The sequence below is a fragment of the Cavia porcellus genome, unplaced genomic scaffold, assembly GCF_034190915.1.
Source record: "Cavia porcellus strain 051 isolate PalLab524CR breed Dunkin Hartley unplaced genomic scaffold, mCavPor4.1 scaffold_8, whole genome shotgun sequence".
Taxonomy (NCBI): domain Eukaryota; kingdom Metazoa; phylum Chordata; class Mammalia; order Rodentia; family Caviidae; genus Cavia; species Cavia porcellus.
In genome coordinates, this window is record NW_026947491.1 from 63,909,966 (window position 1) to 63,982,054 (window position 72,089).

At 35.7% G+C, this 72,089-nt stretch overlaps 1 protein-coding gene and 1 pseudogene across 2 annotated transcripts; both read right to left on the reverse strand.

The window, feature by feature from the left end:
* Positions 1-1,788: 1,788 nt before the first annotated feature.
* Tspan8 (tetraspanin 8) lies at positions 1,789-30,432 on the reverse strand. 2 transcript variants are annotated; one of them, XM_003476053.4, is made up of 8 exons: positions 30,147-30,432; positions 22,539-22,601; positions 17,454-17,591; positions 15,909-15,983; positions 15,704-15,811; positions 10,685-10,816; positions 7,011-7,094; positions 1,789-3,108 (listed from the first exon to the last, which is right to left on the reverse strand). In XM_003476053.4, exons 1-8 carry the CDS (start codon positions 30,204-30,206, stop codon positions 3,055-3,057), a joined length of 714 nt encoding a protein of 237 aa, XP_003476101.1. In that variant the 5' UTR covers positions 30,207-30,432; the 3' UTR covers positions 1,789-3,054. The 2 variants fall into 2 exon arrangements, with proteins under 2 accessions (XP_003476101.1, XP_063111211.1); XM_063255141.1 differs by lacking the exon at positions 15,909-15,983 and having other exon boundaries at positions 30,147-30,328.
* A 12,754-nt stretch (positions 30,433-43,186) lies between these two features.
* Positions 43,187-46,799, reverse strand: LOC111758604 (26S proteasome non-ATPase regulatory subunit 8-like; annotated as a pseudogene).
* Positions 46,800-72,089: the final 25,290 nt, after the last annotated feature.

Genomic DNA, 72,089 nt, shown 5'->3' on the forward strand with positions numbered 1-72,089 from the left:
CTACACTTCCGGGCTTCCGTGTTTGTTGGTTTCTAGGTGGGTTCGGCCCACAGGAAGGTCTCACAAAATTGGAGTCACAGGAGGAAAAATGCCAGAGCAATCTTTTTTTCATCTGAAAAGAACTGTTGAGTTAATCACCATGATTCCTATTCTTGCTAGACAAGCCCTTCCTTTGTGGTGCCTGCCATGCAACTGACCATCTGACCAACTGACCATACCAGGTGGACTTTGATCCCAGGCTCTCATAATCACTGTTTTTCCCATCCTAAGGGTAGCAGCAACTTCCTACCATTGCTAATCATAAGTAATCTCACTTTTCCATTTTGTTCCTTACTTTTTCTGTCACCTGTGTTAAGTTGTTACAAGGGAGTGAATTCGGTTCCCTGTAAATCCATGTTTCCCTAACCACCACTGTGAAAATATTTGGAGTAAGGAAGTTATTAATTTTAAATAAGATCATAGGATTGGAATGTTGAGCCAACAGGATAAATGTACTTAGAAGAGGACACAACTGAGAGAACTCCTCCTCTTCCTCTTGCTCTCTATTCAGTGTGAAGACACAGCAAAAAGTTGTCTACAAGATAGGGCAGTCTTGGAATTCTCATGCTCTAGAACACTGAAAATATTTCTGTTAAGACACTCAGCTGTTTCTTGTTATGGCATTTCAAGTAGACTAACTTGACTGTTTTATTATATTCTCATTTTTGGAAATGGCAGAAGGGTTTCTGCTTTCCTGCCAACCCTGACTGGTACAAGTTCTTTACATTATTATTACCATATAATATTTATTGAACTTCTGATGTATGCCTGACATTATATAAATGGTACTTTTACATTTATTTTCTTACTGTTTCTCTCAACAACATTGTAAAGTGGCATAAATGATATGACATAAGGAGCATAGGTTTTGAGTCACTGTCAATCACAACTCCTTCACTTACTACCTACCAGAATTAAGAAAAGTTGACCTAAGTTCGGGGGCCTTGCCTGAAAATTGGTCTAATAATGGTAATAATCCAGAAGAATGTTTTGTGTTAAATGAGTTACTTGATACAAAAAACTGATTTTTAGGAATATAACAGGCTTTTAGCAAATCTATCATTTTTAGTTACAATTTACAAAGTGTCAATTCTATGCCGTGCACTGTGCTCCAGGGACATAAACAATCAATGTTTTGAGGAGTTTTTGTGTACTAGCTGAGGTAAACATATGAACAAAATATGGCAGGTTTATAGGTAGATGTATTATGAGAAAGCCAACATGATTGACGGTCAGGATGTGGGAGGCACTGGTCAAGTCTTAATCTCAGTTTACTAATTAGTAACTGAGTCTGGGCAGGTTAACTAATTTCTCTAAACTCCAATTTTTTCCATCTGCAAATGAGGATAATAGCAGTTCCTACTTTATAATAATTAGATGAGAAGAAATGAGATAAGAATAGCACAGTTTCTAATATAATTTCTGGAAGGTAGCATGTGTTCACAGAGAGATAGTTTTAAAATTTTTCATCATTGATAGTGAAGCACAAAATACAGGTGCCTAGTTCAGGAAGGCTCCAGCAAGGTTCTGACTCTGTGGCTGTGACACTGATTTACCCAACATCAGTAGCCTTCCTTATTTTCCTTCCTCCTTCATGCTTTTCTATTGTGAGTATAAATTATTAAAATCACTTTAGAAAAATTTTTGAAACACTCTATTAAAGTTAAACACATATAGACAAAATAATTCCACTCTTGCATGTATATCCAGAAATACATACATAAATAAATATATATATACCCAAAGACATAAAAATATTCGTGGAAGTTTATTGATAATAATGCAAGCACATGCCTATCAAGAGAAAAATGGATACTTTGTAATATATTCATATACAATGGAATATTACACAGCAATGAGAACGAACTACAGCAACATGCAATGTAGGTGAATTTCAGTGACAAAATGCAGAGTCAAAAAACCAGAGTGCATACTTGTTCCATTTAGAAAAGTTTAAGACCAAGCAAAAATGAAGACTGTATAGTCATAGAAATCTTTTAGGGAAATATTTACTGAGAAGGTGAATATATTGGTACATATACCAACCAGCTCTCAAATATAAAAAAGCAGTATCAACAAGTTGCCCTGATTTTACAAGTATCCATGGTGCAAATATTCCCACCGTGTTTAGCCACACCCTTCCAAAGCAATATCATTGAATATAGACACAGAAGGATATGTACATGTGTGCAGTCTGCTCAGGCAGGTTGGACTGGGCCAGTTCCAATACACCCTTGCAAGATGGCATGAAGCCTCCTTCAGTCTGGTATGCCAGACATGCTTTGCATTTTGTTCTAGGTTGTGCTTACACACGTGTACACACAACCACAGAGCTATACAGATAAGTTTTTTTTACTGTCTGAATATTGTGTTCTAATAACAAGTAAAATAGTAAGATATTCCCCAGAACTAGCATAAAAGAGCAGTTATCCCTACTGTGTCTTACAGAGAGGTCCAGAGAGGTACTAGAGCCTCAATGACAGAGAAATGGGCACCCAGATCTTGTCCCCACAGTGGGCAGGCAATAAAAAAGAGAGTATCAGCAATCAGTGACACAAAATAGAAAAAAGATGGTGACTCTTTTAGCTGGGCCACTCTCAATTAGTTCAACTTGAAAATTAATTCAGTCTTATCACCAATGGTTACTTCACTTCATCAGAGCCTTGTTTCTGAACATCTCAGATGTCCCGCCTTAGCAGAGCTCTGTCACTTTGAAGGGAGGATTATTCCACTGGGTGGCTCCAGATGAGCATTTTAAGCAAAGAATCAAGCACAAAAAAAAAACTAATGTAAACAATGCTATTTTTACTTTGAGTAAAAATATACAATATAATTTTCTTTATGTACTTCAAATCTTAAATATGTTCAGTGTGTGTAGAAGATATTTGTAGTCTAGCAAAATAAGACATTTTAGTAAGAAACCTGCTTCTGATACACGTATCACTCAATTTAATCACAAAGCCAAAGAAAAATGTTAAAGGGGTTGACAGGTTAAGGCTTCTGGCATCCACAGGTTCATTTGTTCCCGATCTGGCAATACAGGACCATAGAAAACACCAAGCCAAGTATCTAGAGAGTAAAGTAATAAGATTAGCATGGAAATTAAGGTAAAACACCAGAGACATTATAAATAAACAAAATGAAAGTATATGTGAAAATATTCTGTTGGTTCTTTGTACTGAATCTTTCATGGTAATTGGAACAAAAGAGCCCTAAGAAACCTGAAGTTGCTTTTATTGTGTCCTGTGTGCACGTGTATCAGGGATTTTTCAGTTGGCCAGTCAGCATTTATCAACAGCCCTTTCTCATTGTGCTGTAGAAGCGGTCACCATCCTATTCTCCTGTCCTTTCTCCAGGACACACATCTTTTTGTAAGGCATCTGCCCTGAAGCTCTGGGGACCACTTCAGGACTCTGGGGGCTAAATATACCTACTGATTCCATAAAAACTCAACAGTCACTTGGTTTCTATCATCTATATAAAAATCAAGGAGTCTAGAATTTCTCTTACCACAGTTTTAGGTATTGCCTATAGAATGAAAATAAAGTAAGATTTTTTCTTTAGAAAATCTCTAACCTAGGGGAAATAGCTTAGCTCAGGAATTTTCTTTGAAGTGAAAAACCACTACTGAAAATCTGGCACACTTTCCATCTCATTAGCTCTGCTTCCACTAACGAAGCCCAAAGCTTACTCTAATTGGCTCTGCAGTTGGTGATTTGCAGGTGGTGGCTTTGATATAGAAATATCAGAAAGGACCTGTGTTCACTACAGATTGCAAATTTCTTCCTACCTTCCCCTTTGAAGAGAAGCAGGAAATAGGGCAAGGTGTCATTTGTGCTGAGTCATCTCAAACACTACTATCATGTTAACTTACTGCTTACTAATTCTTTCCTGTAAATGTGATTAAACTGCCACCAATTATTTCTTTCTTCATAAAAAGAAAAATAAAATAGACATCTACTCTCTGAATTAATGATTTTATTCAGAAGTTCTAAAACTCAGGATTAAAATGTGGCATTTTTGCCTTGAGCCCAGTCTTTAAGTCTAAGTAAAAAATATGAAGAAGAAATTTTAAAAATGGGCAAAATAACAGAATAAAGCAACTATCAGAGTTTACTGCTGTATCCTTGAAACAGCCCATCATACATCAACAAGGTAGATAGTAACATCACACTGTCTTGCATTTATTGTCTGAAGTGAACATCAATGAATGTTCAGGAAAATAGCAAATAAAAGATAGTCATCTGATTATAATCTATGCTAAGATTCAGGATAAATTTCCTAAGTCTGTTCTGATATGTATACTACTAATATGTACAGTATCTCATATTTTGAAGCAGTTTTTAAACTGTGATAAAATTATCATTTTTCTTTTTAACTTCTCTATTCTCAGGACGGTGAATTCTTATCGTGATACATTTGTTCTGTAAACTGATGACTGACAATGTCAATGATGTTTTATTTTTTAAATTAAGAAGAGAAATAAAAATACTTATAAATTGCTGGAGTCAATAAGGAGATCTATGATAATCTGGATGGGTCTAAATAATGAAAATTCCGGTGTCTACAGATAATTTTTTTATAGAATACAACATTTTGCATAGATTCTTAGTATTATACTCCTTCTCTTCATCAATGTCCTGAAAAAACTATATATATATATATATATTCATATACATATATATATTGCATGGAGATCACTGCTTCTGTTTCATTAAAATACTTTCCATGCATTGTTGTGTTTCTTTCTTTTTTGTTTTTTTCAGTTTAAACCTGAGAAACTTGCTTTGGTCATACAACCATGAATGTACCTGATCTCATCTGAGTTTGTGAATCCAAGAAAGGAGATGGGCTTGAATTTTATGCAACAAGGACTCTAGGAGAAACTGTAGTACATTTTGGAGTACATTTTGATAAACTGGATGACATGAGACAATTTTCAAAGTTTGTTTTTGAATAAAGGAAGAAGGAATATATGATGATTTTCTTTTGCTTCAAACATACAATGAGAGCAGAGTTTTATTGAGGAATTAAATCAAAGTATCTAATAGTTTTTTAACCAATTGCTAACCACATCTATGTAGTCTAGAAATCACACTTAATTTAACTGGTCTAAAAGAAAGATATTCAGATTTTTGGCAAAGCCTGTGACTGTGATGAGAGTCAGCAACATTCCCTATGAAGCCTATCCTTTTTCTTTTTATTTTCTTTAGCTGTTTTTCAGAAGCTTCTTAAAAGCCTCTGTGAGTTGTAGCCATAGTCAATTTTCTGAATTTGAGCATAATATGAAATTGAGCAATAACTTTCAGTGCCTCATCTAAAGTCTATTTACTTGATCTTTTGTGGTTTTTGTCTGGTTTTGTTTTTATTGATTTATTGGGTCTGGATATGCTAATCACATGTTCCACCAAACGACACCTTTGGCCCTAATCACTCATTTTAAATCTATGCTATGTATATATGTGCATGTGTGCTATATTTTTACAGAAACATCACTGTGTATGTATATATTTTAAATATATGTAAGATACAGATCTATAAGACATATATAAATATATATATATATTTAATAATATATATGTATATATATAATCTTTACTCTTGTTATGGCCATTAGCTCTTATCTCTAAATTGTGTAAGCCCAGAACACAACGTAAAGAATGAACATTTCACAAAATGTAAAATCAATGGAAACAGACCTAATGCACCATACTTTTGACTTTGATCTTGTATCAGACATAAAGAGAGCCACATCCTACCAATAGAGAATCTTTGCATTTAAACCCATCTATTTGGGCTACAAAAACATTATCCTCAACAGCCCAATTTACTGCTAGAAGCCCTGAGCAGTTCTCTAATACTTGGGTGGAAAACTCCCCCAGTAACCTCAATGACCACTTAGAACATTAACTTGCTTTAATCTCAGCTAAAACTCTTATCTGGCAGTGATGTGGCACAAGACGTAGAAAGCTGCCAGGAAGCTCAAGGGAATATTTCACAGCATTCCTTGATGGGGAAACAAAAGTCACTCAGTTGAGTTCAGCAGCCCACAAAAGCATTAACTATGGAGATGCCTTACATTGAATTTTTGTTAATGTTCTGAAATAGGATTGTGAGTAAATTTAACTCTTGATATCTGAATTACCTAAAATCTGGGATAATTCCCAAAATGCTTCTCTGAAATAGTTTTGCTTCACATTCTGGAGAAAGATTTTTAGGCTTTGTAAAAAGTATTTTATGGCTCCTAAAAAACCATGCCAAGGAAACCCATCAAGATAAAAATCCTATGCAGGATATTTTTCCAACGTCAATAATTATATTAATGAGAGTAATACAGAAAACTTAATCAAAACTTTCTTGAAAACTTCTTCAAGTGAATTTATACTACACTAGTTTAGGATTTATTAAATTTCCCTAGAATAGAATAACATGAAAATAGCTTTGCCTACTCTCCAAGTTCATTTTCTATATTCTATTTCAGAATCACAAGATAAGAACTACAAAGATTAGTTCTTTGCTTTTGTTTGGTCCTTTTTTTTCTCACTTCAGGGAACTTTAGCCCTTGTGCTTGTTTTCAACAGGTAAAGGTTACCTCAACTGGGCTGGGGATTTAGCTCAGCGGCATAGGCACCTGCCTTGCAAGCAGGCAGTCATGAGTTCAATCCCCGGTACCGATAAAAACAACAAAAAAAAGTTACCTCAACTAAGAAGTGCACAAAAATTGTTACTATTTTTTTCTCACTAAGTCATTCAAAAATCATATTCTTATACCTGTTCAGCTCTTGGGACTTTCATCCTCCTCATGCCAAATTCAAGACTAATTTAGGGACATGCTGAGCACTGAGCACTTTATATCACTATTTTCCTAAAGCAAAATTTTTAAAATTTGGTTTATCATAGATATTTATTAAAGGAACCAATGAACAAACAGTAGAATGAGAGAAAAGACAATCATATAATATTGTACTCACCTCAATAACTGCCAGCCCAAACGCGATTCCAATAACTATGAAAATGTGTTTTTCAACCGACTCTTTTATCAAAGAAATGCATGTCTGTTTTTAAAAAAATCACGCCAACAGTTACTTTTAAAGCTGGGCCTGGTGGCACAAGCCTGTAATCCCAGCACTCTGATAAGCAAAGGCCAAAGGATTATAAATTTCAGCTCAGTCTGGGGAATTTTGCAATTTAGCCAGATCAAGTCTTAAAATTTAAAGTGTGTTGGGAATGTACTTTCATACAAAGCCCCTGGCTTGATCACCAGTATAACAAAAAAGAAGTCTTTAATTATAAATAATATTCTTTCACAAATTTTTCCAGATTATAAAGCAACTGGGAAGCAGTTTTTCTTAAACAACCTAGTTGCTAAAACTAGGATTGAGGATTATAAATGATGTTTTCTCCAACACCAAAATTATATTTTTTATCATTTAAAAATTATAAACAATAATTTTATCCTAAATTCAGGTTATTCATTATGCAACTTATATCATCTTGACTGAAATTTTTAGGTTTGTAGTCTACCACAAAGAGGTACTTAACTAAAATTTTTGTTAATTATATAGCAAAGTACTATTTTGAAAAAAGTGAATTTTCAAAATCTTTTTTCTTTCATTCTCTCTTTTTTTTTCCCATTGTTGTCTTTTGAGACAGGTTCTCTTATGCAGTTCAGCTTGACCTTGAGCTCACTTTGTAGCCCAGGCTGGTCTCAAAATCACAATGATCCTCCTGCCTCAGCCTTCTGAGTGGTGGGATTATAGGCAAGCACCCCCTTTCATGGCTGCAAAATCTGTAAATAACATTTACGGGGCTATTTTTACCTTGAAAGGAAAATATTATTATGCTTATCATTATTACAGCATTTCTGATAAAGATAAGAATTTAGAAATGTGATTTGCTATGTTTTTGAAATGTATTCAAACCAACATGAAATTCCAAATTTAAAGCAATTTGGAACAAATCTAATAACTTCAGCAATTTTAAATTATCATTTTTAAATTAAAAAATACTACACAATGAAATTTTAATATTGATTGCATTGCTCTGAAACAAATCATTCCTATGATAGTCATGTATATGCAAAAGAATAATGAAACATTGCTGCTTGCTACATTTAAGTATTTTATACGGTTATCTTTTCTGTCTTCGTTCTTGAACTTAAGGGGTTTCCCCATTTACATCTGATTTAAAGTAATAAGCATTTGAGGAAATTGTCATGTCATTTAGAGTTAATTATAAGATTAGTGACTATACATACAAAGTCACATGTATTATATTTGAAAGAGTTTTTCTTTTCATTTCCCCAAGATAATGCAGTTATCTTCACAAAAGGGAGGGGATAGAAAAGAAAAAAGAAACAGAGGGAAGAAAGAAAAAACAAAAATGCTGAAAGAAAAAAAGAAGAAGAAAAATAAATTCTAATTTTTTTATTTTTTCAGATTTCTTACAAATGACACATGATAGATGGAGATTTTTGGTGAATGTATAATCATCCTTTTGGGAAACTTGATTGGCTATTAGCATATATTTAGTTGTATTATATGTGAATTTTCAGGAAATGTGTATGGGAGGGCTTTCAGAATCTATCTTTAGTAAAATATCTTTGCATTGAATCTTTAGCAGGAGATAAACATTAACTTGCAATTGAACTTAATTTTTTTTATTATCCAAGAGGAAACTACATTCATTTGTACCATATTTATTTCTTTATAGACACTATATCAAAAAAACTAAGTAGGCAACAGGAGAGCAGAGAAGTATAAAAAGTGAGAATAAAAATTTAGTGATTACTTTGACAGTTTACTACATGCTCAGATTGTATTCTAGCAAATAACATCTCCCCCTGAGTGATATCAGATACTAATGATAGCAATTCTGTTGCAGAATAAAGCTTCTTTAATTTTGATAAGATCCATAATAAGATCACTGATCAGGAGGAGGGCAGTGTAGCCTGAGATACTTTACTATAGTCCTCTGATTCACAAACTTAATTCATTGCATGAATCCGGGGAAGATGTCGTGGTAGTATTTATTACCTGATGAGCAGTTTGCAAACAGAAGTAAACTTTTACCAAATGCTTCTGTTTGTGAACCAAATTTTTTGTGAACAGAAGTGTTCATAAGCCAAGGTACTATTTGTATTTTCTTTTATATATTACCTTTTGTTAATAATTACTGAACTAAAACAATGCTAGTTTGAAAATAACCTATAAGTATTCTGTAAATTAATTCATTGTGAATTATGACAGTTTTTATGTATCTCTCTCCCAACTAAGTAGATCACAATCTCCAGAAGATCCAAAAGTTTGTCTATTTTTAGGAAGAATATATCTGATAGAGAACAGGCACTGAAGAAAAATAGCAAATGAATGAAACACTTATATCTACTGTCATTTGTGTACCCATTCTTTTCCAACCAAAGGGACAGCTTATGATAAGTTCTGCAATGAAAGGTAAATCTTTTGACCTCCATGAAGTTGTATCCTGAATTTCAAAGCTTAGTTAGATGGAGACCAATAAAACCTGTGTCTGCACGTGCCCAAGCAACACCAATAGTCCATTTGGATTAAAGTTGCCTGATAGTCTACCTCTCTTCTTTATTTAAACATAAGCTCATGACTATAGACATAGTACCCTATTTGGAATGGATTTCCAGGGACTAATAAAAGGCCTACACTATCAGAATGGTCTACAAACAGTTGATGACTTGATCAATAAAAAGAAATATATCAACAGTGTATCACTGTACATACTTCATATAAACATGATATCTGAAACACATAAAATATAAACTCATGTTTTCAAATTGACTTTAAAATTTCATGCACTTCAACTGCAATAATTACTAGGTAAATTAATAGATACAGTCAAGACTGACAACCCCAACCACTAAATGCTAAATCTTTTCTTAATACTTATACAGCTTCTTGGAAAAAAAAATCTTCTTTGTGTGGTACTGGGGATTGAACCCAAAGGCATTCTACCATGGAACTATATCAACAGCATTTTTTGTTTTTTATTATAAAACAGGAGACATGTTCTCATTAAGTTGCCTAGAAAGACTCAAACTTGCAATCCTCTTGCCTCAGCCTTCCTACACACTGAAATTACAAATATGCATGCCCACTGTGCCCTATTGAAAAAAAGAAATCACTTATTACAAAAAAAGTTTGACTTTTAAAATTAAAGTTAAAATACTGATTTCTTGGATTTAAAACACAAAATTATTTAGAGAAAATTATTTATATAAAATTATATTAGTTTGTATCTTGCCTTTTACCATACAGTGTTACTTTGATCTTTTTTTTTTTTTAATTTAAGAGGAAAAAAGAGAAAAACACAAAACAAAACAAAACAAAGCGGTGTAAGGGTACACGTAATACAGAACTACAAAAAAAAAAATAACAGTAAGAAATCACCTGTTATTAGATCTAAATGATGGGAAACTCATTGAACTAATAAAATATTTCAAATTTTTATATTTGCTTTATAGTTTAATACAGTTTTTTTAAAATTTGGGTAATTTCTGAGATTTTCATATCGTGATTCTCAAAGTATTTGATGATTTCAATTTTTTCTGTAGACTTACATTAGACAAAGAAAATAACTGAGCCACTTACTGTGCCAGGTTCGATTTAGTACTTACCTCCTTATAAACATATTTTGATTTATATGATATACAATTCCTTGATGAATTAACACAGGCACAAGACTCGTAGATTGAGTCAAAATTACTTCCCCAATCTGCAGCTCCATTAACCAAACCACAGCATTCAAACTGTTTGGTGAAAATGAGTGGAAAAATAGTCACCAAAAGTTTAAAACATTATAAATATAATTATTATATTTGTGAATATCTTTGTGAAGACAATTCTTATGCTGAAATATAATACGAGTCACCTTTCCCTCTTCTCTAAATGTAGCAAAAAAGTGAATTTTTTTTTTTCGTTTTGATCCTAATAGTAACAGGAAACATTGGACTACAATGTTAAAGTCTGAATTAAAATTCATAGAGGTATCTGATAAACACTACAGTTAATTTAGGATTGGGACTAATGATTAATAATAAGCATGAGAAACTGAAAGAGTAAATAAGGTCCAAATGTAAAATCGATATTGTGAAATGAGAAAAAAAATTGTTCAAAAGGAAAAAGGAATGGGAATGGGGAAAGGAGAAAAGAAGGGAGGGAAAAGGACACAAAACACAAGATGGTTACACAACTAGTTTCTCTTAGTTCAGTGAAAAGGAAAGTTTGTGCTAATATCGCTTGAAGAAATTTTGAAGCCCGTTTCTTATAGTCTGATTAACTACTTTGAAGACAACGATGCTCAATGTATTGTAATTGTCCCACTATTTGTCATAAATCATTTTGTTTTACTTTTTTTTTTTTTTTTTTTTTTTTTTTTTTTTTTTTGTCTTTTTCGTTTTTATCGGTACCAGGGACTGAACTCACGACTGCCTGCTTGCAAGGAGTTTTACTTTTTTTTTTTTTGCCATAAAAAGTACTGCAAAGCAGAAGAATCTAGTTTCAAAGACAGTCCAACAATGAATTTAACCTAGCAAATTGCTTTTAAAACCTTGCCTTTTAGTTTTAATGACAGAAGAGAGAGCAGAGTCATATGCACTTATCTTAAATTTTGGCAAAAGGAGCTTCCAAAGAGAGCGTGAGAGAGTTAAGGTCTAATTAAAGAACTGTTATTCAAAAGACGTGAAAAGTTTTTAACCACAAAATCTCCATCACACGATATCTGATCACTTTTGGAAAACAGGAGGCAAAGGATGGAAAGCACCTCAAAGACCAAAGGGGCACTTCAGGAGGCTCCCCAGGCTGAATCTTTGTGAATATTCAATATAATGAAAGAGCACAAGTAAGGCTCTGACTAATGACAGAAAGAGCAAGGCTGAAAAATAAACTAAAACCTGGCGAAGTATGAAAGGCAACTAGAGTCATGTTTGAGGAAAGAAAACTGTAAGTGATAAGCCCAGTGAGTCAGCACATAAGGCACATAATATTGTTAGATGAAAAAGAGGAAAGTCATTATCCCTCATCTAGCTCCTAACTGCTGCATTAGGGAGAAGATCGTTAATTCAGGAAAGGGAGGAAGCAAGTGCTAAAGAAAACGGCCACCCTTCAGTGGTCTCTTCCAGGCTTTAAAGCATTGAAGTGCAAGAGAACTGAGAGAACTTTTACTTTCCGGCTGGGTAAGGATGTTAGATGCTAACCACATTACTTAAACGTCTCTGTGCTATAATTTGTCATCTGTCAAGTACAGATAAGAATAGTTGCTAATAATATCATCTAATTTGGAGATTTGTTGTAAAGGCAATGAGAAAATTTATGTGATGTTTGGAATGCTCAGCCCAGTGCTTGGTTTATACAAAGTGCTCAAAAATATGAATTAGCTGCTGTAATTTGATTTCATTTTTAAACTATTATGGTCATTATTAGTATTTTTGCTATGTTTTCATGTGAACATGAGCTTTTCAACATTCTTATCGATTGTTTGTATAAAGACATAGAAGTATCTGTTCAACACTACAGTTGATTTAAAGTTGGGTGTATTGATTAATATGTCACAGAACAGAATCTAGTTTCAAAGATGGCCCAATAATGAATTTAAACTAAAGTCCAACTAAGGCAAGTATAAAGGTTTGAACATTGGCCCACAGATGGAATTGCAAAGGATTGGAAATTTCAGGTAGCTCCAAAATAAATATTAACAAGGAGGACAGTCCTGAAACAACCTCCTTTCCTGTCCCATGGTAGACATGACTAAATGTTTACACTTCCTCATTACATAATGTTGAATCATTTTATAGAAACTCTGTATAAAATAGGAATAAATCCCCTGTATTCACCTACAGATCACTACCTATTTAAAATACAATATAGCTCTGTATCCTTAGGGAGGCAGAAGGGAAATACAGTAGGAGCTAGCAAGACTGTAAAGTTTTTCTGCGGTTTACATCATCAGTGGAAAAAGGTAGGGAAGAAATTTGACAGAACTTAATGAACCCTGAATAGTAGTTGGGTGAAAAAATCATTATGCAGTAAGTTATGGAGCACCTCTTGACAAATAGTTATCACTAATCCATAACAGGCATATTCCATCAAGTGTTAAAGGAAATTTGTGTGGAAATTTCCTGAAATCCAAAGAGAAAGCCACTCAGGGTCTGCAACTGTCTATGTGTACAGTATCCCAGAGTTTATGGTTTAGAGACAGGCTCTTTCCCCCAAAGAAGTATAATTTAAAAAAAAAAACAAAATGAATAAATGAACAGAAAACAAAAACAAACTCAAAAAGTATAGTAAGAAAGAGATACTGCCTGTAAACACAAGAGTTTCAGAATACAATTTCAGCACAAAATGAGAACATGTTAAGAGAACGTTCTACAACAAACAGAACATTCAGAAACCTTAAGTTCCAGGAATAATGTGCAGCGAAAATGACTCAAGACATAACCCAGAAGCTCAGTGGTTACCTCTCATCCATTATTTCTTGGAGGGTCATAAAGCTTAGCTCCACCCCGGGAAAGAAATGTGGTTGTGTAAATTCTTACTGCAATAACTATTGGTTTTTACTCTAGAGTGGGAATGATTCAGGAGAAGACATAACTTCCCTTTACGGAAGTTAGGGGAAAAGCAAAAAATGTAGGAAATTAAACAAGGACTGACATATCAGGTTTTAGTTCTTGGAAATAATGCTTTCAATAGACTATTTTATAAGTTGTGGTAAATCCAAATAGGAACTGCTAAATGCTCTTGGGAAACAATGTCATCTGATAAATAACTCCCCAAAAGTTAAGGATGTTCCAACTTGAAAGGCAAAACTTTAAAGTTAAGCAACAGCAATTTTCAAAAGTTTGCCATGTGTAGGAGCATTGAGAGTATGTGTTTCTCCTTTTAAACCCTAGAAGAACTGGACTAAATGACATGAATTCTAGAGACAGATTTTATTTGAAAGTAAGAAAGAACCCAGTCATGATCAGACTTAAATATAAGTGGGACAGGTAAAAATAACTTATAACTTTTTGATATCTACTGGTGAATGCATAAATCAATCAATGAAAAGTCAGAATAAATGACCTATGAAACCCAGCCCTCCACTAAGATTCTGAAAATTCCCATGACATAACTGAAGTGACTGCCACTAGTAGTTACCATGCTAGGAATTCTGGGTTAGAAATATGTAGCTAAGAAGACTTTCACAGAGTAGTTATAGTTTAGTCAAGCCTTCAAGTGCATGAATTCAGAAAGAAAGAGAAAAACAGTAAATGTGTTCCCAGTGTGAAGAATCGTGCAAGGGCAGAAAGACAGTTGCTCAAGGGACCTTGAATTGACAAACCTGGCTGGACATGATTCATAATTGAATTGTGTTTAACAAAGTTAAAAGACTGGGTAAGGGTCAGATAGACTACCATCAGTGCCTGCCCAAGTTTTTATTCCAAAGACAAAAATAGAGAGACATACAGACAGACACAGAGAGATAGGGACAGACAGATAATGAGTGAGAGACAGGAGACAGGACAGAGAGAGAGAGAGAGAGAGAGAGAGAGAGAGAGAAGGGAGAGGAGAGGAGGAAGGGAGAGTAAAGGAGGAGAGAGGAGAGAAGAGGAGAGGAGAGCAGAGGAGAGGAGAGGAGAGGAGAGGAGAGGAGAGGAGAGGAGAGGAGAGGAGAGGAGAAAAAAAAGGAGGGCTAGTGTACACATTAAAAAAGTAATAGACTGATCAGACAGATATGGAATTAAATTTCAATTCCATCACCACTTGTTAGTTGCAAAACCTAAGTCCCAGTCTCTTTATCTGTAAAAGAAAATCCATGAAAAGATGATACCACCATCTGCTATGGTTTGGGTATGGTTTAAGTGTGTTCCTTAAAGTTTCATGTGCTGGAAACCCCTGCATACTAGGGAGGAACTTTTAAGAAGCAGGGTCTACTTAAGTCAAGATAAATCGATTACAGCTGATCTACAGAATTGGGTAAGTCCTGCAGGAGTGAGCTTGTTTCTAAGAGATGAGTTATTGCACAAGAGTGACACCGGCTCCTGACATCTTGTTCCCTGTTTAATCATGTGATCTCGCCTAGCCCTGCTCTCATCATTAGATGTCATCCTCCATAAGACCTCATCAGAGCTCAGTAAGTGATGTTGTTGTGCCCGCAAATCTTTAAAACTGTGAACTAAATAAATCTCCTTTGTTTATAAAATACTTAGCCTCAAGCGACTTGTTATAGTCACACAAAATAGACTATACCACTGCCTTTTTGCATATTAAGTGAGCTACTGTCTGTAATGTGATCAAAAGTAAATAGTAGTAAATATTAGTTATATTCACTCTATGGAGGCAGAGAGACACAGACAGACAGACTCCCCAAACACATACTCTTTTATATGGTAAATATTAAAACAATTATTGATTGAACTAATTAAAGCTCAACCTATCATAAACATATCTTTTTAATTTTTGTCCTAAACTGCTACAAGACTTCATAAGAAGATGGAAAAAATTATAAATATTCTTGAATTTGTCTTATTGCACAGTACCAGAATACTCCAATTCTGCAAAATGGAAACACTTTAAATCAGTAAGGCCTAAGCTACTTAAAAAAATCAAACAGTGAAGAGCTATGTCTCACTCCCCAAATGACCTACAGATCTAATTACCTTTTTTTGAAATGTAGTCATGGCTTCCCGGAATTTTTTTCCACTATCTCCTGTTTCCATCAAAACCTTTACATTTTCATAGAGAGTTTCATTCAGAATGCGTTTAGTCTGAAAATTGAAAATCATTGTTAAATTAATCATATCAGGAAGTAGTATTTCAATGTTTTAGACTTTTCAAAGTGATCAAACATCAGCATGCACGCACCTCAGACTTGGAAGTAGCTCCTAGGATGCCTGCAGCCACCTGCAGGAGCAGGATGAGAAGCAAGCCTATGAAGAACTGGAAAAGAAGAGGGGAGAAAACAATACACTCTCATCCTCAGTGCACTCAGTAACATCTGAGGCATCGGACATGGCACTGCCCTTAGCAGCAGGGCTTGTTTCAAGTCGGAGCCAGAGCCAGCCTTCCTATATTCCACCCTGTGCATCAAGCTATCAGTTTTGACCCATTACAAGTCAGAAACATTTCCTCCAAAAATTTGCCAAGGAAAGCATTTTAAATGGGATTTTATTGAAGGAATGTTGGTGTCTGTGTGATATAAGGGAAGATTTAAAACTTAAATGAATTTTTTTAATATTATTTTTCTTCTTTTTTATCAGATGCAAACACACAACTGGCTTCCAAACATCTGGCTTCAAAACAGTATTCCCACCATTACTGAATCCAGGGTCATCTTGTTTTTTATGTAAATTTCTGAAATCTCCTTCACATCTACATAAATTATAATTTTGGAGAGTGTAATCCACTAATTAATTTTTTGTTTTTGTTTTGCTTGTTTGTTTACTTGTTGGCTGTTTAAATAGAATTTACAAGTAAATTTCCTGAACTGCAAATGAAACCTTGTTACTTATAAAGCAACCACTAAGCATACTGTTAAGGTCTTGTTAAACTGCCTCTGCCTCTCTCACAAAGGTAAAAAATATTTTCGGGAACTGACACCATCCTTATTTTATGATAGAAATAATTGTATAATGATTCTGATTAACTCATGTCAGGTTTATACCTGATAAACACTCGATTTTTTTCTACATATATCCATTCATTATTTTCTACAATATGTTAAAAATGAATGCCTGTAGGTAGTCCACCTTAATCTAGCCTCCTGAAAACTTCATTAAGTCATACAATGTTCTTACAATGTTCTTAGCATGGCATATAGTAAGCTGCATGATTTGATCACAATTCACATTCAAACTATCTTCCATCACTTACTGAAAACAGTTTCCAGCACTCTTAAGCCACACCCAAGGCCCACCTGTTCCCAAACAAGCCAGCAATGGGCTGACCGCCAGTTTATCTTTCTGAACATATCACACTGTCACCTATACAGATAATCTTTCACCTACTCTGGCTTAAAAGTTCCCTCTTCTATCTTTGTCCTTCTCTTTGGGGTCACTCAGTCCCACCCAAGCTATCTGTTTACTTATTTTTAACCCTCCCTGATGGGTTCTAGTTTTTTTTTTTTTTTAAGAGCTTGTGTACATGTAGCACAGTATCTGGCCCTTAGAAGTGTGCTGTCACGTCTCATGAAAGAATGAATGAAAGATTAACATTTAGCTTCTTGGAGACTGTCCTCTAGTCTAAGTCAAACTAAGATAAATCTAAACCCTAGTACCTTCCACAATCAAATCCTCTAAGCAGAAATGAGCATTCATCAATCTTGTCAAATCCTGTTGACGGATAACAGGGACAAGAGATAATCCTCAGATATCTAAAGGTTAAATATTGGAATTTGTCTTGAGAACCCACCAAGAGAAGCATGCAACGGCTTTCTTTCACGGCACCACAGCATCCCAGGAACCCCAGGATCATGATAATGGCACCCACAGCAATCAGGATATTTGTAGCAATAAAGGGGTTGACATCAGAATTTCCAGCACTGAAAACCTGGGAATAAAAATGAAGATGAATGACACATTTCTTTCTTTGATATTGACTTTATCACTTAACAAATACCAATTAGGTACCTACTATGTGTTTTTGGGACTTTGAAATACTGCCAAGCAAAATTTCCTGCCCTCTGGAGCTTAGAGATTGCACATTCCTAAACAATGTTTCCAATTTTAAGTCATTCTAAAATGATATGTTAGGAATTGAATGAAAGAAATGTCATGGGTCTTTTAAAACTTTTTAAAAGCTTAAAATGACAGGTACTTTCAATGTAATTTTTTGGTTCACACACTTTGCATTTTATGTATAAAACAGCATTATAAATCACATTCAGTGACAATTTTAAAAAACCAGGCACTCATCAAAGCACTTAATGACACAATATTAATAAATCTCAGAATCATCATGTTGAGTTCAAGAAGCCATACTTGAAAGAGTAAATATCGTGTGAGTCCAGTTACAAGTAAAAGCATAGTGATAAAAATCAAAGTGTTTGCCTTTGAGCAAAGTAGGAAGGAAGGCAGAAATTGACTAAAAAGGGATGGCATGGAAGTTTCATAAATTAATAAAAAGTCTTTGTATTTTGTCTTTTAAAAACAGTGCAGTCCCTGAAATTCCGTATCAGTCTTCTCACCCTCAGAAGGAAAAGTCCTTCCAGAAGCTGGTCATTTCATCAACTGCTGGTGATGAATAACAGGATATTGCGGGAAGTATCCTCGGGCCCTTTATGACGGATGGGCTACCCTTCAGCATAACTCAGTTCTTCCCCGCAACACAGAGATACTCTTCTTCGTTGCTCTCCCAACACTTAATCATGGCCTACCCTCATTCCATTATGAATGTGCAGTAATCAGTCACAATTAAACAGCAAGAACTTGTTCTTACATTCTACTTCTTCCCTGCCTCTAGCTCACTTGTCTCCTACAGCCTCTACCTAAAGGACTGTCTCTGAAGACCACTAGTGCCTCTGCCAGCTGACTCTGTCTCCCACAATCTGTCATACAGCGTGTGGGTCACAGCCACCTTGCTGATTTGGAAGAACACAGGCAACTGAAGTAAAGAAAGTACTTAATGCTCTTAAGAAAGAAAGAACTTACTGTTCAATAGATTTTGCAGACCTAAAGCCATCAGTCTGAGCATTTATTTAAAGGATAACAGTATGAAATATAGTAACTATTGTGGATTTATTACTGTATTATTTTTGCCAATATCATTCTCATTGTTTTGTTGTTTCATTTTATTATTTTGTTTTATTACCTTTAAAATAATAATTTAGAAAATCCATTCATGATCTACAAGAAACCTTCCGCAATCATAAATAGGAGGGAACGTGCTGAGATCGCACAAACATTAAAACAAACATGTTTTTTTTATTCAGAGTCCTAGAAACTACTCAGAGTCCTAGAAACAACTAAGATAGTCAGGTAACCTGCTGGGCTCCAGCTTTCCATTTATAGAAAAATGTGTCAGCCCTGTGTTTTTTAAAGCTTTCTTTGTCTCTAAAACTTTGTGCCAACAGCTAACATTTCAAGCTACACAATTAGAAAGTTTGGTTATGTGCTAAAGATTTTTGCTGGTTTAGCAGATATTTGTACTTGTTTTATTGTTAAGAGAAACTAAGAGGCACCTCCTGTGAATTGGCAGAAGACTTGCTGGGTCTGGGAGGAGCCCATTAAGAAGAAGAAGAAGCCAATTAGCTCTTGCAGTAAACCTCACAAGCAAGTCATAGGGGCCCCAGGAAGAGAAAAGCCAGAAAACATTGCCCATGAGGCTATCAGCACACAGGCAAAGAATCAAGAATTGCCCACTAAACCTTGAAAGCAACCCACAGTTTGGAGGACAGAGTGGGTTGATAGCAACTGGTGTACAAAAGCACCTGAATGCTTGTATGGTCTGACTGACTGCAGGTCCAGGACAATGGTGTGAGCATCTACTGGGAGGATAACAGTATGCAGTGTAGCAAATATAGGGGATTTCCTCCTATCTTGTTTTTGAAATTCAATATGGTTTCACTGTTTCGTTTTGTTCCAGTTTATTGTTTTGCTTTATTCAATGTTCTGCTTTGATTGGTTTTATTCTGTTTTGTTTGGTTTGATTTTGCTATGTCTGATGGAATGGACAACTATTGTGACAATAACAAAAAATACTATGGTTGATTGTTGATTTTCTTCTATCCTTCTTCAAAGTTCTGTACTAATTTCACTGCTTTGTTTTGATTGACTTTGTTCTGTTTTGTTTTACTGAGTTTTATTATCTTTAAAATAAAATTAAAAAAAGAAAAAAAGGTTAGAGCTAAGTAGTTCCTGTTGTTAATAAGCAGGCATAACATCTGAATTAAAATAGATGTGACATAAAAGCAGCCTTTAAAAAAGCAGCTGTATCAGTCCACTGCTAAATACATTCACAAGAGCATTGCAACCAGGACAGGCAAACTCTAAGGCATCTGAGAGCGTAGAAGTCATTCTTACTGGATTATCAGATCTTCAAATAGTTTATCCAGACTTATCCAGACTAATATCTAGAATAATAGATCAAACAACTACACAGGAGACCTGTGTACTGAAGTTGGCCCCTGGGCAGCAGCGGATGACATGCTTCACTGAGACTGACCAGGGCATGGGAACCCACTGTGAGAGACTGACCAGGAAGCTGTGAGTGGACTGCCTGGCAGGCACTGTTTCCAAGTCCAGCCCAACAAAAGGCTGGAATACATGGAAGAATGAAGTGAAATTCTGAGTTCAGATGTTTGCTCCAGCACAGACACAGCAGGATTTTAAAGATGAACACTCTCTGTGTGTCCTAAGAGAAGAGGAGAGTTTCTAAAGAAAAGGGACTGGTAGGCCTAAAAGGATTCTGAAAGCATCTTTGGATTAGAAGGGATTTCCAGGGGCAAAGATGGTCTCCTATAAGCCTTACCTCCTGGTGCTGAGTTTATCTTCAAGGGGAAAAAAGTGTCCCTCTGAGACACTCCAGCAAAAAGAGATGGCATTTCGCTGATATCCTCTTTTTGCATTTATCCTCATGCTTTCCCTTCTAAAGCTGCTACCTCTGTTTTTCTGGTAATAAAATTTAGCTCTTCCCTCAGTTTTGATTTTTTTGTCACTAACTTCAGGGAAATATAAATCAAGCCAATTTCAAATACATCAGGCTGGGTAATTCTGACTTGGTCATGACGAGGGGCAAACAGAGCACGACTTAAAATATAACTGTAGATGCAGTCTGGCTCTATTAGCTCATTCCCATCCCCAGATGTGGAGTCACACTCTTTCAAGGACTACACCTCTCCTTTAATTTGTTCAATGTGTGTAATTTCTTAACAGACTAAACACTAAATTTGTTTACCAAAAATGCTGGGGGGAAAAAAATACTCACCAGAAATAAAAGAATGAAATAGAATAAAATGCAGGCTGCACACACATCTTTAAAAGACAGCCAAGATTTAATGGCTGCTACCTCTCTGCTTAATTTGGAGTCCCAAAGGCAGTCAGATTCGGCACACCTTCACCTTCCTTGGGCTGGGACATCAGATCTCTGGGCCATCAGCAAGTCAGAGTTCATTAATATAAATAATAAATGTGATTTGGAGAAACTCATATCATACAGACTACTTGCCACACCCACCCCACCCACTTTCTTTTTCATGGTAAGGCATAAAATGAAGAATCAGCTAACTTCCTCTAAGACTCTCTGGGTTCTCTTGGGGAATAAGGGGAGATTGGTTTCCAGAATAGCCAAGCACTTCGGGAAAGGAAGCAGAACAGATGTTAATTTGTTTTTAAACTTTCTTCCCACCAGGGTGTCTCCAAAGGCATTTAACTGCACCACAGGATAATAAATTCTAAGAGAATATGCATGGTCTTCATTGTTGATTTAATATTATCTTTGTAATTATCAAAAAGGACTCAAACTTCTTCTTCTTCTTCTTAAGAAAGGGAGACTCTCTTCATTTGGGCAGAATCTTGGAAACCCTGTAGCAACCAAATATATGATTTGGAAGAGTGACAAGAGCTAAGCAACCAGAAAGAACAAGTAAACCACTCAGTAGGAGGTAAGAATAGTAAATTTGAAGCAAAGGTGCTGCTGAAAAAGAGAAGGGAGAGAAAAGAATGGAAGCAATAGGGTTGAGCGTGGCATTATGTAGTACACATGTAGAAGAAACTGACAGAGCAACTGACCCACAAACTCCCCCCTTTCCCTTTCCTTTTGTGTTTGTGACACTGTGGTATGGAAGAGAAATAACACCTGTGGCATCCAAAAGCTCGAGCTAGAACTCATCCAATGAATTAAACTTCTTCTATACTTGGGGAAATATTGCCAAAAGCTTTGTCCCTGGGCATCAAATGGAGTGTGATGGGCAAAACAGGCCATCTTACACAGATAACAAGAAGTGAGGTCGTCTCCCACTAACAAGAGAGTTACACTAGCATGATCAGCCCTTGTTGCTGAAGGGATTGTCCTTAATGCCAGTTGCTGTAGGCAAATACCAACTATCCTTGTGTGTTGATGCCTTTAAAATATACAAGATTTTGTTTGATATTTTGAATCTTTGATATTTTGATTCTTCATCAATAGAATTTCTCACATTTTTTCTCTTTTAGATCAACCAAAAGTTTAGCTAATTTATGGTCAGTTATAGAAATTGTTCTCTTAAGAAGAGGTTGTTTATATTCTCAAACTGGCCTAAAAGAAATACTGAAAGAGGCAAATTTCCACTGTTACTGAAATCTTCCTAGTTTTGAGACAACACCTCCTCCGTTCTTCAGAGTGATTGTTTCTTGCCTAGCACAATGTGAGGCACATAATAAGCAACTATTAATTCATATAACATCACAAAAAATTACATGAAGCCATTAATAAAAATATTACAAAAATATATTTTTATTATTTTCAAAATTACTTTCATTATTGTACAAGAAGTCATCTACTTTATTTATGTATATTTACCTCGTTACCATCTTTGCTTACTCGTATCCATATTGCTATTCCCAGGATTAAGGTACCACATAGCTGCAGAAGAAAAACAAACAATGTCAGAGTACAATTAAGATAAAATAAAACACTGAAGTCACATAATCTGTCTATCTGGTTGCAGTAGTTTATCAATAACTATTCCGTCACAGCCTAACAGATAAATGAGGCACATTTCACATACAGATGATTGCTGAATTGTTCCACTGTGACTCATAAATCTAATAAGAATAACCACTTCTCACTCACTGCCATTTATAGACCTATAGACAAGTACCCATCTTTATAAGGCAGGAAATGATATTTCTCCGGATTTAATTGTAATTTTTTTTGCTAGATTACAAAAGGTAAGTTAAAATAGTTTCAAGAGGAAATATTCTTAGTATGCCCTTCTTTTGACCTCAGTGAAATTATTCTGCGCTAAAATGGGAAGGGAATAACTGACTAGTCATTCAAAATTAGTCATTCAAGATTCAAGAGGGAGACTGACTTTTGATTCCATAGAAAACAGTAGGGCACTAGATAAAATGTGCAGCTGCACAACAAGGGAGTATAGTAACTGATACCTTTTGAACTCAAACAAACTTTTAAAAATAAGTTCTTTTAGGTGGTGAAGTTTACATAGAGAGAAAGAACAATGGAAACCAGTACTTAGTCTTAAATTCCTTTAATGGCTTTACCAGATTATTTAATTTGGATGAAGGCCAACAATAAAATGTGAAACACATTGTACTTTAGTGTAAGGAAAACCTTGTCTTTCAGGGTTAAAACAAGATATACAATGCGGGCTTAAAATAAATCAAAGATGTATTATTAGATAGATATGTTGAGAGCAGCTTGGTAACATACCAGACACTGCATGTCTTAGAGAACTTTCTAGATGTTTCTTATTTTTCCAATCTGTGACATGGAAGTATCCGAGTCCCCCAAAGCCCATAACCTTGGAGCATCATTGTTTTCAGGCACGATTGAGGCTGTGCCCAGAATCACCGCCCCCGGCATCACTTTTAATAGTTTCTCATTAGGTTTGCAGTAGAAATAAGGTCAAGAGCTTTATAAAGGAGTGGGAGTACAATGCATTGCTAAATAGCCATAAACTCTGGACTCCCTAAAAGATCTCAAAAATCATCTATGTCCAAACTCTTCATTGTGGCTCTTTAAAAAATTCGAATTCTGAAAGATTATAGTCACATCCAGAAAATTTAGAGCAGGTCCTAATCAATTTGCCCGTACTACTTAATCATGAAGTGCATAATTCAATTTCTGCAAATAATTCTAATTATTCTAATATGCTATTTTTGTCTCCTCCTTCCCTCTCACCCTCCTCTCTCTCTCTCTCTCTCTCTCTCTCTCTCTCTCTCTCTCTCTCTCTCTCTTTCTCTCTCTCTCTCTGTAGCACAAACTATTAAACAAGACAGCTTTAGAGTTTAAAAACTTCTCCCAAGGCTTTACCCTTACCTCCTTCCACTAAATCCCTAACTTCACTTTTAAATGGAGATAAACGTTCATTTTAGCATTTTTTGTCAATAAATTTGTGAGGATTTATACCAGATGATATTGAGATGCTTCAGGATTTTTAGTGATTTTAGTGTATGTGCTTCTGAATTGAGTATGTTTTCAGTAACTTTATACCTGCTGGATTTATTCTTATTTGACTTGCCTTCTTATAGTTTCTGTCTTTTTATTCTCCTTTGACACATACATTTACAACAATTGTCTTCATAGTTGCTCTGGCCTTTAGCTTTACTAAAAGCAATATTAAATATCCAGTAGGTATTGTGATTACCAATTTTATGTGGTATTTATGAAGCTGAAAGATAATGTTAAGAAGTCTCAGAGTGTTATATTTTTGACACTTTAACTTTTCTTAAAAATTTTTGACACTTAAATTTTTGAATATTATTATTTGTTCCATGTTTCTTCCACTTTAGACAAAAATTCTTTTAGGGATATTGAAACTGGCTAAACTCTGTTTTCCATTCTGATTTCTATCCTTATTTTTCAAATTTCAACACAAAATAAGCATTTAAAATATATTATTTTCATTGTGTTGAAGAATTCACATATAAGATCACAGTTTTAATATCATAAGATTAGTTTTATATTTATCTAGTATAGATACCTTTTAACATTGTATCAGAGCAGGAACTTTTATCTACATGAACATATAATTTAGCTCCACATACATGTACATATCATTTTGACAATTATTTTTCTTCTATTTGTTTTGTGCTTCAAGAAAACAATTTGTTTTGAGTTCTCATTCTCTGTACTCTGCATCTATCTTCTTGCTTTATTTTTATTTATACATCAATATTTCTAATGTTGTCTATGCTGCATTTTAATTCTGCTGTTGCATTTCTAGTTTAAGTCCTTGTTTATTTCCTTATTTCAATTAAATTTGTCATGTCTTATGACCTCCAATCAGTCTCATGGTTGGCATGGAGGTTATTTTCAGGCATGAACTTAGTGGATACTGATTTCCAGATAGATTTTCAGAATTCTGCTGTGTTTTTCATCAGAGATGTGTGTCTGTCCTACAAGTTATCAGAGTGGTATTATCTTCCATTTAGTCAACAGTACTTCTTACCTGGCCTTATTCTAAATTTCCCTTATTCATCATTGAATAGGATGAGGCCTATTTGAATTTATTATTCATTAAGAGCAGGATGGTTGCTTTGCTCTCCTCTCTAATGACCAGGGTTAATGTAATTCTGAGATCTTCTGTGAGAGGAAACATTACTGTGCATTCCCTTTACAGATATGACCTAAAGTAACTCTGATTTACTTAGATAGTCTCCAGTCTTCATGCAACATCCGATTTCCTAATGCGCTGAACCAGTGAGGTGAATTACAATCTTCAGTCTTTAACAGACATTGATGTCATGGATTTTTCCTTAACTTCATCTCCAAATGAAAGTTTATTGCATCAATGAATATTAAATACACAGTATATATGTTCCTGTGATTGCATTTCTATACACTTTCTAGATCTACTAAATAAATCAAAAACCCAGTGATAGCAATGGAAATTCTAATTTTTCAATATCTCTAAATTTATACACATAAAAAAATCAGTCACCTTTCTTGTTGAAATAAACTGGTGCTGGTAAACACTAAATCACTAAAATTCATATGGCTTCAAAATATGTAAAAAGAGATGAATCTTCAGAATTTTCTCTACATACAATTGTTTTATCAGTCATAATATAATGTATATTCAGAAATGTTTTCGTTACATTGTTTTAAAAGCACAACTTCCAGATAAGTAACATGTCTAAGCCTCTAAATACATTATGTACCAGTTGGTTTCCTATTATCTTGTTTTGAAGTCTTGTGTTGCTTTCATTGTTCTGTTCTGATTTGCTTTATTCTGTCTTATTTGATTTAACTCCCTTAAAAAATATGCCTGCTGAACTACCTGGAACACAGGGTTTACTTTAGAATTCTCAGACTCCTCAAACCGCCCACCGGATGGGAGTGGCATGCAAAGAGTCTACTCCAGGCTCCACATTCCTTCTTCAATTTTGAGTTCTCTGTGGAACCGCTCAGAAATGGATAAGGATGTTTCAGCACACAAACTCAAATTCAGTTTGCAATCTGCTCCCATTTCGAGCAAACAGCTTGTCATAATCAACCCTGGAAAAGAGCCCATTTAGTCCTTGGAGGCAGATGTGAAACCAATTGCAGGGAAATTTTGAGCCTTGGCACCCAAAGTAAAAGTCAGACTCAGCATGGGTATAGTCCTAGATTCCCCCACAGATTCCTTATCTGCACAGAAAAAGGAGGGTCACAATAGGGAAAAAATTCTATTCAAGGTTTTGTGTCCACAGTTTATAAAATAGTACTATTCCAATTCAATAATTTTAAATTAAAAAGCAATTATTAGAATCAAAAATAGTAATTATTGAACTACTGTTGAATGTCAATTCTTGGTTATGGGCTTTTGTAGAATTTTCAGTTAATCTTTACGGCTAAGCCTTCCAGACAAAATTATATTCATTTTACAAAGGCAGAGACTGGGGCACAAGAAAAGTCAATAGATCTCAAAACAATAAGAAGTAAATTCAGAATTTGAATCTCTATCAGTATGAATTCATCTTTCTTATCCTTTATATTGCTTTATTATAATTCTCATTATAATTCTTGACATCTTATTTCCTCCTCTTTTTCAAAACCGAATTTTGAAAATTTTTCAGTCCTAAATGGAGTAGTTTCATATTTCTATCTAACAAAGGGCCTATACAATATGGATTGGATTATCTTTTTCTCTTTCATTAATATAATTCTTGATTTCTTATGTGTATTAACTCCATTAATCGGTACAACAGCCTCACGTGGTAGATGCTACTGCTATTGTTATTTTTATGGTTGAATAATAAAGCTCAGAGAATCTAACAAATTTTTCAAGGAAACACACTAGTGATGAAGAAACTGATACTCAACCTGAGTTCTCAGCTGCTGGACTCTGACATCACCTGTTACAAGCAGAGTTCAACCAACATTAACTGCATAATGAAAGTCAGCCAGTTGCATTTACAAAGTTCATGCATTTCACCATTGTTTTGTCTTTATCTTGGGGTATCTCATTAATTGATAGAATAAAATATCCTTGTATTCTATTACTTTTACAGTACCTCCATCTCAGAGTTACGCTTACTTTGCCTCCAAATTTTATTTACTCGCAGCACATTCAATCAAGAGGTGCAGGTACCCCATAAAATGCAGTGATAGCAGTGAAATGCAGGCTGCTGGATGTGTGCTGTCCTCTATCTTCATGCCATGCTCTGTCTTGTACTCTCTCTCTTCAAACACCTTCATGAATTATTCCTACAGTTTCTGACACATTTAGCTTTATAGCTTGGCTCCTTCCTATCTTTCCTCATTTGGGATTGGCAGTATCAGCTCACTCTGTTTTTTCTCATTAAGAGCTTTCCTCACCATCTCGCTGTCTCCACTCATTACCTCACTGCACACCTCCTAGCCTAAGGCCCTGTGCTTCCTGTTTATCCAGACTCTTCAGAAATTATAAGCATCTGTAAAACTCCCAGACCCACCCTGTCTGAGAAGTATGCAAGGGAAATCAAAGATCTATTGGCCAAAAATGGACCGAATTGCACGTCAATAAGGATAGAAATGATAATGGAATATATCTTTTGATAAGGATACTTAAATAAAATGCTATTTTGTCACTGTTGAATAACTCTAGAAAGTTATCTCATTACTTTGAAGTCTGGTAGGTAAGAAGTAAGATGTATTTATGCTAATATCTAGGTTAAGTATTTATGCTAATAAATTTATGATAATAAATGCTACAGTATGTGTATGGTATATATATATATGCTGGATATCACTGGCAACCAAATAACAAATCAGTAAATGAGAATGGTCTCCTTCTTGAAAATATTCCAGGTGATATGTAAAAATCAATAGAACTGGAGCTGGGCGTGGTGGCTCATGTCTGTAATCCCAGCACTCAGGAGGCTGAGGCAGGAGGACTGTTGAGAGTTCGAGACCAGCCTAGATTACAAAGTGAGCTCAAGGCCCCTGAACTTCATAGAGAGACCCTGTCTCAAAAAGACAAAAAAAAAAAAAAGATCATGAACTGAAAATGGTCATTTCAGCCTCTTAATGAACTAAAAATTACTTGAGAATCATCGCAAAAAAGTGACACATGTGGTGGCTCCTGGCCTCTTGAAGAAAAACATAAAACCAGTTATGAAGTAATTATTCCCATAAAAGCCTAAATTTTCTCTAATTACTCAATGCAATCACTACCTTAGAGATTACATGGGAATAAAAACGTTAAATTTCACCTTCAGCATGGAAATAGCAAGATTCAGACCACAGAAAGTGTGATAAAACAAAAGTTCACACCACTACAGCAAATGTCAAGGGAAAGGTTATGAAGTCAAAAAGAGAACTTGCAGATTAAAATTGACATAAAAGATGCATCAACCAATCACAATGTGTGGACTTACTCAGACTGTAATTCAAGCAGGAACATTCTGAGGTCATTGAGTTTTTCAAACCCTGCGTGGTTATTTCATAACTGACAAAAAAACCGTATTACATTTTTAAAGTGTGATAATGATATTGTGGTTACATTTTTGAAAGATTTATTACCTTTAAGGAGCATATACTAAAATATTTACAAATAACATATTGCATTGGAGATGTACCTCAAAAGAGCCCAGGTGGAAAAATGAATGAAGAATATGGATAGAGAAAGATTGGCTGGGTGATGGGATTGATTACCCTATTTTGTCTTTTTTTGTGAGTGCTGAAAGTTCTCCACAGTAATAAACTAAAAACAAAACCAAGACAAAAGGCATAGGTATTTCTTTCTTAAATCCAAAAGTTTCAAATATTTCAAGGGAATAGTTTTATCAAGATTAAGATTTTAAAAACTGGCATATATTCATGAGATTAATGAGATACCTTCAAAAACAGTCCACTTTTTCTTAGGAAAAGTGAAAGCACATCAAGAACAAAGCTCTTTTTTAGTTGTAGCTCACTTATTTAATTCTCCAGTACAATATCGATACTCAATAGCAGTACTGACCGTTGCATCGAAAGTTGTTCTATACAATAACAGTATACTTATGCATTAATGCTTATTAAATCCATTCTTGTTTTGACAAGATAAGAATTTCTTAACACATACCTAACAGCTAACTGTTTATTAAAGGCAATCAAGTACAAAAGCAAAATTGGAATTCTTTCCTATTTATATTGCATAAGCTATTTTTCAATCTGTAATACAAAATGATATTTTTTATTTAAGCTAATTTACTTTTAAATCATCTCAACTGATTTATTTTTAAAGTCCTTAACTGTACCACATATACTAAAAAATGCAAACATCAGTCTGCCCTTTACATACTTTATTTTTCCATTTTCCAACGTTAGATGCTATTTTCAATTTATTTGCTATCTGTGTCTATGGACTTTCAAGAGATATAAATTGCTAAATGCAAGCCATGTTGATTAAAAAGGGCACTGATGAAACATCAAAATATTGATTTTAAAATGCCAATAAAAATTCACTGGCTTAGTTTAATCACATAATTAAATAATTTCATTGTATCTCTCTCAAGTTTTTCAGGACCCTTTTGTTTGTGTGTTTGTTTTGGTCAGAGAACTCTGAAAATGAATCTTTTCTTGTGACTTTATCATCTCTGGACTCACTAATCACCTGTTCTAGAACGAAAGCTAAAAGGAAGGATTCTGGGGACGAGACTGATGATGGATCAGACTGTTTTCCCACAGTGACCCGGTAAATATACAAGTAAGAATAATTGTCCTCTAATTAAAGATATTTTTTGTCTGTGATTGTTTTTGCAACAATATCAAAACATTTATGAAATGTTTATCCTCACAGATCCTGAAGTACACTTTTTTTGAGTCACTGGCTTATTTTCAATTACTGAAATAACCAAAGAAAGAACAAAGAAATCCCAACAAGTGAATGCAGCATATGCTTTCTCCTTCATTGTATTTCTCGTGTGGAATCTGTTCTTGCTTATGATATTTATACCAAGATTGATTTCCTTGCATAAAATTGATTAAAAAAACACTTACCCAGAACAAGAAGTTGAAGATAAACATAGAATATTTTAGACAGCCACTCACACCTGCCATTTCAGAAAAGGAGCAGGACTCCAGATGCTGTGAATTCAACTACTCTTAGGAGTTTGTCCAGAGATGTGCTCTAGATGCTCTGCCTGCAGAGATTCCCGTGCCTACAAGCTTCAAACAGAAATGGATAGCAAAGAACTAGACGGAGAAAAAATAATTGTAAAATTGGATGAAAAATTAACCCACACATTTAAATATCACGTAGGCTATCTGCAGGCGAGTACAGTTTTTTGCTTGTCATGGCTCCCGGGGCACTGGGCCAGGATATTTATGATCCTTCCTCAAAAACTGCCTCCTGTAAAGTAAACAGATATCAGGTTAAGGGAGTGGCGCTAGGCAGAGTGGAGAGTGGCACGGCGAGATAGGAGTGGTTCGACTTCAGAAGCAGCAACCTGATTTTCCTGCTCTGTACAACAAATAACGTTTTGTTCTCAGGTAAAGCGACATTGTGTCTAGACTATTTGTGCACTGTATTTTAAGACAAAATTTATTCCAGTAGAATAAAATGCATTTAGAAATCTGAAAAATCTCCAACCTTAGCACAGAAAACTTTCATCATTAAGTTTAGATAGTGAAACAACTTTTATGTACCTGCCTTCCAAAGCAAGATTTCTTCTCAAAATATTTCCAGAGCTGCCACAAATGCATCAAGGTTGCTGGAAATATAGAGGGAGAAACAGCTTCTTCTACCTTGCTAAGACCATTCCTTTTTTACCTCTATTACTTTATGATGTGAAAGAACAATATTTTCTGGAGCTGCTCTCTGGCTGCCCCCACATCGTGTTCCCCTCATAACAGCATGGCCGTTTTTGATAGTTTGGTTTCTTTCTAAGGTGGACAGTACTTCCCTTCTGATAAATCATGCGTTGCAACCGTTCCATTTCCCCAAATCAGTTTCTGGTCCTGTGGGGCACAAAATAGTCTAAAATGGGAAGGTGGTCATGCATTATTAACCACAGGTTACACAATTAGTTTCTAGTGCTAAATAAAAGGCAGCTATCCCCAGGTAAAAGCAACATTCTCTTATTCATCCTCTGACCTAACCAGGAAGGCATGGACTGCACTGTATAAACACACTGGGTCATTCTGATTTCCACACCCTGCCTCTCAGCTAGCATTCTTTCCTTTAATAAAAGAACTGTATGCTTCAAAATATAGTTGGGGAAATAATTCTTTTTAAAAGTTTATTAAATTCTATACTATAAGTGAGCTTGGACTTCTTCCAAAATAATATTTTTCTAACTTTCACTCACACACAATCCTACTCTGTATCTATAAACAATATATGTTAGTGTATTGTTAGGACTAGTGTTTAGTGTTAAGGGCCAAATTTAGAATTAGTTCCAAAAATAGTGGCTTAGTCTTCAAGTCATCACTAATGTTGTTGGTGTTCTGGGCTGCTTCCTCCTAGAAAATGGAAATACTTTCATAAATTCACACTGAGATGTTAGCGTTTAAAAGACAATGTATGGCTGAAAAAAAAAAGAACTTTCAGATTGAATGAAAAAATGAATTTCTAATTCCTAAATTATTTCTCATAGAGGTGTAAGATTAAAGAAATACTATCCTATTGGAAAATATGTATTAAACACTTATTTCAGTGTCGGGGTCGCTCCCGGCCGGCAGGAAAGACACACGACAAAGTCTGGCGGTGTGCAACCTTGCCTTTATTTGTCTCCGCGTGGGCCCCGCGAGGCCTCCTCTCTGCCACCAGCCCTTTCTCGCCGGTGGACTTCCTCTATCTCTCTCTGTGCTTCTCTCTTGTGGCGGGAGAGGCATTTACTTTTATAGGGTAACAGTGGCCAATCAGTTCAAAGCGCGCGATGCGGGCTGATTGGCTAACATCAGTTGTTGCTAGGCAGACTATCTTACAGAGCGGGTTGTTTAAGTCCCCAGCGCAATCAGGGGGCAGGAAGCAGGCGCCAACTTGACTCACTCGATGGGAGGGGCAATCTAGCTCAGGCTCCGCTCCCACCCACAGGCCCTACGTCCGCCAAGTAAGGCGACCGGTGTCGGCGGCTCCCAACATTTCAGTTTGGAGCTGACTGTGTGGTAGATTCCAAATTCCACCTAAAAGAAGTAGTCTTCAGTTAAATCAAGCTTGCACTCTGAAACACAATCAGTGGATGTGTTTTCACAGGAAAATGACTGTGCGATAGAACGCCCAGTACACTGCAAAACAAAGGCAACAATATTATTGTACATTTCTCTCAGTTTCTATCCTAGTAAATGCTGAACTTGCATAGCTCTTCCCCGAAAAGTACTGTAGTGTGGCTTTTATATTTCTTTCTTGCCTCATAAGTAATCATCATTTCCCAGGGTCTTTCAAGGCCCTTAATTTCTTTCATATCTGTTTCTTCTAATTCATCTCTGGTCACCTGTCATTGTCCAGTCCTTTGTCACCTCTTACTAGCTCTTTCAATGGAAATATAGTATTCCTGCTTGTCTCTTCCCCTCTGCCTGAGCCCTCCAAAATTTTTCTTTCTTTCTTTCTCTCTCTCTCTCTCTCTCTCTCTCTCTCTCTCTCTCTCTCTCTGTCTCTCTCTCTCTATTTCTCTTTCTTCCCTTTCTTTCTTTTTGAGACAAGGTCTTGCTATGTAGTTGAGTCTGGCCTTGCACTCACTATGTAGCACAGGCTACTTCAAACTCATGGCAATATTCTTGCTTCAGCCTCCTGAGTGCCGGGATTACCACCATATACCACAAGGCCTATCTCAGAATTTTTAAGTAGTTATTGGTCATGTAATTTCCCTGATTTAAAACCAAGCTGAAGATGGCTTCTTGTTCTCCACTGTATACATTTCAGAGTTCTTAGGGTTGTATTCAAGACACATAGTACCCACCACAAAAGACTGTCTTGATCTTTTTTCCTTTCCCTATTTATTGCTAGAAGAGGAACCTCAGAATCCATGTGCAGGCCTAGAGCTTGCCTTTGGATCACGTTGTTCCTTCCACCTGGAATATTCTCTCCCATCTTCTATGCCTGGTAGATTATTGCAAAGGCCCCTCGGTGCTTGCTTCAACTACTTCACCTGTGGAGCCCTCCCTTCCTGTCCACGGCCCCCACGCTGGGCAAACTTACTTGCTTCTCCATCTTTATGCTCATTATGATCTGAACAAACATTTACAATTTCATTTCATATTCTTTTATTTGTGTCTCTCCCATTGTGATCCTTTGTGCTCAAGGTAGAAATTCTGGCCTGTTCCTCACGCTGTCTCCAGCCCTGGGTTGGAGAGAAATCTCCTCCCAGCTCTCCAGAAAGTACAGGCAATGATTCCTCTTCGATTCTCTGTGGAAGTACCAACATGCTACTTTTTTCTCCTAAGAATCCAATTACCAGATAAAGAAGAAGAATTTCTTTATCTTAGACTTTTTTCAAGAAGAAGATATATAGAAATTCCCTAGGAATATAGTTCCAAAAATGTATCTCAGCTACTGTTACAGAACATACATTCATGTTTACAGGAATATTGTTTTAGGCAAACTCTTACATGAGACAGATGGATGCACCCAGGGGGATTGAATGGCTTAAGTTCACAAAACCAGGATAGTGACCTAACCCTTTCTAGAAATGATATTCCTTGATTATCACACTAGTAGTATGACCACTGGCATCAACTATCTCTTAGCTCTTGAGAAGTTGTTACACAGCAGATAATTTAAAAGTAGCGAGATATGAGCAGTCAGGCTGTAAGTGTTGATAACAAACTTAGAACCTGTGAAAGATAAAACTAGGCAGGAGCGACATGGAAAAGTGGGATATCATAGCAGCAAATCATAACTGTAAGAAAGCCCAATATATTTAAATAGAGCTTTCCTAATGTTATGATCATGCCAACTATTACTACTCATAAAGTGGATTTAAAACTGAGTAATCATAAAACTCTATGACGTAGTGACCAAAGTACCAGGTTTTGATAGCCAGGTGTGAGGTGTGTCAAGGAAAAAGTGAAAGGGAAAGAAAGAGAGAGGGAAAGAGATAGATGGAGAAAGACAGAGAGAGACATTAAGATGGCAAAAAGGGCAAGAGTAGACACATAAGATGCCTTATATAAAATATGGTATATTTTCCAGGCCATCAGACAAATCAAACTTACGTTTGGAATTTGATCTAGTTTGTGTCCTCCAGAGTTCTATGTTGGAAATTTAATACCCAGTACAACAGCATTGAGAGGCAGAACCGCAAAGAGATGATGAAGTCATGAGGGTTTTACCATCATTGTAGGAGTGCGTCCGTTATTTTAACAATGGATTCATTGTAAAAACAAGTTCATCTCCTCATGCTCTCACTTTCCTCTTCCGTGTGTCTGTTCACGCACTATCTTTTGCTTCTGCCTTTTTGGAATGGTGCAACTAAAAGGCCCTTGCTACAGGTGGGCCCTTTGAGCTTGAAATTTCTAGTCTCCATGACTTTAAGAAATACAAAAGATTTGTAATCTTGTGAGTTTCTGTTCCTTATGCATTATTCATTCTCCAATATTCTGTTACAGCAGCGCAAAATGGGCTAAGAGAGGTCCTGATCAGGAAGCAGACACAGATGTGTGTTTCACATTTTCGTAACGGTATTTCCTTCTCCTCTGCAGGATGTACTCAAAGTCTCATTCAACAAACTACTGCAAGAGACTGTGCGAGGTGCTGGTGATAGAGAAAGTTTACAAACAAAATAAAACTACTGCCTTCATGAAGCTTGTAGTGAGAATATAAATTCCTCTTGGAATTTAAATTCCTTTGTTTCCAAAATTTAGTGAACCAATGTACTTGTCAGTGAAATATGTCATAAAAAGACAAATTTTGTGTTTTAGAGCAAACATTCCTTACCCTCCTCTTCAATGACACTGTAATTTATATTTATATTTTTAAATGACATTGTGAGTAATAAATTCATTTTGTTGAAGGCTGGTAACAATAAGAAGTACACGATGTTGAAATTTCTCTTCCTTATGACCACCCTTAGAGGTGGGTGTGTAAAGGCAACAGGTCATGCACCATGTACAACTTGAGTGAAGTGAAAGTTACAGTTGTCTTTAGCATTTCTCATTTATAAGCAATGGTTTTTTCTTAGTTTTAAAAGTTGAAAAAACTCACTTATAGGCTTTGTGGAGCAGAGCCTTGGTCTGTTTTTTTCTCTCTAATCCATTTCTGGCCTTCAGATCACTAACATTCATTGGCTTTTGTGTGAGCTCACTACTCTCTGCTTCCTACCTCAATGTCCTTAAACACACGGGTTGATAAAAACATTTTGTGCCTCTTCACTGCAAGTAAAAAGCATCTGGGGTGAGAACAGTAGCTTTTCTTCTATTGCCAGACATTTAAAAATAGCCATATGTACTTAGAATATTAATTCTAGCTCAGAAACATTGTGACTACTCAGTATCAGATATTATCACTTTTCATTTTCTATATTTTATTCTAAAATATTCATAATTTCTGCCTAACATAAAATTCTAACTTTGTATGTTGCATAAGGAAAAATATGAAACCGTTCTTAGGAAAATAAATTTTGCAACACCCAACGTGTCAGCAAGTGTTTATAAGTAAAAAATGAGACAAAATAGCAGATACAATTTCAGACCGTGGTGAATTAGAGGTGCTTATGAGTTCTCACCAGACCTTGCTATAGTGTTTATATTTTTTTATACTTGAAATAGTTATGGCAAGTAGGAAAAGCCCACTGCTGAGTGGATCCTAGTTTCACGTCCTTGACTTGACATTTCCTGAAGTTAGGCCTGGGAAATCTTAAGAAATGTTCACCTTAAATGTTCTCCCAGCAACCTGAATGTCAATTTTTTAGCTTATCTCAAGAAATGAGTCCAAAGAACCATCTCACACAACACAGCAGCTGTTCAAAAAATTCTTTCTCTATTTTAAAAAAAAGTGTCACACAAACCGAGCATGCCCAGATGGGACGAATTCAGTAAACAAGTCAGTAGATTTGGTGTCAATATTTGACATGATCTGCTGAGGAGTCCAGAATCATCCTAGTGATCTAACAGACATACCCTCCAGATGAAGCTCTTTGTGGTCTTAGCATCTTCTCCCTTAATATTTCTGTGATGGGCCACCAAAGCCTTTCTCCTCCAGGTTCCCTTCCCTGTCCCCTGTTCAGGCCCTAGCATCATGCGATCACAGTCTACCTCCAGACAAAGTTAATGATAACTTACTGGTTTCCATTCACCAGAATTATAGTCCAGGTTTCCTTCCAAGATCACATTTTAGTCTCATTTTAGATATTTTGAAAATTTCACTTACAGAAAATAGATATCTTGGTCCAGTACTACAGATTTTTTTTCGTATAGAAAATTGAACACATGACCTTATGCTTGCCTGGCAGACACCATGCCACTGAGCTAGATTCCTGGCCCTACTTCTATAAATCTTACTAGATAATTTTTCTCAGAAGTCAATCTTATTTTTCTTTTTTTCCAAACTGGGGCTTATCCATATACAGAGGAATTATTCAACAATATAATAAAGAACACAAAATCTGACTTTGTAATCACCATCCCACGATCACTGAATGATCCTTTTTTGTAGTGAATATTTACCTCGTTATTTGCCTTTTAGGTTTAAAGTTTAAATGCCAACCTACTTTTCCAAGAGTTCTATGAATTAGTCCTTTGTTTAGTTAAGTTCACAAGGTACACATTAGCTGCGAATCAATTAGGTTCTGAGTTAATAGTGATTAAGAGGTAAAAAAGTAAGTAGAAGCCACCAATGTAGAATTTAAAATGAAATAAAAATAGTAAGAAAATAGGGTGGATATGTTTTAACACTTTGTCAGACACTGGCTTCTCAAATCCAAGAAATAAACAAAATGTTACACTGAATTTAACAGATGATTGTCCCATGCCTGGTCAGAAATAAACATAGATATTTTACTCATAATACAAATTAGAATCTCACAAGTGACTACAACAAAATTAGAAAGATTTATTCAACCTCACATGTGAGAGAGTATTGCAGGGCTATTTTGGTCCCCAGAGAAGAATAAAAAAAACAGGAAGTCATTGTAAAATTTATGAGGAAACCCCAAACCTCCATTTTACTCTTTTATAAGAAACAACACAATATATCCCAAGTAAGCTCAGGTAAAAAATAATTCATATTCTGTCTTGAATGATTCCTTTTTTCCAGGTCTATTTTAAGTTTTTCTTCAGCATTTGCAAGATTTGATTTTTCTCTTGACGTGAGAAGTGGAAGAAAGAAGTGAATATGCCAGAAAACCTGTGGCTGAACACCAAAACCATCAATCTGAAAAGAGAGGACAAAAGCCTGACTGCATTTTTCCTACCATCATCCTATATGAATGAACCCCCTCAATTTTAATAACATGAAATAAAAATGTGCATCTATAGGAATACTATATCCAAAACCTGAAACCTTCCTGAAACCAGGAATGAAATGTACCATTTCTCCTAGAAATTTCTTTTGGTTCTTTTTTCAATTAATAGCCAGGCATTAATGTATCCTTCCTTTACCTTCTCAGTAATTCTCTTACTTATTAACATCCTGGTTAATTAAGAAAGTGCTTCTCCATAGACCAACCAAGTGAAGCAGTCAGGACTTTTAAATAAGCTACCTTGGGGATCATTCAGGTGCCTATGGGTAAAACAAATCTTGGGGGCTGCTTTGCTTCACAAGAGTCTAATTCTGTTCACACTGATCTACAAACCTTCAGAAGATATTCCAAAAGAGATCTGATTGTGATTTTGTTTTGTGTTGTTCTTTAACTTATGGAAAGGATCTAAACTCTTGCTGTGTGATAATTTATTTGCATAATATTTTTAATGGAAATTTCTGTGAGTCATCTACTCAGCTTCGTCTTTACTTCATGCTTTCTTGAATACAAGAGTGTGAAGCAGTATTGGTAAGCCAGAAATACTGGCCCATCCAAAAGTCTCCAAAAGGAATGGCTAGATACGGGAACACACACATTTCAGGATTTCCAGCTACCAGCACAGGATCTGCTACATTAGAAGTGTCAGCCAAAAGTGTCAAGTTTCTTGAGAATCATTGTTTCCCTCATCAATCCCCCAAGGACATTTCTGAGAAGGAAATAGTTCATAAAGCAAATCTCTGCACAGTAAAAGATTATGCCACTCCCCAACTTTGAACCTCTAATGGAGTCCATCACTTTTAGAATACAATCCAAAACCACACGAAATGGGCCCTTGGCTCTGGCCAGGACCACCTTCTTCCTCACTTTCTTCCTAGATCTTGCTGCTCTGGCCCCAGAGGACTCCTTGCTGCCCCTTGCTGACAATTATATTCCTCACTCAGAGGTTTCACATGTCTTTTTCCTCCTCAAGAATCCTTTCCGGCAAAACTGGAGGCTTCACCCTCTCCATTCATTATATTATACTTTTGTTGACTCTTTTTTCCTGCCTTCTTTCAAGAGTTTTGAACTTCAAAAATAGAGGACATTTTCTGTTATTCGCTGCCAAATTGCCAGGGACTCAAACATAATGGATATTCAATAAATACATCTTTAATGAATGATTGAACTATGTCCACCAGTGTCTTCCTACTACAGAAAATAGTGAATCCCAGACTGTGTGAAAAATAAAGCCTACACTGCTCTAAAGTATCTTATAGTCTACCATCTTGAGAAAGAAAACAAAAATGATTCAGGGGACCACCAAAAAAGAGAAAAATGGCAGCATTCATGTTACAAAGTACATGAGGCAACTACTTCACAAACTCTGAGGAGGTGGCGTTTAAGGTGGGTCTTACCTCATGAGAGGAAGGCACAAACCTAGGCAGAGCCTCAGGTTAAAGCATTCCAAATAGAGAAAAAACAGCGTGAGAGCTCCAGGTAAGCAAGAATTTGGCATGCTGGAGAGCAAGTCAGTCTCTGTGGGCACAAAGAATGATGAGCAGCGTGGTTTGAGATGAGTTCAGGGAGAGTGCTCTTCAGGCCAGATGCTGCAAACAGCTGTAAGCAGGCAGAAAAAAATGAAGACATTCAACAGCTGCTAAAAGTGCAGGTGGGGGTGTAAGCGATGGAGTCACATGATCCAGAGTATCAGGCACTGTTCAAGGGAGACAGTAGAATAGAGAAGAGAATGGATTCCGCATACGTTTTAGAGGTGAAATCAGCATCCGGAGTGAAAGAAAGTGAATAACTTAGTAGAGTTTCTATCAAAAGGGAAAACTGAGGAAGGTATAGTTCTGTGTTAAGGCTTGAGAAGTCTATCAGATGCCCACGTGGAGATTGCAAGGGGACTTCTCATCATGGAATTTAGGGAAATTTACAGGGCTGTAGATGAAGATTTATATATTCAAGCCGTATGGATATTGTTTAAAACTAAAGTACTAGATAAAACAACCTAAGGACAAGGCATGAGTAGATAATATCAGAACTCTGACCATCCCCTTAGAGCTCAATGCTTAAAGTTGTACAAAGGAAGAGTAAACGCATGGGACTAAAAAGCAGTTAACAGTGAGTTAGGAAAAGCAGCAGCCATGTCCAGGAAGAAAAAAAAAAACTAAACATCTTAAAGAAGCAAATGGATAACTACAGAAAAAGAGCTGTATAGACAGCAAGACAGTAAGGTGAAATCAGCCCTGGTTTGGACAGCATGGATGCTACTGCTGGGTGTGAGAGTAGACCAGTTTTAGTCACAGAGTGGAGACAGAGAGCACATGGAAAGAAGCATGCCAACGGTGAAACCATTCACTCTAATAATTATTTCAAGTTTTGTTGTAAAAGGAAGAACTCAGTATATGGAGTCCGGGATACTGTGGATTTGTAGTTTCACTTTTGACTTGTAATCTCAGAATGTTGTGAGAATCTGTTCCCAAGTAAAATGGATAGGAAAATTTCTCACTACATGTACAACCAAAACTATAATGTTGTATCGTGTAGATTTAAATTCTTCATTGATTCCATGAATGCCTGTAGGAAATTATAAATGCAGATCGTGGCTAAGTAGATTGTAACAATGGATTCCTACCACTGCCATAAAGAAACAAACCAGGCATTTCTGGATAAATGAATGCAGCTTGAGAACACAATGTTAAGTGAAATAAGTCAGATATTCAAGATTAAAAGTCACGTGGTTTCTCTTATGTGAAAATTCAAATACATATCCAAATAAAGAGCAAAATAGACATAATAGGAAGTAGGGAGAAGTTCAAATAATTATGCAGACTACTTATTCTGCTATTTCAAAAATATTTTAATATAATGTTGATTTGATACTATTGGCTTATCTTAGTTCATTGAAAAAGTTTTGTGCAATATCTGCTTCTTCTTTGTAGGAATAAACCTTTTTTGTCTGAGTGACTACTTTGAAGATAATGATACAGTGTATTAACTATTATTCTCATTATTTTAGTATGAAATTTTGCTTTATCTTTTCATAAAATAAAAAAGATTATTACAGAAAGGATACAAGAACATAAATATCAGATTTCTGAGATAATAACTTCCTTTATGGGAGTTCAGATAAATCTCTCTCAACTGTGTCTAAGAGAAACCATGAAATATTTATGCTCATGTTGTTTCCTTTCATTTAATTTTATGCTCTCCTGGTGCACCCATTTTCTCCAAATACTACGAACTCTCCTGTTGTGCAACAACTCAGCCCCAGCCCTTGTTTTGTTCCAATTTATTGTTCTGTTTTATTTAATGTTCTGTTTTGATTGATTTTATTCTGCTTTGTTTTGCTTGATTTTACTATGTCTGATGGAATGGACAACTACTGTGATGATAACAAGACATACTATGATAGCCATTGTTGATTTCTTGTTATTCTGCTTCAAAGTTCTGTACCACTGTCACTGCTTTGTTTTGATTGGCTTTATTCTGGTTTGTTTTGTTGAGGTTTATTCTCTTTAAAATAAAATAAGTTCATTAGCTATCCAGAAAATTAAAGTTTCGAAACTCCAGAGTTTCAATTCAAAGCAAAGGAGATAGATAACAGACTCAGCAGTCAGAATGGCATGGTGCATTAGATCTTCTCTGGGACATGTAACAGGGGCAGAGCGAGGTAAGAGTTCTATATTTGCTGGGCAGAAACATAACCTAAATATATGAGGGATAAGTGAGTGATCAGGGGCTGAATCCGACACTGAGGAAGATTTTCAGGGTCAAAGAATTGCATGCACTCTTTGTGAATGTAATGCAACAGGCAGACACATATATGGGAACAATGTTCTACGGTATTTATTCTATTGTGAGGGTATTTTGCTCCATGTTTCCATCTTAAATCTTTTCTGAGTACAAAAACCAATTTGGCACATGTTAAACTTCTCTCCAGGAGAAAAAAAAAAATACATGGATTCTGCTGCAGCTAGAGCTACTGGTAACCGGCAAACTGGTACTTCAAAAGGGTACTGGGGGTTGAAGCCTCTTCTCTATCTTACTTCCTTTATATGCTATAGAAGCTAGAAGTAAGCAATATTTTTAATGTGGATAATCGTGAGTTTCCCCACAAGGTTCTGTTACTAGACTCAGTTTCAGTGCTGCATACCTGGCATGAATTTTTGGCTTTCCAGGCACATCACTTTCCCCCCGTGTTTATTATATTTTGCATGCCATACTAATTTCTTCACATCTCTCAGGACTTCAAACTCAAGACTGTATGAAATTAAATCAATTTTTTTCTAAGCAGCCAGTCATCATTCTTTATCTTTACTTTTTTTAGAACAGTGGTAGGTTTACAGAAAAATTAAACAGAATTTAGAGAATTACCACATGCTGCATACTCTAACCCTCAAATTTTTATCCATTATCAGTATCTTGGATTATTTGGCAATTTATTAAGATTAATGAGCCAATATCAATACATTACCAATAAATAAGTCCCACAGTTTATCTTAGAGTTTACTCTCTGTGTTGCACTTTTTAAAGATATTGGCAAATGTATGATAACATTACGATATCATACAGAATAGTTTCACTAAAATTTCTCTGTACTCTATCATCTACATCCTTTTCTCTCTCCTACCCCCAGAAACCACTGATTTTATATGCCTCAATAGTTTTGTTTTTCTCAAATGCAATCAGGAGAAATTATAGCATATGTAGTCTCTAGATTCGCTACTTACACTTAGTGATATGCATTTTAAGTTTTTTCTATTTTTTATATTATTTTTTAAAATAATATTTCAATGTATGGATGTGCCAGTTTACTTATTCATTCACCCATTTAAGACCATAATGGTTGTATAGTAAATATGAATGAAGCTGCTATAAAAATTATGCTAACATGTTGGTATAGACACAGTTTTCAACTCATTTTAACAAATACCAAGGAATACAAGCACTGGAATATCTGGTAAGATCATGGTTCATTTTGAACGAAACTGTCAAACTATCTGCCTAAGTGGCTGTACCATTTTACATTCCTACCATCAGTGAATAAGAGTTTTTGTTGTTTTTATATAGTGCTATTGATGTTTTAGATTTTAGCTTTTTCTAATACATGCACAGTCAGATCTCGCTGCTGCATTTATTTACAATTCTCTGATGATATATGATTGGATTATCATTTTATATGGTTATTTTCCATATATATATATCTTCCTTTGTGAAGCTCTGTTAGATCTTTTGCCAAGTTTTGAACTAGGACATTTGTTGGTGTTGTTTACTGCGGTCCTTATTGTTCTTTGCATATTCTGGAGACTTGTTCTTGTTCATGTGTGTTTGCAGATATCAAGAAAACTTTCCTTCCATCTAGAGTTTGAGTGTGTTAAAATAAAGTAATAATAGATCAACAGAATAAAAAAAATGCCGGTTTACTTAATGTGCACATGGGCATGCGACCCATACAAAATATGAAACTCAAAGAAAGGGCAGATAAGGTTTAAAAATCTTCTTCATGGTGAGAAATGGATGCAGGGTGTATGCAGTTCTACAGGGTTAGTAAGTGATTTTTTAATGTTAATCCACCTTTACTGAAGAAACCCTCACACTGGAACTGCTTTCAATAGCACACATACTGCTGGAAGGAATTCCAGCTGCCAGTCACACTGTTTATTCTGACCTCTGTGTGACCAAACCATAGTGGCTGTTGGGACCCAAGATCCAACTTGCTTTTTGGTATAGTCTGTCATCCTTTTGGTTATGTTGAAGAAAATACAAGAGGCCTTAGTGAAAAGGATTTTCTCATAGGTCTACTTAGTGCTCCCAACAATCTGATCCATGATTGAGTCCAACAAGAAGTAGATGCACGAGGTGTACCTCTTATCTGAGATGTTACCCTTCAGGAGGAACAAGAATGTTTATTCATGGATGGCAGGAATGTGAACAGTGCCGCCATTTGTAGTTGCCCTTCATCATGTATTGTTCAAGGGACATGTGTGCTTGATGTAGTCATTGGTCTAGATGTTCTCGACAGGCAGGCACTCCTCTTCTGTATGGAATTCAGCCGCAGACTCTAGGGCAGAAGGAACAGAAGACCCAAAGGATGATGCATGTAGGCTGACTGGGAAGCTGCTCCTTGTAATCAAAGTAGCAGCATTTGAGTTGAGCCATGACAAATGGAAAGAAAGGCTGTTGTTGTGTAGGATGTTCACTGAACCAAGATCTCTAGAATGTTACTCATCAGAAAGAGCTGTTTGATCAATGTGGACCTATTTGGCAGAAAATTAAGCTCCAGCAGAATATCCTTGAGGTAGCCTAGGTCTTCAACACATTTACTTTTAGGATTTATTTGCCCTTTCACTGTTCTTGTGCATCTGCATCATCATAGAAGACCAAGTCTGAGGCTGGAGCAGGACAAGAACCCAAGAAGTAGACAGCTACAGCACCCCCAATTTATCATCATGTCTGCCATCTTCCCTGTGTTCCTTTGACTCAAAGTGACATATTTTGGTGAAACATTTTCTTAGCCCTAACATGTGTTTTACAAATATCTTCTTCCATTCTGTATCTTGCCTTTTCATTCTCCTAAATCTATTTATTTTTCATGAGGCAACCAGTAAAATGTAAAATGAAACTCAAAATTCACTATTCTTGACCAACTATTTTTCCAAGTTTGCGCACACATTATGCTATTTTTGTAGTAATTCTAGCCTCAAGCCCATTGAATGAAATGCTGTCCGCTAACTCTGGCACATTTTTTTTTTCTAGTTTGTTTGATTGTTGCTACTGTTCTATTTTTTGTTGGGTTTTGTTTTTGAGACAGGGTTTTATAATGTAGGTAAAGCTGGCCTTGAACTCACCATGTAGCCCACACTGGCCTCCACTTCTTTGCAATCTTCCCTCCTCAGCCTCCTGAGTTCCTGGATTACAGGCATGTGCTATTAATTGGAGGAAAATTGCTTCTTAAGACTAAGATTTCAGTTGCCAAGACTATGGAGGTTCTGAGATTTTATCATAGTTGCAAACTGAGAGGTTAGACTGCCACAGTTTACTAGTTGCCATCAAAACACATGTAATTCCTGGGTCAGACACAAAGGCCTGTATAAGTTATGGCACAACAATCTCTCTGAGTTTCCTATTTGCATGAGTTCTCTTGATTTCCCATATCCCAAGGGGAAGATGCCCACCAGCCCAGATAAACGCTGAATAGGCAGCAAACTTATTACAACTGAGGGACTCTAAGTTTAAGAAAAGCCAGTATTTTTAAAGAGACTCCTTCTTCACCACAGGGAAACATGATCTCTGTCTTCCTAGACTGTGTGCTGCACTGACTTTCTTGAAAAGGTGATCTGAAGCAAAGATCATCAATGCCTATGCTCAGTAGAGGTGCAGACCTGTGGGGAAAACATACATAATTTCTTCCTAATAAAAACTTTCAACTCTCCATTCATAATGAAAATAAAATACTCCATATTTTAGATGCCTATGTTTTAAAAATCTATAATAATGTACATGTTTTAAAAAATCTGTACTAATTCTCTATTACCCAAACAAATTATAAACTCCTTAGCAGGGCATCAAGGCTGCTTAATTCCAGTCACCCAATGACTCTTTCTAATCTCTGTCCTTAAAACTTCCCAATATGTATCATCTATGCAGGCTTTGTGTCCTTTCTTTTTCCTGTTTAATCGGCTGTGTTTATATTTGTTCCATTTGCAAGTGCTCTCCCATATCAATAATTTAGTTGACAAAATCAGATGTTTATTCAAGCATTAAGTCAAATGATAACTCCACATAAGATTTTTTTAAAAATGAATCTCTTCCTTGTCCTGAATTCCAATAGCATTTCCCCCACTGTATTAGTCAGCTTTCTGTTGCTGGGTCAGATTTCTGAGATAATCATTTAAAGGTGGAAAAGTTCATTTTGGCTCACAGTATCAAAGGGTTCAGTCCATGGCTGGCTGGCTCTGTTGCTTTCAGACCTGTGATGAGATAAAACATCATGGTAGGAGATAACTGCAGAGGCAAAGCTGCTCGCCTCACAAGAGAGAGGAAACAAAGCAAGGAAGGGGTTGGGGTGCCTCATAAACTCTTCACAGACATATTCCTAATAACCCAGCTATCTTCTACCAGGTTTTGTGAGCTACCTTCTAAATATTCCACCACCTTGTAATAGCAACAAACTGGCAAGCTTACACATGATCCACACCATAATGTAATTCAACTTAAGTACTCTCTTTTGCAGCTAATTGATTATTTGTGTATTATTTCTTCTAGCATACAATCAACAAGCCTCAGTATTTGTTCAGCTTTATGTCTTTTATTCTAAGAACTACATCTAAAAATTTTTGAGTGCATGAAAGAAAAAATAAATACTGTGATTTTGTATTTTCCTAAGAATTATAGAGTAATAAGAATGCAATCTTGAAATACAATAATCTTTTAGCAAAACAATTAATCAACTTTTTCACTATTACCATAATTAGAGATGTTTTTAGGCTTTCCAGGTATTTTGACACAAAACCCAGTGCTTCCTCTTATTTCGTCTGCTGTTATTTTGTAACCTAATGTGAAAGTAGCATTGCAAAACAGAAGACTGCATTCTAGCTTGTCAACATCCCTCTTTTTTATCTCTTTTATCTCAGTTGAAATCCATTTCCTAACTCTTTGACATCCTTTGAATGCTTTCATGTTAGCATCACTGGTCAAGAAGTTACCTTGCACAATCCAGCCCTCCCAAGAGGAGGACAGGTTCTAATTAAACTAATGGGTAGCAGGATGCAAACTGTGTCCAGTGAGATCAGAATAACATAATGTTTTTAAAAATGAACAGTTCACTTCTTTTTTCCTGAAAGAGCTACGTGCAAGGCAGCTCGGTTTACAGGGAAGACAACTGAGCTTCACCAGAGACTTGTGAAGAAAGGGACAAAACAGAGGAGACAACAGCTACCCATAGAAGTGCAAAGGAAAGGCTCTCTCTGCAAAAGCACAAGCTTTGTGTTTACAAAGTTCTGGGTTTGAGATATTATGCATTTCTTACTAACTCAGAGAATGCTCTTCTTTTATATATTCGACAAGTATTTTGTAAGCACGAATCAAGTGCTGGTTATACAATAGTTAAGACAGTAAATGTAATCTCAGCATGGTAGATTTTACAACAGGTAGTAAACAAAACCAAATAAATCAATTCTAGTAGACTCCAATCAATTGTGATAAGTGCTATGAAGGAAAAGTACAAAGCTTCGAGAAACTCACGGGTTGTAAGAACGTACTTTGATGGCATGGTCAGAAGATAATATTTTACTTGTTATAAAAAATGAGGAGCCAGCTTTACAAAGATTGTGGAGGAAATAATTAACCAGGGATAATAAAGGTATTTTACCTTATCCACAAATGTGTACTTTTATGAGAGTTTACATATACAGTATCTGGTACAGGACCAGAGCTTTGTAAATGGTTAGCAAGTGATTGTTCTTGCTATTGTTTTGGCTGTTGACTTCATATATGTTGTAGCCAAACTATAAAACTGTAGGATCACTAAACAATCTTCTAAACTCTAGCAAACACTGAAACAATGACCAGCAGTTACATTTTTAAAGGAAGGAAATAATAGGCTAGTCTACTAAACAGGAAGAAAACTAATAAGAAACACAGCCGCTTTTTCCTCTTCTTTCCTTGATTAATCTCTCATTTGAATATTTGAATAATGGTAAAACCTCACTAAGTCATGCTGATAATTAGAGATTTCGCATTTGCTCTTTGAAGCAAGTGAAAAGTCAAAATGTAAGGAACCAGGATCTTTGACTTAATTTAGGAAGCCTTTTGTTTCTGAGAACTTTAACTGTACAATTTGCATACATATAATGTGTTGATTACAAAGGACTTGAATTTTCGCATTAAACCAAGGAAAATGCCTTCTTACCAACTTTGTAACCTGAGCTTTATAAGCTTGTATTTATTGACGAAGTTTTCTATAACTAAGTTCTGCAGCTAATTTAGATGATTAATTTATTCATTTAATCTAAATTAGAGTTTTCTGTGTGATCTGTTCCACTTGAAGCTTTGATAATTTATACTTTGTCATCTTCCAGAAGTTAGTGAATTCAGTTAAGGTAGACTTTTATGGTTAAATGATCTTTGTTGTATTTATAACTTGATAAAGATTGAATGGATATTCAAGATGTAATATTCCTTCCTTTATTATTCTGCCAAATTTTCCTCTCTGTAATCCTCAAGACAATTCTTACATCTCTGATTCCATATGCCCAGAGCCCCATAAGGGCCCCATATGATTCTCTACATACTTTAAAAATATATATGTCTTTGTTCTCTGTCTCATGGGAAGAGATGAGTTGTTGGAAGAATTGTGCAAGTTTTAGTACAAACACTCAGAAGTTAGGCCTCCCATTAGACAAAAGGTCCCAAACTTGACCTCAAACGACTGATGTGCATTATTAATCTTAAATGATAATCTTAAGGCCTCATAGTAAACATGGATCCAGATCATTTCTAAAGTGAACCTTTTTCATACTGTCTTCCAAAATATTTTTAATTGTCCAAGATTAAAATTATATGAATTTTGGACAATGTTAAAGGTAAATATTTTTTAAATAGAAGTAATGCCATGACTCTCTCAGATATGAAATGAACACGTGTTAGAGATTTTATCAAGTTATCATCAGTGAAGAAGTTGGGAAAAAGTTATAAAAGTATACAAAGAGAATTCAAAGATACCTTGCAGTTCAAGAAGTAAAGGTGCAAATGGAGGTGAAACTCTTCCCCTTGCCAGAGCCAGTGAGAAGTCAGTTGAATCTCTATTGGGCTGCACCTTTTTACATGTCCACAATAATAATTGTTATTCATTCCTATCAGTTATCTATAATTTACAGAGTTTTAAAACTGCTCAAAATTGATGATCAATCAGAACTCCCATAATATCAAAATAAGACAATCTAGAAAAAATTTCTCTAATAATGCAGGATTTTTCACTAAAGCACAAATTTTTCTCACCAAAATCATTTATATGCTCTGTGTGTTATTATCAATCTCATCCACTCATAAATATATATTTTGAAATAATCCTGAATACCCACGCCAGGTCCAGGGAGCCAATAGTGAATCATGGATAATCTCTTCTCTCAAAAAGTCCAAAATACCACAAGAAGAAACCTAAGCGCAAATAAAGATAAAAGTGTCAGAGAGTTTATAATAAAAGTTTACTTAGAACACAGTGGAGTCAGAAATAATGAGTAACTTACAGTGTTTCCAAGCCTGTGGTTGTTCTAAATGCTCTTTACATGACTTCTCCTCTAAACTTCTTCAACCCAGGTGGTAGTTACAGTCACTAAACCCATTTTAGATAAAGAAACTAAGGCACAAAGACATTAAGGAAATGTTCCTGAGAAGCCAGGTTCTGTTAGACAAACTTGTAGTCCCAGCTATTCAGGAGGCTGAACATTCGAAGCCATATTTAGGCCCCATATCTCAAAAAATGAAAAAATGAAGAAAGCAAGAAATAAAGAGAGGAAAGGAGGAAGGAAGGTATTCCTACGTAGGTATCATTGTAGAGCCTGTACTCCAAACCCTATCCTGTATTGACAGCCCTCCCACAAAAGGCAAAGTTAAAACTGCTTTGGTAGAGAGAGGGATGGAAATGGGAAGCCAAAGGAAACAGCTGAGATGAATTGTGAAAGGTAACTTGTGTGCATTCTTATCTCAGAGAAGAGATTTCCAAAAAGAAAAAGCACCCATGAGCAAATATACCAAGATTTGTGTCAACCAAGTCTTAGAGCATGTCTCAGGTCAAATTTAAAATATTCACATTGTGATAAATGGCAAACTATCAGAGTTTAAAAGTGGGAAAAGCCTCAGTCTGTTTTGCTTTTTATGAAGGGCTAAGATCCATTCTATTGGTAGCACCATTGATGGAATAGAGATCAGGTTATCATTAAGAAATTAAGAGAGTAAGACAGGCAAAAGATGATAAAGATCTATGAAGATTCATAGTTTTGCATTGCAAAGAAGTACTTGAGATCATGGGGAAAAAAAGATACAATTATCTGGGTATGGAAAAAAAGAGAATTGAGAAAAAATAATAATGGTGAATTGAGACTGAAGACCCCTGAGGGGACCAAGAAGGAAGAGAAGTAAGGGATTTGAGAAAGAACAATTCAAAAATCCTATGAAGGAGAGCATTTTTCAAGAATAATAAGATGAATCCTCCTGAGTCCCAAGCTCTGAGCCCTCAGTTCTCTTGCTAGAGTTGTTTCAGCAATATGAAATGTGACTGAAAAGATTACTCAAACGTGAGTGGGAATAACTGGGCAAAGTTAACCTCATCAACAAAGTGGCACCACAGATCAAATATAGTAGGGGCACCTGATTCTGATGCCACTGGAAATTGGACTAAAAGAAGAATTGAAAAGAATATTTGGATGTTTATGTAAAAATCACTCAGACTCCAAGTTAGCCTGCCTTTTCTTGCAGGGACATTTCACTACTTTAGGGAAATCTGGAAATCTACAGCAGAAATGAAGAATTTAAGAAAGAGATTTGAAGCTATTGAGGAACTCTTCAATAAAGTAGAACAAAAAACAAAGAAAAAATAGTAAAGGGAAAAATTGGAAAACCAAATGCCATATTAAAATAATAGACAATTCAGAAAAAAATGAATAAAGATAAGGAAGAAAGTCATTAAATAACAAATTCAAGAACATATATTGAAAGCATTCATTGATAAAATTACACACATACCAAGGCATATTCTGAGAAGTTTCAAAAAATTGTAGAATATGTGGTACTGAGAAAAAAATAAAAACATAATAAAATTTAAGTTACATAAAGAAAAGAAATTAGAGAGATTTAGAATTTTATCCAAAATATATCCAAAATATATTTGACAAAATTGGATATTTTGATATCAAAAATATGATATAGAGACACTGTATATGGATTCCCTGCTATCATACTGTAGCGTATATTTTTTTCCTACATTTATTTGGCCCAAACTTGTTCTGCAGAGCCTGTTTCTTTTCCGACCTTAAATAAAACTTTGCTACTACTAAGAATATATATAATATATATTATATATATTATATGTATAATCACATTCCCACACATTAACATAACCAATTCATACAGTTATAATTCTGCATGCTATAGAATATGTAAGATCAACTCTCATTGAATTTTAAGCATACAGTACAGTATTACTAACTGTAGCTATTATGCTGAATAAATAGATCTCTAACATTTATGAGTCCCACTTGAATGAAATCTGTACTCTTTGACTACATCTTCCCCTTTTATTCATGGTCTCCTTCAGATCAGACTATTACCATTCTACTCACTACTTCTATGGGTTAGATTTTTCTGGATTCTACATGTAAGGTGAAACCATGTAGTTTTTATCTTTTTGTGCCTGGCTTATTTTACTAACAAGTCTTCCTGGTTCATCCATAATGTCTCAAGTTACAAGATTTCATTCTTTTTAAAGTCTTAAGAATATTGCCTTACAATGTTTTGAATAAATGTCATGTCCCCCCAAAACCCCATGCTTGATCCTTGGGGTGACACTCTTGGGAGGTAATGAACCTTTAGGAGATGAGACCTAGGTGGACATTCTAAAGTTACTGGGGTATTTCTTAAAGGGGGCTGTGGGACTAGCTTCTCATGTCTCTTCTCTTCTTGCAGGCTCATAATGCAAGCAGTTTGCTTTTCCACATAATGCAAGCAGTTTGCTTTTCCTACCGTGATATGCCGTCTTTAGCAGAGGTTCCAAGTACAGTGCTCTTCAATCTTGGGCAGGAACCTCCAGACCCATAAGCCAAAATAACCTTTTTTCTTTAGAAGTTACTCAACCCTGAGACCTATGTAACATTTTTATAATTTTTCAGTTTATATATATCATACTTTCCTTATTCTTTCATCTGACAGTAGACACTTATGTGTGATTTCATTCCCTCTTTTTCCAAAAAATAGGTCACTATATCACAGTTTTTCTCTTTTTAATTTTTGAAGAACCTCCAAGCTACTGTTAAAATACTGGCTTTATCAACTTATATTACCAATAACATCAGAAAAAAATTCCCTTTTCTTAGTGGCTGGGAAAATGACTCAGTGACACAGTGCCTGCCTGGCAAGTGCAAGGCCCTAAATTCGGTTCCCAGTACCAAAAAAAAAAAAAAAAAAAAAAAAAAAAAAAGTTCCCTTTTCTCAACATCCTCACCAATATCTATCTTTGTCTTTTTGATAATAGCCATTCTAACAGACATGAAATGGTATCTTGTTGTGGTGTCTATTATAATTTCCATGACGATTAGTGAAATGAACACTTTTTCTGTTAGCTATTTGTACATCTTCATTGAAGAAATGACTTTTCACCTCTTTTGAGGTTTTCAGTTGTTATTTCTTGCTATTGAATTGACTTCGTTACATATTTTAAACATTAATTTTTCACTATGTATACAATTTCCAAATATTTCTTAGGTTGCATTTTACTCTATTGATTGCTTTCTTTTATGTGTAAAAGCTTTTTATTTTGAGGTAATTCTTGTGGTCTACTTTTAACTTTTATCCTTGTAACTTACACACACACACACACACACACACACACACACACACACACACAATCATTTCCTAGACTGATATCAGTAAGTTTTTCCCTTATGCTTTCTTCCAGGAAATTTGCAGTTTCGTCTTTAATTTATTTTGTTTGTTTTTATACATGGTAAAAGGGTCCGTTTTCACTCTTTTCAATGTGAATATGCAATTTTTCAAACACTAACTGTTGAAAAGACTATCGTTTCTGTATTGTATATTTTTACCATCCTCGTCGAGGGAATTAAATCATAAATCAAAAATATTCTCCCAAAAATAAAGCCTAAGATCAGATAATTTCTCATGTGAATCCTGCTAAATATTCATACAAAAATTAATTTCACTTCTTAAATTCCTACAAAATATAATAAGACCAGTTCCAAATTTCATTTTAAAAGTAGCATTACCTTGATTCCATGGCCAGACAAAGACAAGAATAGAAAAATATAAGCCAATATCCCTAAATATAGATGCAAATATTCCCAAGAAAATATTAGGTACGTGAATTCAGTAATATATTAAAACAGAATATACAGCATAACTACTTGGGATTTTTCTCTAGGATGCAAATATGGTTCAAAATATGCAAATCAATCACTGTGACACGACACATGAAGAAAATGAAAAAAAAAAAAAACCCTATGATCATCTCCGTGCAGAAAATAGTTTACAATGCTCAACATCTGTTCATAATCAAAACTATCAATAAAATAAATACATATTAAAATTAAATTATCTGAACATTAAGTCATATATGAAAATCTAGCATCATAATAAATGGAGAAAAGCTTTCAACTTTTCCTCTATGTTCTGGTACAAGGCAAGGATATCTACTTTCACCAGATGTCCTTAAATAGTATCCAAAGCAAATAGACATGAAAGAAATAAATAAAAATCATCCAAACTTGAAAAGAAGAGCTAAAATTGTCTCTGAAGATTACATATGTGTGTGTGTATATGTGTGTAAGTGCATAAAATTTTAAGCATTTATCAGTGACTCAGGTGAGTAAGGCTGCTTTCAAGTCTCTTGGTAAATGGGGCTGAATTCAGGACTATGGCTAGGTGTAGTGGGAGTGCAGACCAAAAACGATGGGTAAGCTTTTGGTCTGCACTGAGCTACAAGAGGGCACAGGTCTGTCTGCTCAAAGTGACTCTTTAACCTTGGATTTCACTGGGGGTTTTGCAACCCTCCATTTGGATATCAAAACTCCCACAAAGGCGCTTTTGTCTGTATGCTGCTACGCTGTTATTTGTCTGCACACTGCTACATTGTGGGGACATGAGCTGGAGTACTCCTCTCACTTTCCTGACCCAGATGTCTTGATAACACTGTAATTACAGCAAAATGGCTTCAGAATTTTAAATAAAGTGAGTTCCAGCTTAAAATTCTGTATTAGTGTGATTCTAATTTAGTGTGATGAGAGATTCATGAGCTGTTATAGAGGCATCTAATAATGACAAGCATTCAAGGAGCCAAAATATTTACATGCACATATACATCCATGCGGCCTTTATCTGGAAACTACTATAAGGCATATTCTACCAAATGAGGTTGTATAAACCAAGAATCCATGGATTCCAGAGTAAAGCAAAAGAGATCTTCAATAATGAACACAGAGATCCCAGGATTACAGGTATACACCAAGTATGGATAGCAAAAAACCTGTCCTGGCACAGATCAGAAGGCTTATGGTAAGATGCTTATAAAAGGTAGAGTTGGCATGATTCCTGAAGTGTTTGAACACAATGAGAGCAGATTTAGACAACTGGGAAGGCTTAGGTCATCTAAATAGATGAGGGAAAGAAAAACTGTGCATTCTATGGAATGTAAAGAGATGTGGCAGAAGAGAAATATCAGTATGTAATTCACCCATGAATGCATTCAAAATCCATAGTTATGTGACATCAAAATTAATAGATAATTATTTAGCAAAAAGTTCTCAGGAATGTAAGTGTAAATAGGTGTGCTACTAAGAGACAATCCCTGTATTTCATAGAAGTGGTCAACAGATACTGCCTGAACTGAAGAAAAATGTAGTAGATGATATCCATTCTTGTTTGATTACTACCTGTTTTTGAAGTTTTACACTATCTATAAAGTTGTGTTTTTATTAATATTGTTATGTACTACTATATTTAATTATACTATGTCTGATGATACAGACAATTCTATTGAAGATAACAAGAGAGCGCAGTAACCATGGTAGAACTCCTTGTACAGTGGCTTTATATGTCTTTTTCATTTCATGTGTTTATAGGAGTATGTTTTGTTTTGTCTTGCTTTGTTTTGTTTCTCCCTCTAATATAGAAAGGATAGAAATACATGTAGAGACTTATGCGTGCGTAGAACCTATAAACAGTTTATGAGAACTGATCTTTTAATACATGTTGAAATGAACAACTACTTTGAAGAAAAAGAGACACTACAGTACCCAGTGCTGATGCAAGTGTCATGATGTGAAATCCAGCAATACTAGTGTTCTTTGTTCAGAGTGATTTTAGCCTGCTTTGATTTTTTAAATTTCAACATAAATTAAGATGTGGATAACTGCATGTATGTTTAAGTGTACAGGATTGATAACCATATTACTAAATTTTTATTACATAGTTGAACAGAACTGTTTGCAGTCTCGCTGTTTGAATCCCCACTTTGTATGTCTCACTTTTGTATCTTGAATAACTATTTGTAAGACAACATGTAAACATCATCTAGTGATTTCTTACTGTTTGTTTTTTCTTTGAAAGTATGTATTATTTCTACCCGTTTTCTGTTTCGATTAGTCTTTCTTTAAATAAAATTTTTTAAAAAGTAGTAGCGAGCTATGTGAAAATAAGAACTATAAAAAGATGTAGGAAATTAAAATGTCATCTATGGGCTGCAAAAGAGGCAAATTTTGGAAGATGCTAATTTTCATAACAAGTCTTAGAAAACATTTTGATCCTTGAAATTGTTAAGTGAAATTTCACATTTTGGTAAAAATTTTAAGTAAATTTGTAAAAAGGTAAATGGAAGTCAAGAACGTAAAGATGGACACTTACAACTTTTGAATAAATTTGGTAGGAAAAGAAAGGTCACTCACAGGAAGCAGTGAAAAAGGAAGCAGGAGATTATTTTTTTAAGTGTACATAAAATGTTTACTTATTCATGTGTTCAAGTTGTAACAAGAGTTAAAAAATCAAGAGAGGTTGAAAATACACTTGAAAGAAGAAATATACAAAGTTTCCTGGGTTTAAAGAGGGACCGGAAGACCCGGATGTAGCTGTATCGTGCACTTTCAGGGAGGAAAGAGACCTCTTCTAAGTATGAGGAAAGAAAGGGAAAGTGCGTGCAGATACAGAGTAAATGAGCCCAGGTGGGCAGGGAGGGAAAGGGAATACTCAACATTCAGATGCTAAGCTCTCAACCCCGAAGAACAACAGAATGTGAATCACCAGGAGACATTCAAAATACTCTGTAATTTCTAAATTCGGTCACTGATCATGGTGCATTTCCTAGTTCCTATTCAGGTTGCTGCTGTTGTAGCAAATATGGTCATGTGCACACTCATACATATAAATACACACACACACACACACACACACACACACACACATCTTCCACTCACTGATGGTCATCTGGTTACTAAGAGTACTTCATCTGGAAAAACTGTGCTCTTGGCACTGCAAGGAGAATATTAATATTCTCTTAAAACATTTTGTTTTTCTTTTCTTACGTGTATCTCTCTAGGAGACTAAAGCAGTTAGCATCCAGTTGTTGCTACCAGTTTAGCTCTTGGAGATTTGCATTTCCCAAATGACCACTGATGTTAAAAATTTTTTCATATATTTATTTGCCATTTTTATTTGTTCGTCTGAGAGTTGTGTATTCATTCAGATGCCAATTTCTGGATTGGGTGCTAGAATTTTGGGGGCCTAATTTTTTTTAAGTCTTTATAACCAAGATAGAAGTCCTTTGTCTGAGGAACAGTTAGCTAAGATATTTTCCCAATTCATGGCTTTTCTTTTCACTCTGTTGGTGATTTCCTTTGATGTGCAGAAATGTTTTAATAAGATGAGATCCCAGTGTCGATTCTGGGAACCGTTTCCTGTGCAGTTTGATTTTTGTTCGTGAACTCTGCCTACTCCTGTGTCAAGATTTATACCTACTTTGTCTTCCAGTAGATTTAGTGTTTCTGTTTTAATATTTAGATCTTTGATTCACTTTGACATGTATCTAGTTGTAGTTTTCAGCATATGGAGAGCCAGTTTTTCCCCGCACCACTTATTAAAGGCGCTATCTTTCTTCCAGTATACATGTTTGGCTCCTTTGTCAAAGAAAGGTAGCTGAGTGTGTTTGTAGTTGTGCCTGTATTATCTAATCTACACCATTGATCTTCAGATCTGTTTTTCTTCCAGTACCATGCTGATTTTATCACAGTAGCTTTGTAATGTAATTTCATGTCAAGAATTGTGATGCCTCCTGCCTTGGCTTTGTTGCCTAGAATTGCCTGTGCTATTCTAGGTCTCTTCTGGTTCCAGATGAATTTTAGGGATGATTGCTCTAGATCTGTGAGGTATGAGGATGGTATTTTGATTAGAATTCTATTGAATCTGTGTAACAATTTTGGGAGAATAGCTATTTTCACAATGTTTGTTCTTCCTATCCATGAATAGAGAATATCTTTCCATTTTCTGAAATCCTATTTCATTTCCTTTTCCAGTGTAATGTAGTTTACACTGTACAAATCTTTTACTTCCTTTGTTAGTTTGATCCCTAAGTATTTCATTTTTTTGGATGCTATAGTGAAGAGTGTGATTTCCCTTATTTCTCTCTCAGTGGTTTTGTTGTTAGTGTAGAGGAATGCTATTGATTTTTGAGTGCTCAGTTTATATCCAGCTGCATTGTTGAATACGATCATTATGTCTAGGAGACTTTCAATGGAGTTTTGGAAGTCTTCTATATAAAGTATCATATCATCTGCAAATAATGATAATTTAACTTCTTCCTTTCCTATCCTTATTCCTTTTATTTCTCTTTCTTGTCTAATTGCTCTGGCTAAAGTTTCCAGAACTATATTGAATAGAAGTAGTAATAATGGACATCCTTGTCTTGCTCCTGATCTTAGATTGAAGTTTTCAGGTTTTGTCCATTTAGAAAGATGTTGGCTATTAGTTTTTCATATATGGCTTTTATTAGATTAAGGTAGAAATTATATATTCTGATTTTCTGTAGGGTTTTTATCATGAATGAGTGTTGGATTTTGTCGAAAGTTTTTACTGCATCTACTGAGATGACTATATGTTTCTTTTCCTTGTGTCTGTTCTTATGGTATATTATGTTTTTTGATTTGTGTATGTTGAACCGTCCCTGTATTGCTGGAATGAATCCCACTTCATAATGATGCATAATCTTCCTGATGATTTGTTGCATTCTATTTGCCAGTATTTTATTGAGGATTTTTGCACCTATGTTCATTAAAGAGATTGGCCTGTAATTTTCTTTTTTGGTTGGATCTTTCTCTGGTTTTGGTGTTAGAGTAATATTTGCTTCCCAGAATGGATTAGGGAAAATTATTTCCCTTTCAATTTCATTGAAGAGTTTGAGAAGTGTTGGCATTAAGGCTTCTTTCAATTTATTGTAGAATTTTGCAATGAATCCATCAGGACATGGGCTTTTCTTTGATGGTAAGGTTCCAATTTCATTAATTTAAAGTGGGTTATTCTGCAGTTTATATTTCCTTGATTCAGCTTTGGTAATTCATATGTTTCTAGGAATCTGTCCATTCCTTCTGTGTCACTGAACCTATGAGAGTAAAGGTTTTCAAAGCAGGTATTGATGATCGTCTGTACTTCTGCAGGGTCTATAGTGATGTCACACTTATTTCTTATTGCATGGATTTCAGTTTTTTCTCTCCTCTTTTTGATAAGATTAGCTAGGGGTTTATAAATTTTATTTATTTTTTCAAAAAACCAACTTTTCAATTCATTAATTCTTTGTATTATTTTCTTAGTTTCAATTGCATTAATTTCTGCTCTGATCTTTATAATTTCCTGCCTTTGGACTTTGGGCTTGGCTTGCTCTTCTTTTTTCTAGAAGTTTGAGGTGCAGCATTAAGTTGTTTATGTGTGTTCTTTCCATTTTCCTACTGTGGGAGTTTAGTGCTAGAAATTTCCCTCTGAGGACTGCTTACATTGGGTCCCATAAATTCTGGTAATTTGTATTTGCATTGTTGTTCCATTGTAGATATGGTTTAATTTCTTCTTTAATTTATCCTGTGAATCACAGGTTGTTTAGGAGAGTGTTATTTAGTTTCCACGTGTTTATGGGGTTCTTGTGGGGGGGGGTTGTTGTTAATTTCCAATTTTATTGTGCTATGGTCAGATAGTATGCATGGAATTATTTCAATTTCTTTGCATCTACTTAAGCATGTTCTGTGAGTTAGTATATGATCAATTTTAGAGAATGATCCATGTGTAGCTAAAAGAATGTATATTCTGATGTTGTTGAGTGGAATACTCTGTACACATTTACTAGGCCCATTCTGTTATTTTTTGCTGATTTTTCATTTGGTTTATCTGTCTCTTTGTGAATATAGGGATCCCTTGTTATAATTGTAGTATTGTTTATCTGGTTTTTCATGTCTCTTAAAATTTATCATACATAGTTGGGTTCTCTCATACTGGTGCATATATATATTTATGATTGTAATCTCTTCCTCTTGAATTTTTCCCCTAACAAGTATGTAGTGACCTTCTTTATCTCTTTTGATCATTCTTGGTTTGAAGTTCACATTATCTGCAAATGAAATAGCTACCCCCAGTTTTCTTTGTTCCTGTTACATGGAGTATTGTTTTGCATCCTTTTACTTTTGGTCTATGAATTTCCTTTTGAGTTAAAAGTGTTTCCTGTACACCACATGTTGTTGGATTTTGTTTCTTAATCTACTCTACAAGTATGTTTCTTTTTATGGGTGAGTTGAGACCATTCACATTGATGGATATAACTGATACTCACTGACTTAACACTGTTAACACATGTTATCTTCTGTTGTTGATTTTTTACTTTTTCTGTTTAATTGTTTGTCCTAATTAGTGATTTCCTTTTGTTGTTGTTCTTGGGGTTGTAGTTATCTTTGTCTCTTTCTAGAGTGTCTTTCAGTACTCTTTGTAGTGTTGGTTTGGTGGCCCTGAATTTCTCATTTGTTCTTTGTCATGAAAGTACCTTATTTCTTCATCTATTTTCAAAGATAGCTTTATAGGATACATCAATCTAGGTTGAAAGTTGTTTTCTTTCAGGACCTCAAACACTTCACTCCAAGCTCTTCCTGACCTGAAGGTTTGTACTGAGAAGTCTACCGTGATCTTGATAGGCTTTCCTTCTTAGGTGATCTGTTTCTTTTCTCTGACAGGTTTTAGTATTCTGTTCTTGTGCTGAATTTCTGATACCATAATTATTGTATGTCTGGATGAAGATTTATTTTGGTTATGATTAATTGGCATTTGTAGGTCTCACTTATCTATATATCATGGAATAGTTTGTTTTCTTTATTTGTTATCATTTCAGAAAGTTCAGTTCTGCAATTTCCAGTGTCTTCCATTTCAATGTCTCGGGTTTGTCCTCAGAGGACTGGAGGACAGAGACTGCCTCTTGTGCTTTCATTTTGTCATTTTCCTCTGGGACCTGTGTGGCTGGTCAGGCACCTTTCTCATGGATTGCACTGGAATGCTGCACTAGGCAGAACTGCAGTCCTCTGACATCCCTGTAGCTAGCTGGGTCACACTTCTGACCTACGGCACTGGATCCTTGTGCTCTGTGACCTGTAAGGCTGGCCAGTGTTCCCCTGATGTACTACACTGTCTTGCTCTGGGATGCTGGGCTGTGCAGAGGTTGGATCCTCTTGTTGCTAGGGACATACTCCAGGAGTGTGTTGCTAGAGCCTACAACCTGGTTGAATACAGTTGAGAGCTTCTGTCACCCAGCTGGCTAGTAGGGACACACCTCCAGTGTGTTGCCAGGGCCTAGCACCTGGCTGTGTGGAGTTCAGAACCTTCTCAGGCAGCTAGGCAAAAGCATGACCCCAAGTGTGGCAACACCTGGACCTTGCCTCTGGCTGGGAGGAGTTCAGATCTTCTGGAGCATGCAGCTAGCCAGAGCATATCCCTGGTGTAAGGTGCCAGGGACTTGCTCCTTGCTGGGCAGAATTCAGAACCTCGAGGACCCATGGCATGACTAGCTGCATCACTATGGAGCTGGGGCCTGATGCTCTGATGGGTAGAGCTCAAATTCCCTGATGGGTGGCTCTGGGCCTCTGGGCTGGGCTGGGCTCAGTACCTCTGTGACCAGTGAGGCTGGCTAGGGATTCCTCTGATGGATTGTGCTGGGTAGCTAAGATGGGCAGAGTTTGGACCCTCTGTGCAGGCTAGCAAGAAGGTACCCTTGGAGAGCGGTGCGAGGGCCTTATGCCTAGCTGCATGGAGTTCAGCTGTGCTATCATTGTTTGATGTTTGATCATTTTTTATTGTCACATTTCAAATTAATATGAACAGCAACTGTACAGTGTAGCACACCCTGTGCTAAGCGATTTATATTAATTGGTTTATTTCAGTGTTCTAATAGCCACCCTTGAACAAAAGCATGATGTTAACCCCATTTTAAAGAATTTGAACCCAGGTCATTTTCTATCCAAAGTCCTTACTATCAAAGTCAGTGATCCTGCTTCTCCAGCTGCCATATTGTTGTGGCAAAAAATGAAGGATTCAGGTAATGAGGGGCTGGAGATTTAGCTCAGTGGCACAGAATCTGCCTGGCAAGCATGAGGTCCTGAATTCAATTCCTGGTACCTCAAAATATAAAATAAAATAAGGTTGGGTAATAGCCTTGGAAAAGATGGTATAGATAATGTCTACTTTTTACTCCATAGGCTATATCTAATGCTGGTCATTAATACTGATATCTATTACAAGGTTTTATATAAACCCTCTCTCCATTACAAATGCCCTTCCTGGTTTATTTAAGGCTTGTTTGTAAGTACACATGTGTATACATACCAGAAACTATATATATGTTATCGTATTAAATTTAGCAATAATACTTCAAATTATATATTACTATCCTTCTATTATGAGAAAAGAAACTATAGTCCAGATGACTAAGTGGTACTTCCTTATTTGAACAGCTTGAGAGCACCAGGTCTGAGAGTCTGGAAGCAACAGCAGCAACAGAAGCAACTTTTGAGCCAAGCCTTGAATTCAGTAGCTGGACATAACTTTATAAGTGTATTATCCCTCTCTGTTATTCTTTTCCATAATACAGATAGAGCTATCTATCTATATCTGTATCTGTATCTATATCTATTGCTTTATAAACTATATATATATATATATATATATATATATATATAAAGCAATAAATATAGACAGATATACAGATATTTCTAAAGCGGTAGATATTAGATAGATAAATAGATAGATAGATAGATAGAGATTTCTAAAAAGTGCAGCTGGGCAAGGTGGTGCATGCCTGTAATCACAGCACATGGGAGGCTAAGGTAGGAGGATCTCTGAAAGTTCAAGACCAGCCTGGGCTACATAGTGAGACCCTCTCTTAAAAAAAAAAACAACTAAAAAGTTATTCTTTGATAGTAGCCATTTAGGAATATGATTAGTTTTTATATGACATGGGTGTATGATATTGTTGCATATATGATATAATTGCATTAAAATTGTATTAGATATATATATATATATAGATATATATATATATATATATATATATATATATATATATATATTATATGAAGATACACAAAGTGCACCAAAATTCCTGAGTGGTATAGGTACAGCAATTGATAGGATTTAAACCCAGGTCATTATTTTTTAAGATACAAGAAAAGACTATGAATGTTCTTTACATATAGATATAAAATCATGTAATGACTACCCCTTCACAGGCTTATGTTGCACAACTAAAGTTCTAACAATACCTCATGGATGCTACAAGCAGTTGTGCCTGGTCCTTTTAAAAAACAAAAGCACTTCCCTGAAAGATTTCATTTATTTCCTACAATAGCAGTTATGCTATCCATGAGTTCTCTTAGCTTGGAATATTCGAAGGACGACTTTTCTTATGATGAACCAGGAAACAATATTCTGATTTTTTAAGGGAGAGTTGCCTCATAAAAATTATCCTGACCTCGCTATATTTTTAGAGTAGAGTCAGTGTGAAAACTTTCCTTGGAAAACCCCCAACAAGCTTCCCTTAGTAATTTCCACCACCTAAACTATTTAATCATCACTTCTACTTTCCTCATATTTCACTGATTTTTGGAAAGCCCTTGTTTATTTCAGTAGAAACAGACAGAATGGCATAGCACAGGACCATTTTAATTATAAACTACATCCTTGGAGTTAGAAAAGAATAATTCATTATTTAAAAATGAAGGCAAGGTTATAACAGCTTTAGGTTCAATCATTTATTAATGGTCTCCATGCACAATTCTCCTTTTGTTTGTCATCATCTCCAGCACATTGGATATTTGTTACAGCCTCTGAATCTATATTGATGAATCATTGTCACTCAAAGACCATGGTTCATACTAGAGTTCAATGTTGGTGTTCTATCTTTAGGTTTGGATAAATATATAATGCATATTTTAGAATAATGCAAAGTATTTTCATTGTCTCAAAATCCTATTCATTCTTATAAATTTCTTTCTAAACTCACATAAAGTTCCATTTTCCTCTAAGAAACATAGTTATAGTAACATAATTAAAAAGAGTATGTGTATAACATTACATATTATATGTACAGTCTTCAGAGAGCTTTGTCTACCTCAATAGATTTTGTTTGTTCCAAAAGGAAGACTGTAGGAGCTAAGCATATTTTGCTGGAAAAGAAATAAGAATGAATTTGCACACATATGCCAGATATACCCACAGCAAACTTTAAAATATAAAACAGTTCCACATTCCTAATTATGCCAAATATTCCAAATATGAAGCTGTCACACCCAAGGGACATACACAAATTTAAAAACCTCATCACTTGTGTGATTTCCTGAGACTTGTACTCTGCTCCCATTTCATGCTACATCATGTGTCACTGTTTCATCAAAGCAAACAGTTTGTTTCATTTAAAATCTCTTCAATGAGCTTACTGAGAACAGCTGCAGTGCAGGACTCTCCCTCCACACTGATATTACTGACTGTTCTTTTTTCGTCTGTTTCTGCTCTAAACTTGCTTAGCTGCACTTGTAAAAATTCTGCTCAGTCACTTGCCTGCAAGTCCATAGCTCATTATTGTTTCCCCCAGGTAAGTAGCAGAGTAGGTGAAGAACTTTACTGTACTTTTTATAGAGAGAACAAAGAAGCTATTTATTTAAAGAAAAGCCTGATGAAGGGGGGGAGGTACAGAGGAAGAGTAAGATGAAGTATTGAGAAAGTACAGAATGAGGGAGGCAGAAAGGGAAGGAAAGTAGGCCCAAACGTAGAAGGAAAAATAGAAGGGAGAGAGGGAGAGCTTCTTTGTAAGGGCTTTCTCTGGTCGTTTTTGTTTCTTTGGTTTTAGCATGATTCATCAACCTCATAGTCAAATTGTTATTACCATAAACCAGTTACACTGGGACATAAAAAGTTCGGCACAAAAAGGAAGAATTCCTTTCCCACCACCAACCACCTCATCATCAACTTTGATATAGAAAACACAGTGATGAAATAGTACACATGTTATCTATCATGTCCACAGTACCAATGAGTACACTCTGCAACCTGGGAGAGGTAAGCCAGCCTCCCACACTGAGGCCACTGTTTTATAATCTAGCCCCTTTTTACTCTTTCAGTTGCTTATAATGCAGCAAATTTTTCTGCATGAAACACATTGTGCATAAAAAACTCAACTAAATAAAATACATAAGCTTTTAAAATGAATTCAAATGCATTCTCTTTTAACAAGTAAATTGATGGTCATCCATACATTGTACATATATGCACTGTCAGTAAAGCACCACCAAGAATCCAAGACCAAATCCTGGGAATCAAGGGAAATTCTTGGTCTAAGTCTGTACACATTTTAGACATACACTATAGTATTAATCATTTATTTCTCTTAATTTCACACATCTGGTGATCTTTTTCCATATATGAAAAAATACTAATGGCATAAACTTTTTATTGTTCCCTTTAAGCAGTACAGTTCCTTTAGACTGTCTAAAAAGCAACTTGGAAAACACACGCCTCTTGTTGAAGCAACATGTTCAGAAGACAAGAAACTTCATCACCAGGCTGTATAGTGATAAAAGCAGGGAGGAGAAGTGGATTACAAAAGAATTAAGACGTGTTATATACATGTTGTATATATTCCCACAGAATATATACAACTTCCCACAGAAATAAAATCAGCATGTACTGCAAACATGTACCAATAGAAATGAAATTTTAATTTAAAAAAACTCAAGTCATGCAAAATCTTGCAGCAATGCTAATTTGTACTGCAACTACTTGTGAATTTACACATGACAAATTTGACTACAGGTAGACTGTCACCTAGTCAAATTTTACGTTGTGAAAAATCCTTGACTTTGTAAACAAACCTCTATGAAATGTATAGTATAACTGGGATCCACTGATTATAGCTGGGAATATATGGTCAGCCGATATATTCAATATTCATCTCAAGTTCCAACAAATAAAATCCTTTCTTCTCAAGTGAAAGAAATAGAAGAAATGCCCCTCAAAATATCTTGTTAATTTCATTGCCCATTAATGAAGAAAGTGGCTTGATCAGAATAAATTAGCTAAATGCTCTTATATAACAATTCCATGGAGATGACTAAAAAGAGGAGCACCAGTCTGAAATCTACAAAGGTATCTTTCAAAACACCACACATATTCATTTTCATTAACCAACAAGCCAAATTACCACATAAATTATTAGGATACCAGGTATCTAGAGCTGGATTTCTCATTCCATAACTTTGTGATTTTAGGAAGCTCATTAATTTTGTTGGCCTTCATTTGTTCATATTTTGCTAATGGACAGAACTGTGTCTGTTTGTCTCACTTTAATCTATCTTACATTATTCATAATGGTTTTTAAACTAAGCTGGTAAAATACATGAAGAAAAATTATATTATAAAACTAATAATGTTATTAACTCCTTGTTACATCTTCTATTTATATTTCATTATTTCCATGAGGGCATTGGTAACATACAACCATTATTAGGCTGCATAGACAGTTTGGCAGGAAAACAGGCAAATATGAGCTGATTGTCCAATATTAATATCCACTAATGCAATTAACTAAGCTGGCAGACCTTCCTGGGAAAACAAATGCCTACAGAGAGAAAATGCCATGGATCTACTTAACAATGATTTACAAGCAGCTCTTCTAGTTGATGCCAAATGAGTGGCTAAATCAGATTCAGCAAACATTTTTTATAAAAGACTAGTTTGCAAATATTTTAGGCTTTACAGGTCTTTGCAGCAGCTACTCAATTCTGCCATCCTAGTACAAATATGGTAATATGCCATGTGAAAATGAATAAACATGGCTGTTTTCCAATAAAACTTTATTTACAGCCAGGTATTTAAATTTAATATACTATTTGTATGTCATGCAATATTCCACTTTTGATTTCTTTTTTGCTCTGAAGATCAAACTCAAAGCCTTTTAGCTTAACTCCCCAGCCCATTTTTACTTTGAGACAGTGTCTCACAAATTTGTTGAATTGCCTGGGCTGTGTTCAAACTGCTTTAGCCTCCCAAAATGCTGAGATTACAGGTGTGTGCCACTATGCTCAGTATAGTTTTTTTTAATTATTAAAAGTATAAAAGGAAAAATGTAAAACTCTTGGTTCTTGAGCATTACAGAAGCAAGCATTAGCCAGAATTTAGTCCAAGGGCTTAGTTTACCAATCCCTAGATGAATGTCAGGGAATTATAGAGCTTATTCATTTTGTCTCTGTTGAGGTTTCCATTTGGTTTATACACTATGATTATTAATTGTTATGAATACCAATAACCTTTTATAACATATGATTTTTATAACCACGGATCAGGAACACTAAAAAGTAAATACTCTGAAAGAAAAAAGAAAACCTTCCTTGTGGCACCAAGAGAAAGCGAGGCAGTGGAATGCCTGGAGTCCTGTGGCAGGCACTCTGATGTCTGATTCTGCCCTTGGCAGAGAACCACCATGATACTAGGGGATAAACACAGGAGCCAAGGCAAACTAAAGCAATTCCATCCTATCTTCAAATCAAATGAAGCATTCTCCCATCTTCCTGGGTTTATTAAATATATCAGCAATTACCAATTCCAAAATTGTTTTAACAGGGCTACAGGATATCAACGAAACACTCAGTATGAGCGCTGTTTGTCTCTCATGCGTCAAGAAATTGCCAGTAGTTCTCAAAGAAAGCAGGTTATCAGTCAGCTTATTTTACTCAGTGCCTGGAGGCAACAGAATCGGCAAGTAGAGGCTGAGGGTGACCAGGCACTCAAGGAACAAAAGGGCAGTAACAGAAAGGAAACCCTCAAACTACGCCAGAGTTCAAGTTATGTGTGTCCCTGTCATTCATTCCAGAGCATACATCAGCAGCTCATTAATTTACCACTGATAGCTAACATAAGATAAAAAGATAAATGATTCTCTGGTAGATAAAGCTGAAGTTAACTGAGAACTTCCATTCTCATTCAAAATAAGGCATAATGAAGTTTGGAGTATAATATTGTCTCAGTTGACTGACTCCTTCCCATATTTTTTCCATATTTGTGGCCGGAATACCTTGATTATTCAATACTACTGTAAAGGTTATAATGATTAAGCAACCATGTGCAAGGCAAATACATAAGAGGAAGAGCGCCAATTTGTTTGGCAAAAAATTTCTACTATTTGCTTCACTAACGTTTTGTGGTAAGAACAAAGCTTAAGAAAATCTCAGTGGAATTTTCAGCTCATTAAAACACGTACTCATTGCCATGTAGCCACTAACAATGTTGGAGAGACAGATCAATGAGAAAAGCCTAAAAAGCTGGGGTGGCACAAGGGATGAAATAAACTAGAATCAGATGGGCCCAGATTTCAGCCCGGTTCAGCCATCTGACAACACTGTGAGCACAGCTGATAATGTTTGCTCCCCAGACCTCAGTTTCCCCACCTGCCAAATGAGGGTAGGAATTCTCCCTCACCATGTGCTGTCTGCAGGAGGGCTCAGGACAGCGTCTGACACAGAACGGCTCTCCTACATGAAGGCCTGGTGAAATAGGATTAGAACTCATAGTCACTGGTTTTTCTGGCTGCGGTTATAAATTGCACTTCCCTTCCTCTAAGTAAGTAACCTGAGGGACACACTTAAGGAGTTTTTGTTAACTGAGGACTTAGCAGTGGATCCCATCACCAATAAGCTGTACAATCTGTAGAGTTTCATAATTCAGTCCAGTATTTAAAATAAAAACAACAGCAGTACATCTTAGGGTCTTATGGCTATTGTGTGGAAAATGTATATATCTGTAACTAATATTTTAATAATAGTAATAATCCTATGTATTTACCCCTATGATTAGCACTGACATTCAGGACATTAATGACAAATATTTTAAAAAATATAGAAAGTGAGAGAGTTAAGAAAGTATAAGGGAGTCAATCAAGTCTATTAAGAGAACAAGATTTATTCACTTAAGAAATCATTAACAAGCATTATAATACACCAGCCACTGTTTTGTTTTGTTTTGCATTGATTTGCTTTGCTTTGTTTTGTTCTGTTTAGCCTCCTTCTACTTGAGGGAAAACACATGTGATATGTGCTTTTATTTGCTTAAATTTTAAATTTTAAATAAATCTCTGCTGCAACGCTATGCTATGTTCCTTTGCCTTTCTCCTAAAATCTGAAGGGTGAGAAAAACATTTTAGTCCATTAGGATTTTCTCTCAGTTATCATCCCATTATAGAGTGGTGCCTTTGGCTAGTTCTACAGGTGGACTCTCACCTGCCTTATCTCAGCTACCGTTCTGGGTGGAGATTTTACCATCCTTGCTAAATGGGAGTTGTCGCTCATTTTAAAAGCCCTTGTAGTTTGAGACTGCATTTAAATGTACCTTCTGTAAAGGATCTACAGTTCCATTTGAGGCAGATTGGGCTAAAAGGAAGCTGGGAGGGTAAGTAAAATTTCAATTCAGAATGCAGGGAGTGCAAATTCCAGCTCATACTAAGCAGCAGCAGCAATAGCAGCAGCAGCAGCAGACTGCCTCTAAAAAAGCTTACTTTGGTTAGCATTTTTTTTCAGGCTGGGGAGAGTAGAGGGTGAGTAGAGTTTATGTGTTTGGTTTAAATCAGTAATACAGACTAAACATATCTTTTTGCCACGTATGTCTAATAAAAAATGAAATATGAAACAAAATGTTCCAGAATCAAAATAGCTCTTCATATCCTAATAATAGAATTCTCTGGATTTGGACTTCTTTGGCTCTGAGATGCTGCCAACTGTGAAAGCCATCTCCCCTGTGGCTCCACTGCAGAAGGACCCCTTCATCCTAACCTGTCTTAGCAGCTGAAATAGAAGGTCCTAGCTTTCCTACAGCACAAATTCATGCATGTTCTAGTGATCTGACAGTCACTTTCCAGAGGACTGGAAACTGCTTTCCATAGAAAGCACCCAATGCCTGCCTGGCACGGCTTTGTCCCACAGGTTAGAGGATGTTTTCCTGGGTAACAGTTTGAATCTGTCAGGACATGAAAGAACTAATCACTCCCTTCATCAAGACTCTTTCTCACATTTAATCTCACATCAAGACTACTTTCTCACATTTAGTTCTTTCTGTAGAATAAAGTTCCACTTTTTCTTGCAGACAACAACCAAACTCTATGAGATTAGGGGGAAAACAATGCTTTCTGGAGCATTTCCTTTCTGGTTAGATGTTAGCTCATAACGATTAAAAGTACTTTTAAGTGATCTGGAAGACATCGCCACGGGAAAACTATGAACTACATACTGACTACAGTGCTCACATTGCCTTTTAACATCTTTGTTTCAAAACTAAAATCAGCCTTTTGTTTTTTACTTCTCTTTGAAAGAATTGCATTAAATCAATACAGCAATTTAATATTCATAATACCCTAATATTGAGAAAATAGGGAATTTTTTCCTAAAGTCTCAACAGAAACTATATTGTGAATATCTAGTTGTATTCAAGGGGATTTACCTGGGCAGCAATGAGAGGCAGCACAAGTGTTTTAAATAAGTGAATTGATTGAAGTAGATTGTTTCATCACGGTACCTACTGTGGTGAAAACTGGTGCAGAAAGGAATAGACTGAACAGCAGGAGGCAACAGGGCAAGGTCAGCAATTTATGGACTATTTTTCTCAGACAGAAAAACATTGGAACAAAGCCAAGAGATAGTTCCAAATACAACCTACAATGTGCGGTACTATCATAGGCTGTGATTCAGAGGAAAGGAACAGACAGGTGATGAAAACTGCAATGATTCTATTATTCAGTCTTAACACTCAGAGAGAGATAAATGATTGGTCTTCTTGACTATGTTCTCCAAAAGCATCTCACATTCAAGGGTAGATGAACTATGATTAAATAAAAGAAAAGAAAGCAATGAACCAAAACCTTCTGAAATCATATCTTGAGTAGAACAGGTACTCCAAGCATGACCCTCTTGTATTGCTCGTTCCTCACCAGCTAGTGCCGGAGCCCTGCCCAATCCAGCACTGCCTCCAAATCTATTTTCCCTAATGTCAGAACCTATATAGACCCTTTTCAAGGCCAAATTGATTTATCATGATAACCATTACCTGACTACGGGCATAGTCCTATTCTTTAGGGAAAAACACACAAGACCCCAATTCAGTGAGAGTGAAACACACAGACACAATGTTTACAAGAGAAGCCAATCAGTTGCTATGGTTAAGCAGGAAACAAAGTGATTCTTATATTTGACTGTGAGGCCATGAATTTGGGGATTGCATGGGTCAAGTTTTCCACCACTGAGACACAATACACAACACTCCCAATTTAAAGGAAGTTTTTTGGTCAGAAGAATCGGTTCATGGATTCAGAGGACTCAGTTCATGGTTCACAGCCTCCATAATAGTAAACAGACATGGAGAGCAAAGGTGCTCAGTCCATGGTACCCAGGAAAGAGAGCAGGGGAACAGCATTAAATAGAAAGGAGTAAAAGACTCAAAGTCACATATCCATGATCCACCCAGGGACACATGCAGAAGAGCTTTGCTAATCTTCTAGGTGGCTCCCAAGCCAATCAAGTTAACAATTACATTTAACCATTACAGGGATTTATTGCTTTAGTATCAACCTTTCAGGATACTGATGTAAGGGAGAGAAAGTGATCCTGTTACATACTTATATAACTTAAAAGGTATTTTCTACTTTCAGTATTTATATGTATTTCTTTGTATTTGTATTTCTTCATCTGAGAAATCCACGTTCATCTCAGATGCTAAATTTTGGATCCAGTCTTTGAATTTGGGGTGCCTGATGTTTTCCAGTTCTTTAGATGTTCTAAATAGAAGTCATTTGTCTAAGGGATAGTTAGCTAAAATACTTTCCTATTCTGTGAATTTTCTTTTCACTTTGTTAGTGATTTCTTTTGAAGTGCAAAAACTTTTCAATAAGATGAGATCCTAGTTGTTGATTCCTTGAAGTACTTTCTGTGAGGTTTGCATTTTGTTCATGAACTCTTTGCCTGCTTCTATATTTTCAAGGTTTCTGCCTTCTTTGTCTTCTAGTAGATCTTTGATCCATGTTGACTTTAGTTTACTGCATGGTAATAGACTTGGGTCTAGTTTTAGTGTTTGCCATGTGGAAAGCCAATTTTTCTAGCACCATTTATTGAAGAGGCTGTCTTTCTTCCAGTGAACATGTTTGGCCCTTTTGTCAAAGATAAGTTTCCTGAGTGTCTTTGTAGTTGTCCCTGCATCTTCTAATCTGTTCCACTGAGAATTTTTTAATGTGCAATAATGTGTAAAATTAGGAAATAAAGTAACTATCCACAAAATAAGTTATTCAGTACAAGAACCAAGGAGGAGTCTATTTGTTGCCTCATCTTATTTATGGAGTTTTTCTATGTGCCAGGCATATGTTATGTTCTGAAATTACAAAGTTAAGCAAAGCAAAACTCCCACTTCTTAGAAGTGGATGCAGGCTTGTAAACAAATTTAAAAGGGAGATTATATAGAACCTTGAGAAGCAGTGTAAATCAGTGCTATACAAACATATCAGCTAGGTTTAGATCCTAGATGTGCCATTCATTAACTATGCTTTAGAGTGTTACTTATAATCTACAAAATGGAGGGGCAATGATTGCACTTATTTTTGTTAAACGGTAGAAAGAATTAAATTATCTAGGTTTTGGATGTGTAATAAAGTTTGTAATTTTTCTATGTGCAGCATGCAATACTCTTAGGGACAAAAGGACTTATAGCTGTAAGTGAAGAGATGGAGGATTATCTCACCAAAGAGGTGGTAAGCTAAGCATTGCAGGAATGTAAATTAATTAGGCACATGTGGTAAAGAAAGACATTGTGGGACTGAGGATTTAGCTCAGTGGCATAAGCACCTGCCTGGCAAGCATGAGGTCCTGAGTTACAATCCCAGTACCAAAAAAAAAAAAAAAAAAAAAAAAAAAAAGAAGAAGAAGAAGAAAGACATGCGAAGCCATGTCATAGTTTAAAAATCTAAAAAGACAGACTCTGTCAAACTGGACTTGGGATCAGATTATGAAAAATTATGTATCACAGTTGTTTGGTTGTAGACAGCAGAACTAGATTCTTCTTAATTTAATCCCAAAGAAAAGATGGAAAAGAGAAGCCTGTGTGGAAAGGCTATGAACAGCATACAGAAGCAAAGTAAGCACTGACTAGCCATGTCTTTAAATAATTTAAGGCAGCTAAAGGAATTTAGGTAACAAGAGAAAATGGACAGTCTTCTTAGAGTGTTTGAATATACAATATGTGAACAACAGAATCT

Coding starts and splice junctions, on each gene's coding strand:
- Tspan8 (XM_003476053.4), bottom strand. CDS start 30,206: ATGGCAGGTGTGAGTGGCTGTCTAAAATATTCTATGTTTATCTTCAAC. Junction 22,602..30,146: donor TCTTCAACTTCTTGTTCTGG/GTAAGTGTTTTT, acceptor TTTCTTCTGCAG/CTATGTGGTACCTTAATCCT. Junction 10,817..15,703: donor TGACTACATTTCAAAAAAAG/GTAATTAGATCT, acceptor TTCACCAAACAG/TTTGAATGCTGTGGTTTGGT.